Source organism: Nyctereutes procyonoides, unplaced genomic scaffold (genome assembly GCF_905146905.1).
Source record: "Nyctereutes procyonoides isolate TBG_1078 unplaced genomic scaffold, NYPRO_anot_genome, whole genome shotgun sequence".
NCBI classification, from domain to species: Eukaryota; Metazoa; Chordata; class Mammalia; order Carnivora; family Canidae; genus Nyctereutes; species Nyctereutes procyonoides.
Window position 1 is genome coordinate 9391666 of NW_026575042.1, and position 67411 is coordinate 9459076.

The 67411-nt window shown below is 44.4% G+C and overlaps 3 protein-coding genes and 2 non-coding genes across 6 annotated transcripts; all 5 read left to right on the forward strand.

Moving 5' to 3' along the window:
- Window positions 1–1785: 1785 nt before the first annotated feature.
- Window positions 1786–13830, forward strand: SLC25A38 (solute carrier family 25 member 38). 2 transcript variants are annotated; one of them, XM_055321625.1, is made up of 7 exons: window positions 1793–2106; window positions 6467–6588; window positions 7161–7245; window positions 8143–8322; window positions 8568–8736; window positions 10279–10445; window positions 12500–13830. In XM_055321625.1, the coding sequence occupies exons 1-7, from the start codon at window positions 2038–2040 to the stop codon at window positions 12620–12622; spliced, it is 915 nt and encodes a 304-aa protein (XP_055177600.1). In that variant the 5' UTR covers window positions 1793–2037; the 3' UTR covers window positions 12623–13830. The 2 variants fall into 2 exon arrangements, with proteins under 2 accessions (XP_055177602.1, XP_055177600.1); XM_055321627.1 differs by lacking the exon at window positions 10279–10445 and having other exon boundaries at window positions 1786–2106; window positions 12500–12588.
- Window positions 13831–17526: 3696 nt separating this feature from the next.
- Window positions 17527–38090, forward strand: LOC129507379 (caspase-14-like). Its single transcript, XM_055321754.1, has 7 exons — window positions 17527–17998; window positions 19489–19541; window positions 20711–20860; window positions 26011–26236; window positions 26885–27001; window positions 33831–33940; window positions 35915–38090. Exons 1-7 carry the CDS (start codon window positions 17650–17652, stop codon window positions 36014–36016), a joined length of 1107 nt encoding a protein of 368 aa, XP_055177729.1. The 5' UTR covers window positions 17527–17649; the 3' UTR covers window positions 36017–38090.
- Window positions 38091–40641: 2551 nt separating this feature from the next.
- On the forward strand, window positions 40642–46998 carry RPSA (ribosomal protein SA). The gene is made up of 7 exons (XM_055321588.1): window positions 40642–40737; window positions 41572–41737; window positions 42952–43070; window positions 45201–45446; window positions 46171–46299; window positions 46406–46571; window positions 46836–46998. The coding sequence occupies exons 2-7, from the start codon at window positions 41605–41607 to the stop codon at window positions 46928–46930; spliced, it is 888 nt and encodes a 295-aa protein (XP_055177563.1). The 5' UTR covers window positions 40642–40737; window positions 41572–41604; the 3' UTR covers window positions 46931–46998.
- Window positions 42735–42884, forward strand: LOC129507448 (small nucleolar RNA SNORA62/SNORA6 family). Its single transcript, XR_008664014.1, has one exon. It is a non-coding gene; the product is annotated as a small nucleolar RNA SNORA62/SNORA6 family (small nucleolar RNA).
- Window positions 45510–45664, forward strand: LOC129507447 (small nucleolar RNA SNORA62/SNORA6 family). The gene has a single exon (XR_008664013.1). It is a non-coding gene; the product is annotated as a small nucleolar RNA SNORA62/SNORA6 family (small nucleolar RNA).
- Window positions 46999–67411: the final 20413 nt, after the last annotated feature.

A 67411-nucleotide genomic window follows, 5' to 3' on the forward strand; every position in this document is an offset into this window, starting at 1 on the left:
GGGAGCTGTGTCTGATGCTAATAACCTTTTTTTGAACTAAAGTCACAAGCATCATTTTCACCATATATTTTTCTTTTATTTTTTAGCTCACTGCTCCAAGTTCTGCCATTAAGTAAGTATTGTTCCAAAGCCCTCGCTCATCTGCTAATGAGTAATGCTTCTTTCATGTGATCTCATACATTTCCACATCTCCAAGAACATGGGTGAAGGATTGGAGAGGATAGGGGGACTCTGGGTTCCAGGGCTGGGAGTATGGCAGAAGCAAATACAGAGGAAGAAAACCTGGCAGGCATCTACCACCCTTGAAAGCCAGCGCATATCTTCTGAGCCCCGGGCCAAGCCAATGCATTTGCCTGTGGTGGGGTAGCCAGCGATAGCAGGCTTTCACTGTGGGTCCCACCTCTGCCCCAACCCCAGAGTGGCTAAGGGCTGCCTCTGAAATACACCAATCCACTGTTTCTCAAAAGTAGGAATCCTTGCCCTATGGGGGAAAATGTCGCTGTTCTCTAAAAAGAAGTTTTAGCTTAGCCATCAACACTGCACAAAGAAAATGAGCCTCATGCTTAGAACAAGATAAACAGATTTATGTATTTTTTTTTTAATGTTTATGTTTTGCTTCATCCCTTCTGGGGATAAAGAGCTGCTTTCTTGCTTGTTCCTTGTGACTTAATAGCACAGGAATGAAGTCTTTAAAAACAGCATCTTAAAAAATAAAATAAAATAAAATAAAAACAGCATCTTACTCCCTAAATTTATCAGTTTCTTCCCTGGCCTAGATTTCCTGGGTGAAGAATGGATACTGGAAAGTATTGGAAGCCTGTCACTATGAAAAGCTTGGACTTTATTCTTCAGATAACCAGGGACATGGAAGGTATGTGCCTGCTTTTTTCAACAGGAGTTGCAGGATCCCAGCAGCGTACTTTTTCAACGGCTCCACCAGACTGGAATAATGGGAAGTTGGGAGACCATACAGGTTATTCCTAGAATCCAGAGGAGAGGTAGACCATAATCTTAAAACGTCTAGACCAGTGTGGTCTAATAGATACGTAGTGTGAGTCATCTGTGCAATTTTTAATATTCCAGTAGCCATATTTTTCAGAAAAGGAAAAAAATACATAAAATTAATCTTAATAATATATTTCACCAAATATATCCAAAATATCATTTCAACATGTAATAACAATCATTAATAAGCTATTTTACCACATTACTTAAAGTCTTAGAAATGCAGTGTGTGGGAGCGCTTGGGTGGTTCAGTTGCATAAGCCTGGGACTCTTGATTCTCCACTGAGGCCATGATCTCCAGTGGTGAGTTTGAGCCCTTGGAGGGGGCTCCTCATTGAAAAAGCCAACGGGTAAAGATTCTGTGTCTCCCTTGCGCACTTGTGCGCGCCCCCTCTTTCTCTCTTAAAAAAAAAAAAAAGAAAGAAAAAAGAAATGCAGTGTATGGCCAACTTACAGCCCATGTCAAAGTCGTTTAACAGAAAAATACTCCACATTGCTTTAATTTTGAATACAAATCAACTACAATTAAATGCAATTTAAAATTCTGGTCGTCAGGTCCACGAGCCACATTTGTAGGTCAACAGGCACGGATTACTACTTATGCTGGATTCGGAGTGCAAACGTGTTCAAATCCCTCGCACCACAGCTGGCAGCCCGGCCCGGTCTCGAGCCCGGGCCCAGGGGAGCCGCGCGCCCTGCCGTTCTGGACACCTTCGCCAGGTGGCACTGCAGCGAACGCCCTCGGGAGCGCCAGACCCGCCCCGGCCCCGGAAGCGAAATCCCAGCGCTGCGCGCGGTTCCTCCGCTCTCTCCGCCCCCGGACGCAGCCTGCGGGATCCGGGCTCCAGGCGCGTGCGGCCGGGCAGGATGGGCCGGAGCGCCGAGCTAGTCTAGAGCCGGGAGCCGGTGCAGGGGTGCCCCGCGGAGGGCGCCCCCCGCAGAGCCCGCGCGAGCTCGCTGCCTTCTCCCGCGGGGCTGCCGGCGCTGGGCCCGCGCTCCCGCCAACGGCCCCGCAGCCCGGCCTCGCGTCCAATGTTTCAGAAGTCACGCCCGGCGCTGCTGCAGCCTCAGGATGTCGGGGACAAGGTGGAGACGCTCATGGTAACGTGCGCGGAAGGGACGCAGGGGTTCCGAAGCCGCCGGCTCGTGGAGGGAGATTCGGGAGGTGGCCGAGGGTCAGCGGCCCCCCGCTCCCCGGGTGCGTGCGGAACCGGGTGGGGACGTGGCGGGAGAGGGATGGATGGATCGATCCAGGGGACGAATGGGGGGCGAGGTCTCGCCGCCGCGCTGGTGCCCCGCTAGAGTGAGCGGAATTGCCGGGACCCGGGAGTGGGCGGGGTGTGCTCGTGCGACCCCGAGGGACGTGCGAGCGCTACCGGAAGTTGCCCAGAGTTGGATGCCTCATGGCGGGGGGGGGGGGGGGGAGGGCGCTCGGGCGGGTATTTGGGCCGTCGCAAGGCCCAGTGGTAGCGCCAAGCCTAAAAAGCAGCGTGTGCCCCAGCGAGGGGAGTCAGGTCTGCGGGCCCGCGGGCCCGGCGGGAGGGCGGCCTCGGCGCCTCCACCTCCCTGCGGGTGAGCGACGGGCGCGGCGGGGGGCGCCGCCAGGCCACGCCCCCTGAGCCCGGATTGGCTGCTGCGGTCGTGCCGCCAGGCCGCCATTGGTGGAGGGGGGGGCGGGGCTGGGCGGGCCGCGAATCGCCGCAGCGTTCGTGCCCCCGTCGGTTCCCGCGCGCAGGTCACAGCTGCGGGGCAGGGTGTGTGTGGGGGGTTAATCCTTAAGAAAGGCAGCGGCCGCGGCTCTGCTTTACATCTTTGGAAACGTGCTTGCCGTTTCCCTGGGTCCCTTCCTGGGTCCTCCAGCTGTGGCCTGGAGACTTGAAGAGGGTTCAGTTTTTTAAAAGCAAGTCCGTTGCTCGTGCAACCTGTTTGTTAACTTGCTGCTTTTCCCTACTGTGTAGCATTGAGTTTCTTACCCTCCTAACTCAAAAAAAACAAATTGTTACTCATCGGTTTTGTGTTTTTTTGTTACTCCTCGTTTTCACCTTGAATAACTTTCGGCTATTTAGAAAAAAAAAATACCTTCAAAGGGGGTTCATGTGACAATATCGTAAGACTATTCAAGATGAAGGGCACCTGGGTGGCTCAGTGGTTGAGCTCAGGTGATCCTGGGGTCTGGGACTGAGTCCGCATCCGGCTCCCCACTGGGAGCCTGCCTCTGTCTGTGTCTCTCATGAATAAATAAATAAAATCTTGTTTTAAAAAAAGACTATTCAAAATGAAAAAAGTGTAAATTCTGGATTTGTTTTTGAAAACAATGGTATTACCTGTTGTGTGTGGGGTTTTTGTTTTTTAACTAGTAGAGGTTTGTCTGTACAGCTGGTATATATTTAGTATCTGCTCTGTCCTAATGCCTGGAAAATTACAAAGTTAAAAAGGTTACAGGCTCTATTCATTCAACAAATATTTATTAAACCAATAATCTGCCCAATCATTAGGCTGTAAGGGTAAAGACCTAAAATAGTTCTGCAACCAGGGTGGTTAGGTGTGTGTGGAGTATGTGTGTCAACGACCACAGCCTTAAAAGACAAATCCCATACAATACCTATGAGAGAATTGGGTAAGCAGGGCAGAGAACTGCACCAAAGCTGCAACTACTTGTCATGCCCACAACCCAAGCAAAGGGCTGAAGGGAGCCTGGGGAGATGACCCTCTCCTGGGATGGGCCACGCAGGGCCCCCACTAAGCTTTAGCCTATGGAATTGTGCTCAATGGAGAGCCATCCTGCAGATGATGGGATTCATTCATTTTTTACTCTTGGGCACTTACTGTGCACCAGGCTCCCTGGTCAGGGCTTGGAAGTACCATCATGAACAGGACAGCCAGTGGCCTCTTCTGTCCTAGACCCTAAGGGTACTGAGGAGCACTGAAGGCCAACAGGGCGATTAGAAGCTTTTTCACTGCAGGTGAAAGCTAAGCAGAGACCCCCCAGGGATTAATCAGAGTGGGAGGAGCTGGGATGGGGTTTTTCAGAGCTAAGAGAAAGGCAAATTAGAACTGGCTGCACGCGGGCAGCCCCGGTGGCTCAGCAGTTAAGTGTCTGCCTTCGGCTCAGGGCATGATCCTGGAGTCCCGGGATCAAGTCCCACATTCGGGCTCCCTGCATGAAGTCTGCTTTTCCCTCTGTCTCTGCCTCTCCTTGTGTTCTCATGAATAAAGAAAATCTTTAAAGAAACAAAAAGGGTAACAAGGGGCCACTTGATCCAGAAAGGACCTTGTAAGCCTACCAGTGGCCTCAAACTCTCCCTTAGGACACATTGGTCACTTCTGTAAGTTCCAGGTTCATCTGTAAAATGGGTTAAAATACCTCGCTTTTAAGTGTACACAGATGCCTCACCCAGTGCTGCTCCAGGAGGTCAGGGGAGGGTAGGTTAGTAGTAGTGGAGGCTGCTGGGACAGATGGGTGTGGGCAGGCACTGGCAACACTGACAGTATATCAGCAGGACTGGGTCTTGTAGCAGGAGGTACAGTGAGGAGTCTCACGTGTCTCCCAGACTTACCACTGGAATATCTTGTGGAGTGGAGGCAGGGGTGTGGTGAACTATTGACTGGGTTTCCATTTTGGAGCAAGAGTTGGAGATGCCTGGGGGCCTCCCAGAGAGAGGGGTGCTGGGTTGAACTGGCTGTGGGCGTGGTGCCCTATGGTGTGGCTAGGGGAGATAAGAGAAACCTCTGAGGCTGAGGGACTGTAGCAGCCTGAAAAGCAGCCCAAAACAAAGAGGTGGGCCAGCTGTTTGAAATGCACTGGAACGGCCAAGTAAGGGAAGGTCTGGGACGGGCAAGGGGTCCGGGGATGGGCAGGTTCCTGGTGAGCCGGAGGGGCAGCTTTAGCTGGATGGCAAGTGGTGGGGACTGAGGGATGACTAGCCAAGAGAGAGCAGAGGAGATGTAACATCAGGCTGGAAAGATAGGGGCTTTGATGCTTGCTGCCAGAAGATGCCACTTGGAAGGATGACGCCAAGAAGCTCAGACTCACAGGAATAGAGCTTAGCCAAAGGAGCAGGACAGGGAATGGTGAGGTAGACACATTTTGCTTGGTTGTAGGTGTTGTATTATCGATTCTGTCACCCTTGGATACTTGACAAGCCTTTTGAACAGAATTAGGAAGTTAGGACCTCCAGTATTTATTAAGTGATTTTTTTTTTTTTTTTTTTTTTTTTTTTAGTCTTTTAAGTGGTTCAAGTTCTAATTTGAGACTTGCTCGTTTGGTAGAAATGTGGAGTGATCTCTGTTCCCTTTTGTGAAACAAAAAAAAACCACAGTTTACGCACATTTTAGTTCTGGGTGGGTGGCTGTAGGTGTATAACCGGAAACTTCATAGTGTCTTAGGACAGCAGCGTACTGTGTGTTAAAGAATAATAGTGCAAGTGCCATTTAATGAGAAGATCTTTTTGGATGGAGTTTGCCAAATGTCTTATTTCGAGAAGAGGGCTTTTCTTTCCTGGTTGGATTTTTTTTTCTTTAAAGATTTTATTTATTTATTTGAGGGGGGCGAAGCATGAGCCAGGCGGAGGGAGGGGCAGAGGGAGAAGCGGACTCCTCACTGAGCGAGGAATCCGACACCTAGGACCCTGGAATCCTGACTTGAGCCTAAGACAGACGCCTAACCAACTGAGCCACTCAGGCACCCCCTGGTTGGATTTTTAAATGCACCTTTTCACAATTGTTTGTGATGGAGCTGATTCTGCAGCAAGCCGCAGTGCCTCTAGCATGGTGGGCTCAAGGAAGGACATTTAGTCTTTGCCCTTCTGAGTGGTGCCTCTCCATTAGCCAGGGTATACTACTGTCCTGGTTTAAAGGAGAGCCAGCAAACCCAGGGGTCAGGGGTAGCTGCTGGTCTACCGTGCCATCTGTGATCTGCTTAGGTCCCAGGCAGAGGCATGGGTATGAGAGAAAGGGAAAGCTTCAAGTTAATGAAATTGACAGGTTTTTACAGGAAGTGGTCCATGTTTTACACTGAACCTGAGCTTATGGTTTCACTTCCTTTGTCTCCTGTAAATATCTACAGGTTCTATTACCAAGAGAGCCTGGCAACCAATAGTTCAGACACTAGGTTCAGTTGATTTTACTTCTGTGAAGATAAGGTGATGGTCCATAACTTTTATTGTCGAGACAGAGAAGGAGCTGCAGTTGGTGGCCTAATTCACGGGTGGACGTAGATGTGTTGTTCAGGAGGATACTCCTCGCTCATTCTCAAGATTAAGGGCAGAGAGATCCCTCTAGCAGGGAACTGTGTTCTCCACAGCATTCCAGCACTCTTCTTTCCTGGGTACACTTTTCCCTTCTCTGAAGTGGGAAGATAATACAGGTCGTCGCCAGGTAGTCTCTCGGGGTGGAGAAAGCAGCAGGGGCCATGAGGCCTGTGGCTGCAAAGTTGCTGATTCAGTGTTCTCTTGCCCTAAAGCTGCATCCCGTGATCAAGGCTTTCCTGTGTGGCTCCATCAGTGGGACCTGCTCCACACTCCTTTTCCAACCCCTGGATCTCCTCAAAACACGCCTGCAGACTCTCCAGCCCTCAGCCCATGGGTAATACCTGCTGTTCTCTCTCCGTTTCTTTGAGGAACTGGTTTCAACAACTTCTCTCAGACACAAAGCATCTCAGCTGTGTTAAGTCAACTCCCCTTCTGTGGGTTGCTTAAAGAGAAACCCAGGCCATGCCTAACTTCTATTTGATATTTCTTATTAAGTAAATGGGGCCCTCTGAAGACCCCTTCCTGGGATCTGCCTTGGGGACCTTGCATTTTACTGTGCTGGCTTGTAATGTCATAACTGTGCTATCTGATATGAGTAGTATGGGTGGTTTTCTGGAAATAAGGCGAGTATTACGTGTTTCATTTATGCCCCACATTGGGCTCAGCCCTGAGGGAAGTACATCAAATGCATGTGAAATGGGGGGTCATCCCATTGTTTGCAGTGTGAATGGGCAGATACACACGTCTGTGCCAAACCCTGCACATGTGGAAAGTCAGTGATTCCCAGATGTGTTGTAGAGATTCTTGAGTGCTCTTAGGAGAGAAGTCTTTGGATGGGAAGTTCTTTTATGAGGACAAACTCTAAGGGATTTTTTTCTTTCTGGCCCCCATTTTGTCTGCTTTCAGATCCGGACGCATTGGGATGCTGGCTCTGCTCTTGAAGGTGGTTCGCACGGAGAGTATTCTGGGCCTTTGGAAAGGAATATCCCCTGTAAGCTGCCTTTTGGGTCTCCTCTTGCACCCTCTGCTTTAATAGTTAGCTCTTTCTGGGGTGGCTTAGCAGTTGAGCATCTGCCTTCTGCTCAGGGTGTGATCCCTGGGGCCCTGGGATCGAGTCCTGCACTGGGCTTCTCACTGGGAGCCTGCCTCTCCCTCCGCCTATGTCTCTGCCTCTCTCTGTGTGTCTCTCATGAATAAACAAATACAGTCTTTAAAAAAAAAAAAAAGTAGCACTTTCTCACACACCTCACATATCCTCCCAAGGAAGGATAGGTGAGCGTCAGAAGCAGGGGAGGACTTGTGTGCTCTCCTGGTCTCTGTTGCTGCTCACTCTTGCCAGAGGGCTTCTCCCTGTCTGTGTTGCCCTAGACGCAGCTTTTTGGAGCAGTGGCAGGTCTAGAGCAGGTGCAGCTGGTACCGCCAGCTGCCAGCATATCCTTGCCCTTCGGTGCAAACAGACCGAACTTGCGTTTCTTTACCTGTGGGCTCTTCCTGGCCCCAGGAACCTGCTTTGCTGGGAGTGCCAGGGCATGAATGCTCACCCCAGCCCACAGCAGCCCCTTCCCAATGGAAGATGACCGCTGATGTTTAAAAACCTCACTCTCCCTTCTCAGCAGGAGGGGTAACTCTGAGGTGCCCTACGCTGATTCCCAGAGTTTCTCCAAAGGGATTCCATTGCCCAGGGGAGTCAGTAATGGGTTGGCAACCTGACCTTCGCTGGCTGCCATCTCTCTTGCCTCACTGCCCCATTCTCTTATGGATATTACCTCCACACCTTCAATCAAGTACATGCGTGCAGATCACCATCTTCTTTTGGTAAAACCCAGCTAAGACAGTATCTAACAGCATGAGTCTCTGATTTCTTTCCTCCCTCTGACTTATTCTGCAGTCCATTGTGAGGTGTGTCCCTGGAATTGGCATCTACTTCGGCACTCTCTACTCCTTGAAGCAGTACTTCCTGCGAGGCCATCCCCCCACCGCCCTGGAGTCCGTCATCCTGGGAGTGGGCTCTCGCTCAGTTGCAGGGGTCTGCATGTCACCCATCACTGTGATCAAGACACGTTACGAGGTGAGTCTGACTGCTTCAGGCCTTCAGGGTGGATGAACAGAAGCACTGGGCTTTTGTCAAGGGGCCACCGAGGTCAACTCCAGATTTAGAATCTAAAAGAGAGGCTGCTATGGTCAGAGAATCTAAGCCACATGTGATCCAGACCCCCTGTGCCCTGGTAATGCCATGTACCCTGAAGTCAGGTTGGCTCATTGTTCAAAACCAGGGCCGCTGTGAAAGCCACTGGTCTTGTGCTTCCTTTGCAGAGTGGGAGGTATGGCTATGAGAGCATCTATACGGCCCTGAGGAGCATCTATCGCAGTGAGGGGCACCGGGGACTCTTCAGTGGCCTGACAGCAACACTCCTTCGTGACGCACCCTTTTCTGGAATCTACCTGATGTTCTACAACCAGACCAAAAATATCATGACCCATGGTACGGACAAAAGAAGGTCTGGTAGGGAAGAGATATCTCCAAGACCTCGTATCCTCACCACCTTCTCTGTGATATGAGACTCTTTATTCTTAGCATCTCCAGATTTTTCTTAGACTGTTAGGACCTAAGCCATGTCAGCCTTGTGTCAGGGTTGGGTGCTAGGCCACAGTAGTAGTGGTCATGACATACTTGGCCACTGACCTTTCGAGTTTATAGACTATTATAGCAGAGTACTGGTATTACACCCCACACTTCTTGAGTGGGGTGGGGTGGAATAAAACATGTTTTGCAGAAGTCCTGCAATAATACCTCACAGATTTACCTGATCTTTAGAATGCTGGGTCCCACCCAGGGCCTCCTAAATCAGAAACTTTGGGGTAAGATCTGGGAGACTGTTTTTCTCAAGAAGCACTTGATCTGATTCTTATCAGACACGTTTGATAAAGTTAGGGAGGTTAGCCCCTCCCTTGTCGTGTTCCCAGTTGAAGTGATTTTGAGCCCTCTGTTTGGGTAGAAGGGTACCAAACCTCAGGCATTCTGACAGACCCATGCTGTCAGTAAGCTCATGTTGGTCATGACGGGGGTACGATCAGTGGGCAGCGAACGTCTAACTAGAGCCTGGTCCTGATAGAAACATCCTGTGGAATGAACCTGCATTCAATAAGGTGTCCCTGGATAATCTGAGCAAGGAAATTCAGTCAAGGTTGTGGAGGTGGGAAAACTGGCATGCCACCATCACGACAGCGGTAATCAAGTAAGTTGGGGTGCTTTAGGAGTTCATTGCTCTGCCAAAGGCACCAGGAGGTATGACACTGCAGGTCACAGCCTTATGTTGCCCTAGAAAGTTAGGGCAATAAGGGAGCTTGGATGTACATTTTTGACTTCCCTATATGTATAATTGTTTATTCCAATTCTGTTTAAGAGTAAGTTGCAGGAGTGATGCCCCTTTACCCTTAAATACCTCCATGTGTGTTTCCTAAGAACAAAGAGATTCTCTGAGAACGATTTCCTCAAAATCAGGAAATTTATTTTTTTAAATTTTTAAAATTTTAATTTTTATTATTTTTTTTAAATCAGTAAATTTAACACAGTTACAGTTCTTTAGTCTCTAGCACCTATATCAGGAAGCTCATGACGTTGTTTGGACCCATTGTGGGCGAGGTTGACTTTTTGTCACTTGAACAAGATAGTGTCCCCACTGAAAACTCATTTTTTCTTTTGTAATTTGAAAGCGTCAGTGTGGGGGAACACTTTGAACCTGTATAAATCTGTATAAAACATCCTGTTGGTTTCACTTGAATGTTTGAACTTCAGTCAGTGATTCTTGCCCAAATCAGTTATGGTGATGGTTGTAAAGACACATCTTTAACTCCATCATTCCCATTCACACTTGGTTATAGCTTTAAATATCCACTCCTTAACCTTGTTTGAATCTAGACTCCTCTGACTTTGGGGAAGAATCTGTGGGCCACTTGGTATTGATATTTATGTGATGAATGTGAGATTCATTTGTAATTGAATGTTGCCTTTGTCCTGTTTCAGACCAGTTGGATGCAAACCTTATCCCTGTGGTAAATTTCAGCTGTGGGATCTTTGCTGGCATTCTGGCCTCCCTGGTAACTCAACCTGCAGATGTTATCAAAACTCATATGCAGCTCTCCCCAATGAAATCTCGGTGGATTGGCCAGGCAATGACACTCATTTTCAAGGTAAGGCTATGGAGTAAATATTGGTTCTTGTGGTTAAGGCGCTCCCTCTCCCTCCCTCTCTCTCTTTCTCTCTTTCTCTCTCTCTCTCTCTCTCTCTCTCTCTCTCTCTCTCTGTAGTTCATGTCTTTTAAATATTAAAATCAGCTGCAGAGCTTTAAAAGTCCCCACTCCCAGGTCACAACCTGGGCTCCTTCTAAAGGCCAGATCAGTAGCTTAAGTTCCCCAATGATTCCAAAGAATCACTGCTAAAAACATCTGGTTGGTTGTGGGTTATTTTGGGTTTTTTGTTGTTGCAGGGTTTTTTTTGGTGGTGGTGGGTGGGGGGAACTGACTACATTAGGACAACCTGTGATACCTGTCAAACCTGGCAGATTGGGGATCCCTAGGTGGCGCAGCAGTTTGGCGCCTGCCTTTGGCCCAGGGCGCGATCCTGGAGACCCGGGATCGAATCCCACATCGGGCTCCCGGTGCATGGAGCCTGCTTCTCCCTCTGCCTATGTCTCTGCCTCTCTCTCTTTCTCTCTCTGTGACTATCATAAATAAATAAAAAAAATAAATAAATAAACCAAAAAAAAAAAACAAAAAACAAACCTGGCAGATTGCTGGGCTCCACCCCAGACCTATGGAATCTGGACCAAGGCAATCTGGAAGGGCCTGGTCATCTGGTGATCAAGGACCAAGGAGGAACTAAAGTCAGAAAAAAATCACAAACACATTATTTGGTTTCTAGAAATTTGCTCTAACACAAATGCACAAACGGTATTATTAAAGATTTTTTAAAAATAAACATAAAAAGTACAGGAGACATAAAGTACACTCAAGCACCATTTTTTTTAAAGAGTTTATTTATTTATTCATGAGAGACTCAGAGAGAGGGGCAGAGACTTAGGCAGAGGGAGAAACAGGCTCCCTGTGGAGAACCTGATGTGGGACTCAACCCCAGGATCATGACCTGAGCGAAAGGCAGACGCTCAACTACTGATTCACCCAGGTGCCCCCACTTAAGCACCATTTAAAAGCCCTTGGGTTGGTCCCTTGGAAGCACACAGTTATCACATACCAGCTATTGTTGTTCAAGCTAAGTTTGTCCCTACATTTTTATATTTTTCTGTATGTAGCAGAGGAAACAACGTGAGCCTACGCATGCTTTATCTGTCTCACCCTAGATATAAACAGATAGTTGGGAATCTGATCATAGTCTTCACTGCTTGGGTCGTCTGCTTTCTTATTCTCTATACCTAAAACGCTAAACTTTGAAAATAATATTCTTCAGTTATGTATGAAAATAGCAGGAATGATAACGGTTGGAATGAATAAATCAGTCCACATTATGAAGGAGGAATAAGAGGTGTTTTGTCTTTAATTCTTATATAGGACCACTAAGAGCATATGGTGAGTTAGGAAAAGATGCTCCCTCCAGGCACACAAATGGCCAAAAAGGCGCCCTTTTCTGTAGCTTGGTGCCAGAACCCAGGGTGTGGCATCCACACCGTGGCCTGGATCTTAGCTGCCTGTTGGGTCTTGGTGCTTACCTGAGCTATATAAGCTATCCAGCTGTATACGGCAATGCAGTATAAAGATTTTCAGCTGAGGGGGATCCCTGAGTGGCTCAGCGGTTTGGCGCCTGCCTTCCGCCCAGGGCATAATCCTGGAGTCCTGGGATTGGGTCCCACGTTGGGCTCCTTGCATGGAGCCTGCTTCTCTCTCTCTCTCTCTCTCTCTCTCTCTCTCTCTCTCTTCTCTCTCTCTCTCTGTGTTCTCTCATGAATAAATAAATAAAATCTTTAAAAAAAAAAAAAGATTTTCAGCTGAGAAATTGTCCTAGCTAAAGCAGGCCTAAAAAGATAGAGTTTAGTAAAAAGTTATGCAAAAATGTTTTTATGCAAAAAAATGTTTTTAGTTCATTGTCTCCTTAGATCCATTATTCTGTTTTGGTATCACCTATAAAAAATCTAAAAACCTAGGCTCGAAAATGGGGTAACAGAGACCCTCACTCTCATGCTAGGTGTGTTCATACTTGGCTTCTAGAGTATTGACGTTCGTTTTCCTCATAGGATTATGGGCTGCGTGGCTTCTTCCAAGGTGGCGTCCCCCGGGCCCTCCGCAGAGCTCTGATGGCAGCGATGGCATGGACCGTGTATGAGGAGATGATGGCCAAGATGGGACTGAAGTCCTGATCAAGAGGGACCAGGCAAAGATGGGCTTTGTTGCCCTGCCTGGCTCTTGCCAAGGGCTGCTTCAACTCACTGTCCTAGAGTAAGATCAAGTTCTATCTGGAAAGCCAGGCTGATGTATCCCCTTCATTCCCCAGTTTGAGTAGGGAAGAGATGGGCCTGACTCAAGCCTTCAGAATCTCCCCAAAGTGGAGTTACTGCCACATATAGCACACTGGGAAGTTAGAAGGGTTTGCACATCCTGCCAGGCTACTCGATAAGGCATTTCTGGAAAGAGCTCTTTCAGGTGGCTCTGCCTCAGCCACCCACCTACACCAGGCTGCCTGTTTGGATCTGTTCTGGGACAAGGCTTCACACAGCCAGAGAAGCTGTGGCTGAAGAGCTCCAGTGGGGAAAGCCAGGTTGGTGGAGAGAGAGGGGTCCTTGTCACCAGGCTTTAGTACGTCTGGGATGCTGATAGGATGAGAAAGAAGAGATGTCATTACTTAATTGGTTACTAATCACCTCAGAGGCTCTGAAGAAGTGGGGACAGTGGCTTCTTAGCCTGTAAGTGTCCAGATGACGTTCTTTTTGGTTTTGGCCTCTGCACTGTTTCAATTACAAGTTGTTCTGGCATTTTTCTGCAGCTAAAGTTCGCATAAGTAAAGTGGAGCACTTTATCATTGAAAACTGGAAAACCTAGTGTCTGTACTGTGTTTTAAAATAACCCAATAGTCTAAGGGGGCTGGCTCTTAACCTGTATAGGTCCTAAAAACCTAAACATTTTTTTAAACAGCTTTATTTCACACATTGTACAATTCACTCATTTCAAATAAGCCATTCAGTGATTGTTAGTATTCATCATTATGAATCCATTTTAGAACACATTCATCCCCCAGTAAGATCTCAGATTTATAATTAATCCTCATTCTGAGCCCCAGCCCCCAACCACCATTGATCTGTTTTCTTCCATAATTTGCCTTTACTGGACAATTCGTATAAATGTAGTCCTACAATTTGTAACCTCTTGCATCTGGCTTCTTTCACATGGCATCATGTTTCTGAGGTTTATCCGTGTAGCATGTTTAACACTGTCCTTTTATTTGTTTATGGCCAAATAATACAGTATGCCTGTATGAGATTTTATTTTTCCATTCATGAGTTGATGATTATTTGAACTATCTCCACTCGGGGCTCTTATGAAAAATGCCACAATGAACATTTATGTACAAGTGTTAGTGTGGACCTGTGTTTTCATTTCTCTCATGTAAATACATGCCTAGGAGTGGAACTGCCGGATCATGTGGAAACTATGTTGAACCATTTGAGAAACTACCGGACTGTGTACCATTCTACATTCCCACCAGCAGTGCAGAAGGGTCCTGGTTTCCCCACATCCTCCTCAACACTTGTTATTGTATGTTTTGTTTATTATAGCCAACCTCGGGGGTTTCTAGGTGTTTCTATCCACTTGCCAACTTAGGAAAGAGCCATTACATTATCATGACAGCAGGAAGGGGAATTTTGGTCTGGTTAAGAATATAGGCTGTTCTAGATGGAAAGCTTGGTTCTCTACTTACTTAGACACACTTGTAACTGTTCACAGAAAGTGGGGATAGTAATGATGAAGGTTAAAGGAGCAGATGTTTCTGGTACCCTGGGTTAGTTTCCTAGGGCTGTCACAACAAATTACCACAAATTGGGTAGCTGCTAGCGGAAATTTATTCTCAGTTTTAGAGACTAGGAGTCTGAAATCAAAATGTCAGCAGGGACATCTTTTCTCTCAAGGCTCTAGGGGAAGATAGCACTGGTCTCTCCAGGCTTCTGGTGGTTGCTGACAATTCTTGGCATTCATCACTTCAATCTGCCTCCATCTCCACAAAGCGCCTGCACATCTGTCTCTATGTCCTAATTTCAAGGACACCAGTAATTGGATGAACCCTACTCTAGAAGGACCTCAGTCTGATTACTTCTGCAAAGACCGTATTTACAAATAAGGTCACATTTCCTAGGAGCTAGGGTGAGGGTTAGGACTCCCAGGGTATGCACAATTCAACCTCAGACACACATTAAGTTTATTTATTTTATTTATTTTTATTAAGTTTGATCACAAGTTTAAGTTTATACTTAAGGTTTAGGTTAAAGTGTCCCATTCAAAATAACAGAAGGAGGAGACTAGGAGAGGACAGAGAGGATCCTAATCTCAGCTGCACTGAAGCCACCAGTGCTTGGTGACCTGCATGCATGAGGCCTCATGCCAGAGAAAGTAGAAGATTATGTAAGACTGGAAATGTTGCTGGGATAGGAATGGAGGGAAGGCCGGTCACCACAGGTGATGGATATAGGGGTTGCCTCCCAAAAACTTAGGCCCTGACCCTCATCTTGGGCCACGGGAGCCTCATGCCAGTGGGGGCCCTCCCAAGAGCCCCTGGCAGATGAGGGACATTGATGAAGTCCAGAGGTATAGGCTTCACTCCAATCTATTCATCTTAGACTCGGCCGGTGAATTTCAGTCACCAGAGTCACCTTACATGTTCATTTGTTCTTTCAGCGCAAAGAAATCATAATTTGGAGAAACAGTCTAATTTCCTCTAAACATGGAGTAAAACTGGAATGCCCCTTTTAACCCTGATTCCAAAGGCAAGTGGCCCTGGATAGCTGCATTATCTCCGGCCCCAGGAATTGGTTTTTCCTCTTCTGCAGTCTGTCACAACTATTAAAGTTTGAGTTTCAGCTGATTGGAAACACTGCCCAGTGCCTTTTTAAACTAATTTGTTCTTGACTACCTCAGACTTAAATTATTTAGAGGGAAAGCTTTGTAGGAAGGAAACACTTATTTGACCACTTACAGGTAAGGCCTAGTAAAGCATGGGCCAAAAGAGGACAGAAGCAAAGCTTTCAAGATGTTATATTCAGTTTCCAAAAATAAATTACAAAATATTTCAATCATAAAGAGTAGAGCAAATGGTACAGTGGCCCTTCATTCCCATTACTGAGAGATGAAACAATTATCAGGATTTTGCTACCCTTGTCTTTCCACTCTCCCCTTTATGAAGGCTTTAAAAAAAAAAAAAAGACTCCAGACACAGCACCATTTCACCCTTCCATAGTTCATCTCTTAAAAACGTACACCTGTAAAAATAATGAACTTTCTTACATAACTACAATGTTATTATCCCACCTGGAAAACGTTAACAAATTTTTTGCATATTATCCAATACCCAGCCCATATTCACATTTCCAGTTGTCTCAAAACAGATTTTTTAGGGGTGCCTGGCTGGCTCCGTCCATCAAGTGAACCCACTAGATCTCAGGGTTGTAAGTTCAAGCCCCACATTCAGTTTAGATGAAGGGGGATACAAAAGCAGAAGGAAATTAGATAAAATTAAGTGTCCTTATAACCTGCAGTCCCTTGCCAAATGCTTGAGGCAGGCAGAGTATAATGTTACTCCAGGAAGCTCCCACCCATCTTGACGTTAATGCCTTGCTAGAGAGAAAAACAACCTTAATTTGACAATAGCAAGGCCATTAAGTTTCCAGTGATATTTAGCATATGAATATCCTTCTGGAATTCACCTTACTTACATTTCCCCTAACCCCAAAGTATTTATCAATAGCTCCTCACAATCCCAGAGCAGCAGCCACTGCTGCTCTTTCTGCCCAAGAGTCCTGTCCCCATGTTTTAATAAAATCACCTTTTTACGCCAAAGACGTCTCAAAAATTCCTTCTTGGCCTTTGGCTTCGGACCGCACCAATATTCCAAAACTACGTCATAAAGCTTACTTAAAAATAAGATCTTAGGGATGGCTCGGTTAAACCTCCAACTCTTGGTTTGGGCTCAGGTCCTGATCTTGGGGCTGTGGGATGGGGCCATGCTGGGCTCTGTGCTCAGCCAGGAGTCTGCTGGAAAATTCTCTCCCTCTGCCCCTCACCCCCACTTGTGTCGGTGGGCTCTGTCACTCTCTCAAATAATTTTAAAAAACAAAATCTTAGTGTTTTTTACAGTTGGCTTATTAGAATCAGGATGCAAACAAGGTCCTGAGGTTCCTTCACCAGATCTCCCACGGGGTAAGTAAATTTGAGTGAAACCATAATTAGAATGAGTGAATTCCCGAGGGTCTCATCAAGTTAGGGAACAACAATCACCAAGCTAGATCTGCTCCCCAAGGCAATGTCCCTCCCATGCCCCCCAGGGTGAGTAGCTTGCTTTCCAACTTCTTGCTGACTTCAAATTCTCAATTCTCAATTTCTTTTCACGACTCCGTCTCCAAAAATAGTAGCTTCTAGGTATTATCTCAGCGTCCAAGTTCCTCCCAGTGGTTCTTCCCAGTTAGGTAGCCGACAAAACCCAGGTCTAAGGTCAGTGGTTCTCAAAGAGGCTGCATGTCGGACTCACCCAAACAGTCTTAAAACCTGCTGATGTCTGGGGTCGGCCACCCAGAAATGTGAATGTAATCAGCCTAGGTTATGGCCTGGGCCGGAGGAGATTAGAAAGTGGCCCAGGTGCGGGCCGCCTGGGTGGCTCAGTGGTTGCGCGTCTGCCTTCCGCTCGGGTCACGATCCCGGGTCTCGGGACGGAGGCCCGCAGGCGGCTCCCCACAAGGAGCCTGCTTCTCTCTGCCTGGGTCTCCGCCTTTCTTTCTGTGGCTTTCGTGAACACACTAATAAAATCTTTTAAGAAATAAAAATAAAAGTTCCCCAAGTGACCCTTATGGCGCAGCCCTGGCAGAGAAACGCGGAGGAGCCCCGCAGGGCGAGGGGTCCCACCGGGCGGTCCCTAACTCGGCTGCCAGGGTTAAGCAGGAGCCGAGGGGCGGGGCGGGGGCGGGGCGGGGGCGTGGCGGGGGCGGGCCCGGGGGCGGGGCCGGGCCAGAAACCCGGCGGGAGAGTTCGGGTCGCCGCTGCCAGCACGCTCGGCTGCGGCTGAAGCCAGCGGAAACGCCTCCGTTTTACAAAACAAAGGGAAGAGGCGGGAGGCGTGCGCGGTCGGCTGGGCGCCGACCTCGGGTGGGTTCCTGCGGCCCCGGCGCTCCCGCGCCTTTGGGCAGCGATGGAGCGGAGCCCGGGGAGCGGCGGGCGCTGGGAGTGCGGCAGCCCCCCGGCGCCTCCAGAGCTCACCCCGGACGTGGAGGAGCTGCAGAGCCGCGTGCAGGAGACCCTGGAGCTGCTGTCCCCGCAGGACCTGCGCAACTTCCGCCTGCTCCTCAAGACCGTGGACGAGGAGCCGCGGGTGAGCCCCGTGAAGCTGGAGCTGGAGGGCCACAAGAAGGCGGGGCTGGCGCGTCTGGTGGCCCAGAACTACTGCGAGCCCGCCGCGTCGCGCGTCCTCGTCAAGGTGCTGCGGCAGCTCCGCCGCGCCGACCTGCTCAGGCTCTGGCAGGGCGCCGCGGACCGCGGGGGTGAGCGCGGGCGGGCGGCGGGCGGCGGGCGCGGGGGGGGGGCGGGGGCGGCGGGCGGCGGCGGGGCCGGGGGGGGGCGGGGGCGGGGCCGGCCGGCCTCCCGGGAATTCTCCGCGCGGCTCGCGGCGGCGCGCGGCGGGAGGAGGGAGCCTGCGGGGAAGCGGTCCCGGCCGTGGCCGTTCCCGAGCGCCCAATCCCAGTGACCCGCCCAGGAGCAGCCGTCGGCGTCCACCGGCACATTTGGCGGGGGAGGGCTCAGAAATCGGACCGACTCAGTAGGCCTGAGATGCTCCGTTAACATGCACCTCCGGGAGGGCGTGATGTGGGCGGTTCACCGTCACGTCTCCCGGGCACGTATTGGTGGGGGGCAGGGAGCCCCCTCCTGCACCCCATGAGACCGTTTGCCATAAATCTAAGATGTGGCTTATGATCGAGAAACGCAGTATGTAACAGGTTGACGGAGGCTGGGGCGTCCCTCCTCCAGATTTCATAAACGTCCGTGCACATAGTACGCGCGTGTGAGAGAGTAGACGGAGGGAAAGCAGCAGCTATGGGAGAGCCATCCAGATAGACGCTGAAATCAACCGTCGGTGACCTCTCCTATCAGCATGCTTAGGGTCTGATTGAGCTCTGCGGTGTGGTACTGTTACTGACTTTGCCTAGACTTGTCATGGATCCCAGCTGTCTGGCCCACCAGACAGGCCTGTAGGCAGAACTCCGGCCGGCCTGCGGAGCTCCGACTCTCCGTTTCTCTGCACCTGCACAGCGTTTTGCTGGCCCCCCAGCGTCGTTACTCATGTATTACACTTTTGTTACTACCTCTTTAGACTGTGAGTCTCTTACTCTTGGCAAAGTGTTTGTGGGTTTTTTTTTTTTTTTCCCCAGAATCATCCAGACTACACAATATTATGGCTGTACACTTTAGGCACCCACTAAATATTTGAATTAAATACTAAGTGATGACGTTAAATTAAAAAAAAAAACCTAGTCTTTTTATCTGTCCCTTGATGGAAACCTTGATCTCCTTTTCAGGAAGGACATGTGCAGTAATGTCAATCAATCAGACCTTGTCCTTTTCATCTCTGGCTTGGCTCTTTCTGCCCTTGTACCTAACTGGGGTCCAAGGGAGATCTGGTTTAAGTTTCTAGCCTTATGAGTTTGAGGAGAGTGTGTTCATAATCCAGGGAACCTGTTCTAAAATGAGATTGAAGCCTGCTGGACCTGAAAGCATAAAAGGCAACAGAATTCCTTGGGAGGCGCTTCCTGTTAACAAGAATGACAGTGGATCTTGATTGAAAAGAAGAAAATGGGAGTTATACTATATGTTGGCAAATCGAACTCCAAAAAAAAAAATATACAAAAAAATACAAAAAAAATAGAAGCTGTAATAGTGATTCTACCCCTTTGACTCTACAGAGGAGAAAACTAAGGCAGAAAAAATAATAATACTCTTTCTCTGTTTTATTCTCTTTTCTCAAAAATGCATTCAGGGATTCCAAGAAAGATTCTAAAGAGAAGCCATGACTGTGTGGATGGAGAACTGGTAAATATTTTTGCTCTTATATCAGCAGTACACACTGGTTAGGAAAGATGGTATTTAGCCACTTTTTCTAGCTGACATTGGAACATTTTTTGTGCGGCTCTAGTTAGCTAAAGGGGATTGTCTGTACGGTTGTCTAAAGTAGTCAGATCTCACTGCTTTCTGTTATGATGGTGAAAGATAAACATGAGCCATTGAAAACTACTGTGCCTGCATTAACCAAACAAGGTAGGCACTGCCGTTATCTCTCTTTGTAAATTGAGAAAATGAGGCACTAGAAGTTCTAGCATGACAGGCTCTATGGCCTTGGATGGCCATGGAAATCTCTGGTTGCAGAGTTTGGTTTTTTGTTTTATGATGGAAATTTTCAGCAAATACTAATGAAGAATAGAAAACGGACCTGCCGGTTTCCAGCCCAACTTACTTATGACCCCGCTTCAGCAAATTAATAACATAGGGCCAATCCTGTTTTGTCTGCTCCCCCCTCCAGTAATTTTAAAGCAAATTCAGATACCCTCTCACTTTTATCTACAGATACATGAGTATGACTCTTTGTCTTTGAGCATGACAAAGAGATTTTTCAAAACAGAACCACAATGCCATTATTCTACCTAAAAACAACTTCCATAGTGTGTGCAAAGATGCAGTGGCATTCAGATTTTCTTGACGTGGTCTGTCTTTCGCAGGTGATTTGTTTAAATCAGGATTCTGATTCATACAATACAGTTGATTGCTTTGTGTCTTAAGACTCTTAGGCTACTTCCTACTTCTTTAAACTTTTTTCTTATTGTTTACTTGTTGAACAAACTAGGTTGTCTGTAGAATGCCCCATATTTTGGATTTTGATGACTACAGCCCTATGTTGTCATTGACTATATTCTACTCTCTGCCATGTTTCCTTAAGCTGAGTTATATGTATACATAGGAATTTAAAACTGAGATTGGCCTATTAGTCCTAGTGTAAGGAAGATATTTGAAAGAAGTATAAATCCAGTCATGCCTCCCCCAACCCTCCTTGCATAGCTAATAAGAAAGACAGGCAGTATTGCATCCCTGATCCAAACTGGGAAACCTCACCATTGATTCTAGAAGAAACTCATTATTTCCTATCTGTGACATATTTGGATTTGTGAATTTGGTTTGGTTTAAATGTTGGCTTTCCTGAAAAATAGGACCGTTATGACCTGAGTGGCAGTCGGAAGGCTTTTCTCATGTGTGTGGAGAAGAGCAGACCAGGGGCTCACCGGGACATCGAGCTAATGAAGGAATGGCTTGGCCAGTGCCAGTTTGAGCATACGGCGTGCATCGATCCGAACAAGATGGTAAAATTAAAAACAAAAATGAAAAATTGTGACTTGGATCTTATAATTTTCCTTTCTTTTTTAAAAATTGGATTTTGGGATGCCTGGGTGGCTCAGCGGTTTAGCACCGCCTTCAGCCCAGGGCCTGATCCCACATCGCGCTCCCTGCATGGAGCCTGCTTCTCCCGCTGCCTGTGTCTCTGCCTCTTTCTCTCTCTCTCTCTCTCATGAATAAATAAATAAAATCTTAAAAAAATAAAAATAAAAATTGGATTTTGAGGGGGGCGTCTGGTTGGCTTAGTCAATTGAGTGTCTGACTCTTGGTTTCAGCTCAGGTCATGATCTCAGGATCAAGCCCCATGTCTGGCTCTGAGCTCAGTGGGGAGTTGGCCTCTTTAAAGAAAAATTTTTTAAAAACCTTTTAAAGGACAGCCCTGGTGGCTCAGCGGTTTAGCACCACCTTCGGCCCAGGGTGTGATCCTGAAGACCCGGGATCGAGTCCCATGTCGGGCTCCCTGCATGGAGCCTGCTTCTCCCTCTGCCTATGTCTCTGCCTCTCTCTCTTTCTCTGTCTGTCTCAGGAGTAAATAAATAAAATCTTAATAAATAAATAAATAAATAAATAAATAAATAAATAAATAAATAAATACATTTTTAAAAAAAGATTGGGTTTTGGGGCACCTGGGTGGCTCAGTAAGTTGAGTATCCGGCTCTTGAGTTCAGCTCAGGTCATGATCTCAGGATCCTGGGATCCAGCCCTGGCTCTGCACTCAGTTGGGAGTCTACTTTAGGATTTTTTTCCCCTCTTTCTCTGTCCCCACCCCTATTGGTGCTTGCTCACTCTCTCAAAAGTAAATAAATCTTTAAAAAAAATAAAATAAAAATTAGATTTTAATACCTGGCAAGAACCAGGACTACTGAGCAATCCCATGTGTGTCCTGATAAAATTTTTGAGGCTTTTGTAATCTTACGTGTGTGATACCTTACTTCCCCTTCTAGTCAAGCAGGGACCTCTTGGGCTCCAGTCTTGGCTAAGGCTCTGCAGTTGAAGAGGGAAGGGGACCCAAGAAGGTGTCCTAAGCAAGATGAGCAAGGAGGCCCAAGGACAAGGTGTGTAGGCAAGCTCCAGAGCATTTGGGAGCAGGAAAGACCAAAGAAACCCCTTTGAGAGATCACCAGGAGGCAGGCCAGAGGGATTCCAGTTCTTGTGGGATTCATTTAAAACCTGCAAGAGGTGTAAAGAGGGAGCTAAAAGCCATGGGCAGAATTGCATTGTGGATTAACTAGATGATGCTGAAAAAATAAGATGGAAGAGTGGTGGTGGGAACTCCATTTGACCTCTCTGACTCTAGCTGAGTCAGGACCTACACCTGCCTTAATTTAAGGATTATAACATAAGAAGACCCTTCCTAATATAAGTAAATGTCAGGGAAGAGTGCAGTAGGGGCTGTGTGTGACACATAGACCGTCGGAGCTGGAATCCTGTCTCTTCTGAGTTGTTACCTTAAATCTGATACTCAAACTGGTGAATTGTCCCTCCTCATTTGGCCATGTGTGGAGACACTTCTGGTTGTCACAACTGGAGTGTACTACTGGCATCTAGTGGGTGCTTACAATGCCCAGAACAGCCCCTACAGCAAAGGATTTTCTGGCCCCAAGTGTCCATAGTGCAATAGTTTTAGCAACCCTGCCTAAAAAGGATTGACTACTTTCCTTCCTCTTCCTGAAATGGGGTTGATGTGAGTGACTTATCTTGGGGGGCTGTGGTGATAATGAATGAGCTTCTGTGTGTCAAAATTCCCAGAATACGAGCTGACTTATAGCAAAAGCCCAGTAAGCTTAGATTTTATTTTTGTTTCAAAGGTAAAAACAGACTCTCACTTTCCCCAAGGATTGTACTAGAATCACTTACGTATTGTCTGGCTTTTTATCCGGTGCCTTCCATTTGAATGGTAGATACTGCCAAAGTTCCTTTTATTTATTCTTTTAAGGATCTTCAGTAGTGTTTTTCTTGCATCCCAGCAATGTTTATTTATAAACCTTTAGCACTGTTACTGGCAAAAGTATTTCATTGTTTTGGGTTTCATTTTCTAGATTATTAGTTTAGTTAAACATCCTTTGGCCATTTTTTTCCTTCTGCAAATTATCTGTCCTGTCTCCTTTGCCTTTTTTGTACTGGGTGGTCTTTTTCCTATTCTTACAGTTATTTTCCTGGACATTATTCATTTACAAAATGTAGTGCAAATACTTTTCTCTTACTCTATTACTTGTCTTTTGATTCTTTTTGTTCTCTTAGTTGTATTGAAGTCTTTAAAAAATTTTTTTGAGTAAACTTGTTAATCTCTCTTGGCAGGTTCTTGACTTTTGTGTCTTGATTAAATCCCATGCCTTCCCAACTTAAAAAATTTAAATAATTTTTCTGTATTATTTGTATTTAAAAGTTTTAAGGTTTCCGGGACACCTGAGTGGCTCAGTGATTGAGCGTCTGCCTTGGACTCAGGGCGTGATCCCAGGGTCCTGAGATCGAATCCTGCATCAGGCTCCCTGCTCAGTAGCGAGTCTGCTTTTCCCTCTGCCTATGTCTCTGCTTCTCTCTCTGTGTCTCTCAGGAATAAATAAATAAAATCCTAAAACAAAAAAAAAGTTTAAGGCTTCTATTCTATTCTATGGAATCTTGTTTTTGGAACAGCGTGAGATAGGAGGTCCCATCTTATGTCCAGATGGATAGTCAATTGTCTCAACATTTATTGAATGTTGAAGACATATTTATCTTTCCCCCACATATTTGAATTATATGTGAAACAAATTCCTATATGTAATCTGATTGGTTTTAGGAATCTAAAATATTTTGTTCCTATATTTGTTTATATTTCTGCCAGTATGTCACTGTTTTCATTCACCATGATTTTTCTAGAATATTTTGATGTCTGATAGAACCTATTCCTCTCCATTTTTTTTACTTCTGAATGTTCTTGACTCTTCTTCAATGTCATCTGTTCTCTGTGAGCTTGGGAATAATCTGGTTAAGGTCCACCAAAATCCTTTGGGAGTTTGATTGCCATGACACTGAATTGAGATTCATTTGGTATGAATTGGCAAATTAATAGTATTAACAGAACCATTGGGCATGTCATGGTGTATGTTGCCTCTTCCCTGAAGCTTTCTTTATCCTTTTCTTCATTTAGGTAGTATGTATTTCTTCAGTTTATTACTAGGTATTGTCCTAGTTTGGGTGTGACCATGAATGGAACCCTCTTTTTCCATTATGTGGTTTAAATGATTGTTGCCAGGTAACTGGGAGGGGTGTTTTATCTTTGTGAGTTAACCTTGTGTCCAGTCAGCTCACTGGTTGCTAGTTCCAATAGTTAGTTGGTTGATTATTTTATATTTCTAGATAATCATGGTATCTGTAAGTAATGAGTTTTGGCTCCTTGTTTCCTGTATTTAGACTTCATTTTTTTAAAAATGTATATTTAAATTCAATTTAATTAACATATACTGTATTATTAGTTTAAGAGGCACAATTTAGTGATTCATCAGTTGCATATAACACCCACTGCTCATTATATATATCACATGCCCATCACCCAGTTATCCCATCCCCGCACCGTCTCCCCTCCAGCAATCCTGTTTGTTTCCTACAGTTGAATGTCTTAGTTTGCTTCCTTCTCTATTTTTTTTCTTTTTTTTTCCTTCTCTATTTTTATCTTATTTTATTTTATTTCATTTTTTAAAGATTTTATTTATTTATTCATGAGAGACAGAGAGAGGCAGAGACTCAGGCAGAGGGAGAACCAAGCTCCCTACGAGGAGCCGGATGCGGAACTCAGTCCCAGGGTCCCGTGAGCCGAAGGCAGATGCTCAGCTACTGAGCCACCGATGTGCCCCTATCTTATTTTTCCTTCCCTTTCCCTATGCTTATCTGTTTTGTTTCCTATTTTTTTGTAAAGATTTTATTTATTTATTCATGAGAGACAGAGAGAGAGGCAGAGACATAGGCAGGAGGAGAAGCAGGCTCCATGCAGGCAGCCCCACGCGGGACTCGATCACAAGTCTCCAGGATCACACCCTGGGCGGAAGATGGCACTAAACCACAGAGCCACCTGAGCTTCCCTCTTTTGTTTCTTAAATTCCATGTAGGAGTGAAATCATATGATATTTGTCTTTCTCTAACTGACTTATTTCACTTAGCATAATACTCTCTAGCTCCATTTATGTGGTTGCAAATGGCAAGATTCCATTCATTCTTTTTGATGACTGAGTAATGTTCCTGTGTGTGTGTGTGTGTGTGTGTGTGTGTGTGTGTGTGTGTGTACACACCACATCTTCTTTATTCATCTGTTGATAGACATCTAGGCTCTTTCCATAGTTTGGCTATTGTGGACATTGGGGTGCATGTGCCCCTTTGAATCACTATTTTGTATCCTTTGGATAAATACCAAGTAGTGCAATTGCTGGGTCATAGTGTAGTTCTATTTTTAACTTTTTGAGGAACCTCTCTACTGTTTGCCACAGTGGCTGCACTAGTTTGCATTCCCACCAACAGCATAAGAGGGTTCCTCTTTCTCCACATCCTTGCCAACATCTGTTTCCTAAGTTGTTCATTTTAGCCATTCTGACTGGCGTGAGGTAGACTTTATTTAACTTTTAATTTTATTGAAGTGACTAGGATCTTGACTGAGAGGCATGGGAGCAGCAATTGTAGTCATTCCTGCCTTGCTCCTCTAGGGGGCTTGATCCTGGTGACATCTCCTCATAGATGCTGGCATGGAAATATTATTGGTAGAGACTTCCATTCCCTTCCATTTCTAGCTTATTGATGGCATTAGTTGTAGAGAATAATAATTTCTGTATGTTAAAATAAGTTAACAATATAAAATTTATATACATTAGCCCTTTGGGGGATTACCATTCTATTGTATTTTGTGGTAGAGAATCAAAAATGAAATGACCTAATTCTGTCAAAGAAGAACCAGTGGCACAGGAAGCATTCTGAGAGCAACCAACAGGGAAGTGACAGGTTAAAGAACTGATATTTACCTCATACTAACCCTGTTCGAGACATTCTTTTCATATTTGTCATGTCCTCGGACTGCCTAGGAAAGGGGCCGTCTCTAACATTTTTTTTTTTTTTACCTTCAGTTCTTTTGAATATGTTATCCTATTTTCAGGAGTTACTCAGGAAAATAACATTATTTCGTGATGGACTCAATGAAATTAAAGGTGATGTTGGCTGTTGCCTCATTACCCTTATGTCCCATGGGGAGAATGGCTTTATTAAAATGGAAGACGGTGAAAAAGTCAGCCTGCAGGACATTTTTGAAATGTTTAATAATAAAAACTGTCCAGCACTTCAGGAGAAACCGAAGATCTTTATCATCCAGGCCTGTAGAGGAGGTAAGTGGAGACTTCTTTCTAATAGCCATGTTTCGGGGATGCCTGAGTGGCTCAGGAGGTTGAGTGTCTGCCTTTGGCTCAGGGTGTGATCCGGGGGTCCTGGGATTGAGTCCTGCATCGGGCTCCCTGAGAGGAGCCTGCTTCTCCCTCTGCCTAGGTCTCTGCATCTCTCTGTGTTTCTCATGAATAAATAATAAATAAATAAATAAATAAAATCTTTAAAAAATAATAGTCATGTTTCTAGGAAATTTTCATATGGATGATTGAGAAAAGAAGTTAAAAATATTTACTTGTTTGTTTTTTAAAATCAGAGGCCCCTCAGCTGATGTGGCTTTAGTTGCATGGTATCCTGGAGATTTTGGACTGGGAGAAGGGCTAGAAGAGGAATTTAGCTGGGATAGAATGGTTAGCTAAGGCTGAGGTGGGCCTTGTGTCATGAGGTGGGCCAGGGAGGCTCACAACTGAGATGTGTGCAATTCTCAATGTCCGTGGGATGGCAGGTGGCCTGTGGGGCCAACATCCAACTTGTGTAGCTTCTTCAGATATTTCTCTCTTGTGGAGATACAAGTTTTGTTGGAACTTTGAGTAAGGGTTCTTAGTGTCTGTGGTATATTCCTGTAGTATGTATTTTTGTTCTTCAAAACACAGAGAGAAGAGACAGCGGTGTTGAGACCGATGATGAACCCATGGAGTCTGATGATGTATCTGAGAAGAGGAGGCTGCCCACATTCAGTGATTATTTCATCATCTATCCCACCCAGGCAGGTGAGTTGTGAGGTGTTAGGGTATATGACAGTGACACACACCTTCCAGAAGTTTTGGGTCATTCGTAACTTTCATTTTTTTTTTTTTTTTTTTTTTTTAGATTATCAGTGCTTTAGAAATTGACATATATAAGGAGATTTTTTATTAACTCACCATCTCTCTTTACAGATGTTCTCACTTTTAGAGATGGCAGGTTGACATCTTATTGTTTGTTTCTTACAGGAAGACACAAACCTCTGAGCAAAGTATCACATGGTAAATAAGATCATTGGCTTTCATATGAAAAAGATCTTGTCCCAAAAGTTAGTTCTGCCACTTGCTGTATTTGAGACCCTCAGCATTTTTAAATTTCTTTTTTTTTTTTCATTTTTAAATTTCTAGATATGTCCATTTCATGTAAAAGAGGAATGATGGAATTTACTTATATCGGGATGTTCTATAAATTGAATTATATAACCACAGATGTGCTTATCATAATAACTGGCATAATAAAAAAAGTAATTAGGTTCTATTATTACTAACACATTATGCTAATAAGATTTATCATCATTAGTAATAGTGTTATTAATAGTAAAAGCCCAAAAGAATCTTGTGGTAGACTTGATTCATTTGTAGGAGAGGTAGAATTGAGAGGTCAAAGACATTTCTTTAGCTTTTTTTTTTTTTTTTTTTAAGTAATCTCGTTGCACGCTCCACCAACTAAGCCAGCCAGCCAGGTGCTCCCCTTTAGCTGTTTTTATCTAGACCTCTTTCTTTTTTTTTTTTTTTTTTTTAAATTTATGATAGGCACACACAGAGAGAGAGAGAGAGAGAGAGGCAGAGACACAGGCAGAGGGAGAAGCAGGCTCCATGCACCAGGAGCCCGACGTAGGATTCGATCCCAGGTCTCCAGGATCGCGCCCTGGGCCAAAGGCAGGCGCCAAACCGCTGCGCCACCCAGGGATCCCGTATCTTGACCTCTTTCAAAGAGGATAAAGGCAGTTTGCAAAAATACATATGGAATTCTTTTTTTTTTTTTTTAAATTTTAATTTATGATAGTCAGAGAGAGAGAGAGAGAGAGGCAGAGACACAGGCAGAGGGAGAAGCAGGCTCCACGCACTGGGAGCCTGATGTGGGATTCGATCCTGGGTCTCCAGGATCGCGCCCTGGGCCAAAGGCATGCGCCAAACCGCTGCGCCACCCAGGGATCCCCATATGGAATTCAAGATAAAATGTTAGTGAAGAAATGTAAGCAAAGGAGAATAGGGCAACAACTTAAAATTAAACATACTTATTGCTAAGATGTGAAGAATACTATCCCAATTCAAGTGAGATGTAAGATTTCACTCCTTGGTTATTTACCCAAGAGTGGTGAAAGCACACGCTCTCCCAGAGACTGGTACACAGATGTTCTTAGCATCTTTATTTGAAGTAGTCAAAGACTAGAAACAACCCAAATGACCATCAACAGGTGAATGAATAAACAAATTGTGGTGTGCCATCCATGGAATACTACTCAACAATAAAAAGAAATGAGTTCCTTATATAAGCTAACCACAGAATTATTATGGAGCATTTAAGGGTCAAGGTGAGGAACTTAATGTTCCAGTTTTATTGAATGAATGGATTTTATCACTGTGTGCTGGACTATGTATATGTTTAAGGTCTAGAGATTCAGTATTATTATTATTATTATTTTTGAGATTCAGTATTGAACAGAAGAACTAAGAATCTCTGCCTACATGGAATTTATGTGTTAGTGGAGACAGACAATAAACACATAAACCATATATTGTGCTACTTTATGATCCCATTTATATAAAGTTCTAAAATAGGCAAAACTAATCTGCAGTATTGGAAATCAGGATACTGCTTGCCCTCAGGGATGCAGTGTTTGGGGTGGTCATGACCAGCGCGTGCAAGAAGAGGACTTCTAGATGCTGGCATCAACTTGTTTCTTGAAGAGAGCACTGGTTAAAGGGTGTGTTCATTTTATGAAAATTTATTGACCTATTATATACCTCATGCACACTTTTCTGTGTGATGGTTACCTTTCAGTGAAATGTTTACTAAAAATAAAATATGTTGCATGGTGACCAGTGCTATGGAGAAAGATAATGCAGGGACAAGGGATACAGGGAGTGTCCCAGGGCAGGAGTGGAGATTGCAGTTTTAAAAAAAAAAGAGATGGGGCAGCCCCGGTGGCACAGCGGTTTGGCACCACCTGTAGCCCGGTGTGTGATCCTGGAGAACCGGGATCAAGTCCCATGTCGGGCTCCCTGCATGAAGCCTGCTTCTCCCGCTGCCTGTGTCTCTGCCTCTCTCTCTCTCTCGCTCTCTCTCTCTCTCTCTCTGTGTGTGTGTCTCTATGAATAAATAAAATCTTTAAAAAAAATAAAAATGAAAAAAAGAGACGTATATGGGATGCCTGGGTGGCTGAGCGGTTGAGCATAGGCTCAGGGCATGATCCCAGGTCAGGGGATTGAGTCACACATCGGGCTCCCTGTGAGGAGCCTGCTTCTCCATCTTCCTATGTCTCTGCCTCTCTGTGTGTCTCTCATGAATAAATAAATAAATAAATAAATCTTTAAACAGTTTTCAAAAGAGATGTATAGAGATGTCCCCACTGAAAATCTGATTGTTGTGTAGATACTTGGGGGACATGAGAGAGTGACTACAGATATTTGAGAGAATTTGTGTTGTAAGATAAGAATACTTAGTATATAGCAGTAACAAGAACTCTGTGTATGGACAAATAGGCCACAGGCTGGAAGAGAGAACCTAGAGGCAAAACCAAATATGTAGGGAAACTAGACAGGTGACAAAGCAAAGCAGTCATTGCTAATCAGTGTGGAATGAATGGCTGTTCAATAAATAGTGCTGGGAGAACCAGTTTCTTCATGGGAGAAAAATAAAAATTTATTTTCAGATTTCTTGGCCAGGTTTCATTGCATGAAATGTCCAGTCAATCTATGGTAGTGCTCCTTTTATCTGATATTTGTGGCTTCCCTCTTTTATCAGTCTTGCCAGTCGTGTATTTATTTAATCAAGAACCTATTTTTACTTTTGTTAATCTCCTCTGATATCTGTTTTTGATTTCATTAATTTTGACTCTTGTTTCCATTTTTCTTCATTTTGGTGGTATTTATTCTACTCTTCTTTTCCCAACTATTTCATTTAGGTACTTGGCTCATAATTTTCTCTTTTTAAAAATATAAGCATTTCTATTTTTTAATTTTTTTAAAAGATTGTGTTTATTTGAGAGAGAGAGAACACAAGCAAGGGGAAGGGGCAAAGGGAGAGGGAGAAGCAGACTCCCCCACAACCCAGAGTAGGAAGCCTGATGCAGGACTCCATCCCAGGACCCTGGGATCATGACCTGAGCCAAAGGCAGATGCTTAACCAATTGAGCCACCCAGGTGCCCCTCCTGGTCCTAAATAATTTTTCCTTTGACCTTGTTTGGTAAATCGGTGGAAATTGACTAGCTTTCAGCCAAAGTCTAAAGTTCTCCAATGTCACTTATCAGACTCTGTTTTTTGTGGCCTAGAATCTGTCTTGAGGACTGAACCCATGGCCATGGACTTAGGATCGCTGATTATTTTCAAAGCAATGAGAACTTTATAATCTTTCATTTGATAAGATACCTGGCAGCTACTCTGATTTTCGTTTTACTGACTGGCACGTGATTCTTCAAAGAGCTTGAGACTATGTTAGGTTAGAGGTTTTCAAGTGTTATTTGCCATAACCCACAAGAAGATTGTGTTTCTTCAAATCTAATGCCTTGATTGTAAGACATACCATTATTTTGTATCCTCAAGAAGCTACCAGTTGATCTATGACACAGAAGATATTATAGAGCACATCCAGATTTCAGAGATGCTGAAATGGAAAAAAAAACCTTTGATCTTAGAATTGATAAAATACATAATTCATTGTAGTTTGTCATATATATTTATGTAAAAATATATGTGTAACACACTAGTTTTATAAATCATAGCTGCCCTTGCTACCATTGAGCCACTTTAATATTTTCTGGTATAGCCCGTTTTATCCCATTATAAAAAAATGCAGCTTAAGGGACTCCTGGGTGGCTCAGCAGGTGAGCGTCTGCCTTCAGCTCAGGTCAAAATCTTGGGGTCCTAGGATCTAGTTCCGCATTGGGCTCCCTACAGGGAGCCTGCTTTTCCCTCTGCCTATGTCTCTGCCTTTCTCTCTGTGTCTCTCATGAATAAATAAAATCTTAAAAAAAAAATAGTGCAGCTTTAATCCACTAAATTGATTTATTGGCTGATTATTGGGCCACAACCTGCAATTTGAAGAACACTGGACAGAATGGTTCACCAAGCTTTGTGATGAGGGGTTTCTGACTGTGATTTACTCTAAGAGGGACAATACTGAAATTCCTGTATAGTTCCCACACTGAACAGATATGTTCTGTGAATTTGTTTACAACTTCATAGAGATAAAACTGAAGTATGAGCAGTACATGTTCCATGTATGCCATTTGAACACATGTAAGTATACATTCATGACACTATCACCATGATAGAAACAAATGCTTCTATCACCCCAAAAAGTTTCCCCATGTTGTAATCTACCCTTGCCTCCATCCCCATCCCTATGCAACCACAGTTGCACTTTCTGTTGCCACAGATTAGATTACATTTTCTGGGATTCTCTATAACTAGAATTATATAGTATGTATATACTTTTAGTTTTGTTAAGCCCCTCAGATATCTGATATACTTTTTAGTATGTATTACTTATATATACTTTCTTGCCTGCCTGCCTGCCTGTCTTTTTCCACTCAACATAATAGTTTTGTGATTCGTCCATGTTTTGTGTATCAGTAGTTCATTTCCTTTTATTTCTGAGGAGTATTCAGTTGTGTAAATATAACACAAAGTGAACACAATATGTTGAGCCATTCACTTGTTTTTGAACATTTGAGTTGTTTCTAGTTTTTGGTTATTACCAACAGAGCTCCTGTGAATACACATGTGTAAGTCTTTGGGCATATGTTTTTGTTTTCCTTGAGTAAATACTAAGAAGCAGAATGTTTGATTCATATAGTAGGTATATGTTTGACTTTTAAAGAAACTGCCAAATTGAAAATTCTTTTTCAAAATGATTGCATCATTTACTTTCCCGCAAACAGTGTATGAGAGTTCTAGTTGCTCCACATCTTTGTTATCAGTTGGTTTGACCTGTTTTAAAACTTTCAGAAAGTCTGAGGGATGTGTAATACTATCGCCATGTGGGTTTAATTTGCATTTCTTCAAGAATTAATGATTATCTTTTCCTGTACATATTGGCCATTCATATATCTTCTTTTGCTAAATGTCTGTTCATATCTTTTACCTAATTTTTTATTGGGTTGTTTGTTTCTTTGTTGAGTTGTAAGATTTATTTATGTATTCTGGATACATGTAATTTGGAATGTATTACAGATGTTTTCTCCCAATCTGTGGCTTGTTTTTCAATTTCTTAGTAACATTTTCAAAATACAAAAGTTTTTGGGTGCCTGGGTGGCTCAGTCAGTTAAGCATCTGCCTTCGTCTCAGGTCATGATCCTGGGGTCCTGGGATTGAGTCTCATATCAGGCTTCTGACTCAGTGGGGAGCCTACTTCTCCCTCTTCGTCTACCCCTCCCCCCTGTTTGTGCTCTCTCTCACTCGCTCACTCTCTCAAATGAACAAATAAAATATTAAAAAAAAAAGTTTTAAATTCTGATGAAGTCCAGGATCCCTGGGTGGCGCAGTGGTTTGGCGCCTGCCTTTGGCCCAGGGCGCGATACTGGAGACCCGGGATCGAATCCCACGTCGGGCTCCCGGTGCTTGGAGCCTGCTTCTCCCTCTGCCTGTGTCTCTGCCTCTCTCTCTCTTTCTGTGTGTGACTATCATAAATAAATAAAAATTAAAAAAAAAATTTAAATTCTGATGAAGTCCAACTTATCAGCTTTTTCTTTTATAGTTTATGTTCTTTGTGTTCTAAGAAACCTTTGCCTATGTTGAAGTTGCAGAGATATCCCCATGTTTTTTCTGTTTCAACCTGGATTTATTATCAAAGTGTACAGTTTTGATATTCCCATCAAATTTCTACACTAAACAGACATGTTTGGCGTTTTTTAAAAATCTAATTGATAATAAAAATAATTTCACTAATTAAACTTTTGAGGACCCTAAAATGAATCTCTGTGGGTGTATTTTGGGGGAATTTAGCTTAAAATCCTATAGCAAAAGCCAGAAATTAAAAAAAAATAGGGAAGAGATAAATGAAGTAAATATGGCAAAATGATGATAACTGTTGAATCTGGGGGATGATTATGTGGGAGTTTGTTAAACTTTGCTTTCTACTTTTGTGTATATTTGAAGTTTTATTTGGAAAATTCATATAAGAGAATTGGCCTCTTGAGGGGTTAGTTTGACCATGCTGCTGGTCACAGGAGTCCCCTGAGACACTCAGGTACTTCCTCTTTTTTGTGTCTATATCTCTTATGGCCCCAGACACTCTTATTAATGCAAGAATGCTTTTTTATTCTCAGCTCAAAGCCATTTTCCAGGCTTAAATGTGAGTAAAAGACAATGTTTGGTGCAAAGAGAGGAGTAAAATGGAAAAAAACGTCTTGTGGGATCCCTGGGTGGCGCATTGGTTTGGCGCCTGCCTTTGGCCCAGGGTGCGATCCTGGAGACCCGGGATCGAATCCCACGTCGGGCTCCCGGTGCATGGAGCCTGCTTCTCCCTCTGCCTATGTCTCTGCCTCTCTCTCTCTCTCTCTCTCTGTGTGTGACTATCATAAATAAATAAATAAAAAAAAAAAGAAAAAACGTCTTGTGTTTGTATTGTAGATCACGTTGCTCTACGGCACCCTCGCACTGGCTCCGTGATGATTGAAGCAATGTCCGAAGTCTTTAAACAGTACGGAAATAAGTGGCACATCGCTGACTTTTTCACCAGAGTAAGTAAATTCCAAGGGAACAGGTGCTCCTTTCATGCTGATGGTAATGCACTTGATGAGAGCATTTTCAGGCAAAGGTTGACTTTAGCTATGGAAACATGAGAGATACTGAAAAGTTGCCTGGAATGATGGGCTGATCATAAGTTTCGATGACTGTGGCATTCAGACAACATGGTTGAGCCAGCTGATGAGGGAAATTGATCGTGACATTTTCTGGTCATTGGTAATCTGAGTGCGTTGGATATGAGGTGAGCATCAAAGTTCTTGCCTGGCTTGGCTTCCCGAGAGAGGAGAACCTTGCGACTTTAAGGATGGACTCTAGCTCACATTTGTCTTCCCAGTTGGTAGCCCATAGTAAACAATCATTGAATGAATGCGTGCCCATAGTTACAGTAGATTTATACATGAACCATAGTTTGGAGAATGGCCCGGTTATTGTAGTTTATCATATCAAGATTAAAGGGTAATTTTCTTCTCAATATGAGAGTTTTATACCAAAAGAAAGCTAATTAGAAAAAATTGCAGAAGGGGTACCTGGGTGGCTCAGTGGTTGAGTGTCTGCCTTCAGCTCAGGTTGTGATCCTGGGATCCTGGGATTGAGTCCTGCATCAAGCTCCTTGCAGGGAGCCTGCTTTTCCCTCTGCCTATGTTTCTGCTTCTCTCTCTGTGTCTCCCAGGAATAAATAAATAAAATCTTTAAAAAAAAAAAAAAGGAAAGAAAGAAAAAGAAAAGATTGCAGAAGAGTACAGTAAGAGTGATACCAAAGTCTATTGCATGGCTCACTCCAGAGCAGTTACTATTTTTTGCACTTCACAGAGAGTAATCCATTAAAGCCTTCCAACACCCCTCAAGTAGCTACTGGGATTCGCATCCACCGTGACACATGGGGGCTAGTCAGTGGCCCAGCTGGCACTCCAGCCTGGGTGGAGTGCTTCTAGAGTTCATGCCCTAATCAAAATTATGTATTAATTACTTCACACCTCCCCAAGGTATAGTAACTACTTTTGTTTCTTTAGAATAGATTTATTGTTAATACTTTACATATGATGCTTAATAGCTTTTAAAACTCCTTTTCACCTCATAGGAGCTTGGGGGGAAATATTAAAGGGAGGGGCCATGGATAGTTTTGATGCTTATTTCAACCATATTCCCAAATATCTTATATTGTTCAATTTCTCTAAGAACATAGTTTCTGGTCAGCTCAGGAATATGTCATAATAAAGACATATTTAACCAGCTCTGAATAGAAATCCATTTTAACTGATGCTAACTGAAAAAATTGTTCATTAAGCCTTTACTCAACACCCTTCATTTTTATTTACATATATGTATTTTACGTATTTGTTTATTTTTGTTTTTCAATTTTTTTTTTTTTTTTTACTTTTTTAAAGATAAATAGTGCAGGGTAGGGGCAGAGGGAGGTTAGACTCCTCACTGAGGTGAGACTCGATCCCAGGACCCTTAGATCATGACCTGAGCCAAAACCAAGAATACACTTAACCTACTGAGCCACCCAGGCACCCAGCCATTCATTTTTAAAGCACTTTCTGAGTAGACACTGGCCAAAACAACAACAACAAAAAAAATCCAAAAATATGCATGATGAAGCTACATACAGCTTAGGTAGCAGATGGTAGATGTGCTTACAACCCACCCTGGGATTGTAGAGTTGTGGGATGGTTTGGACATAGCGTAATCCAACCCTTTCATTTTACCGTGAATCACCAAGACTCAGAAAGGGTTAAAGCCTTGCCTACTATTACCCATGGGCAAGCTGAGACCAAACCCAGGTCTGTGGACCCAAAACTAGTGCTCTTCGCATCCAGAGTTCTACCTTCCAAGCACTTGGTGGGACGTGCTCATCTGAATGCCGTCTGCATCACTTTTGGGAATTCACAGAATTTCACTATGTGGAGTTTACTAAAAGGCTTTTTGCTCAGGGCTCTTGGACAGTTTGTGCTTTAATCTTTCAGGTGAATAACAGAGTGGTGCACACTGAGTTTCATCTGCACGAGGAACCAATTAAAGTATCACTTGTCATGGAATCAACTTTAACTAAATCCGTGTACTTTTGACAGCGGGAAGATGAAAAACTGAGGACTGTTTTGTAGCCAACTTTGTAAATAGCGGGGAGTATTTGTAGCATAGAACGAATGGTTATCATTTTGCGTTATCACTGTCACTGGCTGTATTTCTCCAATTTGTTTTGTCTACATACGGTATTTCTCCAAGACTGGACCGGGCTTATTTGACACTTGTAAATAATTTGGCTTCTTTGAAAAGAGAACTGTTTTTTGAAAATGATTTTTCCTGAACTGTTATCAAAACATGGGAGTCCAGCTCTATGCGTGGACCATTTTTATCGTGTGCTTCTCTTCTTGATTACCCCCCATCATCTTCCACTTTGGTGCTGGTGTCCTCGTGTCCTTGGCTCAGTCTTCATGTAGTCTTACCTGTGTTTCACCTGATTTCCTCCGTATTGTTGTCTATGGCCAAACTCGTCTCTGTTTTGACTCTATAAGCCATTCCTGAGTCTTATCTGGATGTCTTCGTTTGCACTTTATGCCCTTGATGCCTCATTGTTCACCTTCGCCTCGTTCCCCAGCTTCTCCTGTGCCATTGTAGTACCTTGGAGAGGTACCTGCAGAGTTTGGCTGAAGCATCCTTTGTGCAGGAAAGCTTTTGTAACCCTTCATGCTAGGTCAGCCCTTTCTTCATGCCCACAGACCCCGTGACTTAGCAATTAGCACCACTGAACTTATTAAATGACCAAATATTAGCTGTTGATCTCTTTCTCCAGTTCAGTCATAAGCTCCAAGAGGCAGAGGCCACTCGTCTCATTCATTGTTGTGTCTCAGCTACCCCCGCCCATGCCTTAAGACATAGAGAAGCACTGTGATGCATGTTTATTGAATAACTGGTCTCTGTCTTTCCATTATTTTGTTCATTCCTCAGACCTTGCTTCATTACCTCTGTGCATCTAGCCACCTTCTAGTCATCCCCACCAGGTTGGATGTCCTGTGGCCGCTTTAACTGAACGAGTTGGAAGTCAACCTGTTACCTTAAATCTCTCCATAAAACTCATCCCATTATTGATAATCTTTGACTCTCCACTGCCTGCAGAATATATGCCATTTCCCCTAAGAGAATATTCCAAGTCCTTCTCTGTCGGGCCTTAAACTATACTACTTGTTTTGGGGGTTTATTTTTATTGTTGTTTTAAAGATTTTATTCACTTATTCATGAGAGACAGAGAGAGAGAGAGGCAGAGACATAGGCAGAAGGAGAAGCAGGCTCCCTGTGGGGAGCCCAATGTGAGACTCAATCCCAGGACCTCTGGATCACAACCTGAGCTGAAAGGAGATGCTCAGCCGCTGAGCCCCCCAGGTGTCGCAACCTATACTACTAGTATACTACCCACTTGTCCTGGGTCTTGACCACACCAGATGATTTGCCCTCCCCTCAAAAGTGCCCTCTCCCAGAATCAGGCTTATAGATTACTGAATGTTGAATGAATGCTTTTGGCTATTTTATCAGTTCATTCTCTCCTTTCCCTCTGAAATGCCCTTTGTTTTCATTATGTTCTTCCTCTATACCATACATTCCTTAGGGTGCAAGTTGGGTCCCATCCCACTAGAAGGAAAACCTGCATATAGGCCAGGTTTAGAGTAAGAAACTCCAGTCTGAGCATGAGTTTTCATTGCAATCGTGTTCTAACTTTCTGTGTAACTTTGGACCATATTACACCCGGTTTCCACATCATAAAAGGAGATTTGGCTCGGCTGAGAACTCATTCCACTGGACTTCAATGAACTTTGGCTTCTTAATAAACTGTGAATATCCTATAGGTGTGGCTATTCCTGAACCTAGAGGTTCAAGCTGGCAGTTGCCTGACATGGTTGGGCCTGTATGAGGATACAAGTGTTTGGTGAAAATGCTCTGAAGATTGAGGGTCACAGTGACTGAAGCAACCCAGAATCTCAGGCCAGTCTCCATTTCAGGGACAATTGTGTCTTTTTTAGTTAATGTGACTTCTCAAGTATATATGTATGTGATTTAATTTTTAAACCTGTTGAGTTTTGTATTTGATGTGTAACTTCACTTTTTTTTTATATAAAGCATTAAAATGTCACCTTGGTTCATAAAATATGAGTATCAAGTGAGCCTTCTCTGTTCATTTGCATACTGTGTGATCCTAGGATTCCTGGCACAGGGGCTCATCTCAGGGGGGACAGCAGCAGCTGAAATAGACCATAGCTCTTATTTCCTGGGAAAGGTTAAGTGACTTGTTCAGAGTCACAGCATGTAATGAAGCTAGGAATCCAATGCATGAACTTGTATTCAATACAAGACAAAAAGTGCCAAGTGTGAGAGAGAAATGGTGTAAGACAGAATCTTTTCGGTGGACAGAAATCCATTTAATTAAGGATATGAGAGCTTTGGGACAAAGGAGGGAACAGGGAACGGTTATTTTGGAACATTGCTCAGGCCATTGCAGGTAAGTTTCCTGGAGAGGGCTGGAGCACAACTGGATAACAGACCAACAGGTGAAGGAGGAAGCTTGGTTGGGGAAGGAGGTGGAAGGTGCCCAAGATGAACTTGAAACCTGGAGCCAGCTATGTGTCCTATATTCTCTCAGTTATAAATCAGAACAGGGACTCCCCTAGCCATCCAGTGCCCTGTGTAGTCCCCCCAAAACCACAGTCCCTAGCACAATTGTATATTTGGAAAGAAACCTACGCCAGATGTTTATATTTTTATTTTTTAAAGATTTATTAGAGAGAGAGAGAGCCACGCACACACAGGCACACACAAGTAGGGGAGGGGCAGAGAGAGAAAACCCTCTAGCAGACAGTGCCTGAGCACAGAGCCTAACTCCAGGCTCGATCTGCAACCCCGAGATCACAAGCTGAAACCAAGAATTAAAGGCTCAATTTAGGAGCCCCAAGATTTTATCTTTTTTACTTTTATTTATTTATTTTTTTAGATTTTATATATTTGAGACACAGAGAGAAAAGCAGGGGGAGGGGCAGAGAGAGAAGGAGAAGCAGACTCCCCACTGAGCAGGGAACCTGACCTGGGCTTGACCCTCAGGACCCTGAGATCATGATCTGAGCTGAATACAGATGCTTAACTGACTGACCATCCAGGTGCCCCTAGTTTTTATCTTTTTAAATATGAGCCCCCAGAAATCAAGTTTGCAAAAGGAAGGCTCTGAGATTTTAAAAAATGGGTGTGTATAAAAATGCTGCAAAGACTTGTGCAGAGAACTGGGAGGCTGCACAGTGGAGGACACCACAGACAGTCTTCGGCAAGTGCTTCTTGGGGCAAGGGCTCCTCACGGTGGTTTACTGCCACTACAGTTGGTACCTTCATCTTTGGACTTCTGTGAACTCGTTTCTTCGCCAAGGATTTTCATCATGTAGATTAGTTCTCAAGAGCAAAGTTATTTTGTGAGAAAAATAGAATTTTGTGGAGAAACACCTATGAGAGTAAAATGTCCTTGTAATGAAGTAGTCTTGGGACTGAAGGGTGCTTATAGAACAGAGCTGCTAGGGTGGCTTGGGATTGTCCCACAAGGCCCTCCGGAGAAGTCATGCAGTGACAGAAAACTGTCCCTAAAAGCCACCCATTCAGTTCATACAGCTAGTTGTTGTTTTTTTTCTTTTGAGAGCCGAAATGCCTAGATATTTTCAATAGTTTTGAAGAATGCTTAAAGCCACCCCTGTTTGTTTCCTTGCTATCAGCTTTTTATTTTTTTCTTTTCTAAAAAAAAAGGTTTTATTTTTTTGTGAGCGATAGTGGCAGAGACACAGGCAGAGGGAGAAGCAGGCTCCCGGCAGCGGGGAACCCCATGTGAGACTTGATCCCAGGACCCCGGGATCACGACCTGCGCAGAAGGCAGACGCTCAACCGCTGAGCCCCCCAGGAGAGAGAGAGAGAGAGAGAGGGAGGGAGGGAGGGAGGGAGGGAGGGAGGCGCGGTGGGGGCGGGGCGGGGCTGGCGGGAAAGGCGAGACGGAACCTTAACTCCGTGCCGAGGGGGCTCCGTCTTACGACTCCGATCGTGACCTCAGCCAACATCGAGAGCTGGAAGCTCAACCGACTTAAACTGTTTTTTTTTTTTTTTAATTGTAGTATAGTTGTCACGGGCTTCAAGTCTTTAAAAATAATCTCCCTGGAGCCTTTTTTGTATCCCAGAATATCTTTCGAATATTTTTCAGTGGCTGCATAGTACTATAGGAACAGAATAAATTTTTTTTAAAACTGACTTATTGATAGAGATTCCTCTTCTAAAAAACAAAATCTGCCATCTGTATAGTCCTTTTTTCCTTTTGATTTATTCAGGAAAATTTCCCATAATCAGATTTCAAGCTCTGAATGTATTCCTGAGCTGTTCTCCCAAGAAATGAAAATAATTCCTTCGGCTTTTATCGATGGAATACTTGGGCACGATGTGATCAAAACGTAAGGAACCTGCAGGTTGGGACACGGGCCGGCACAAGGCCCCCGGAGCCAAGAGCTGCGAGGAAAGCCCAGGCCGCGCATCTCGCCGCCGCCGACGCCGCCGCGCTTTGCTGACGCAAGACTCCGTGGGCGGCCGCGCAGCGCGGAACCTCTTCGCGGCGCCGGAAAGCGCCACCGCCGCAAACGGCTCCGCGGGATTAGGGTGCCCATCCGCCCTTCCGCTCGGCTTTTGTTGTCATTGGCTGGTGGCGGAGTATATAAGGACGTCACTTCCGTTCGCCTGTCCTTTCCGCGCTACCCAGGGAAGGGTCCATACGGCGTTGTTTTGCGTGAGTGCCTTGTAGAGTTCCTGGCGGCCCCAAAGCCCCCAGGAGGGCTTCCTGTTGGGAGTGCGGGGTGCGGGGACCGGGAATGGAAGCCGGCAGGGACAGCGAGTCTATTCCAGGCCCCGCGCGCTCTCCGCCCGGCCGCCCCGCACGTGGTCGGGCTCGGGCCCGCAAATTCCCACAATGCTCTGGGAGGGCGCGGAGGTCGTGCTGGACCCGGGGTGCCCGGTGCGGGGGTTGGGGGGTGCGGACTCGCCTGCGCTGGTTGGCAGGGGTGCGGAAAGCGTCGCCGCGCCGCGATCGGGCAGGGCCCCAGCACTCGGCCCTGCGCTCAGGCCCAGGCGCCTACTTACAACGGCTCGGGCTGATTGGTTTATCCCTTTCTTGTTAAGGTTCTTGGCAAGGTTTTAGAGAAAATTAGTTGTGATCATAGAATTTTGAAGCGCCCACCTGCAGCCTGCTTGAAAAAAAACTTGTTCGCATTTCTGCTTCCCTTGCTCAATTTCTGCACTTTGTTGAACATGACTCCTGTCTTCGTACTTGGTTATCTCTGCTCATCCATAGCTTTACTCCTGTTGACCCTGAAGGGTTAAGTGGGAATTCACTTTTCGTTTTGCTATTTGAAGTGGGTGTTTTTCCCACTTCCACACTCTCGAAGGTTTGCTGTAGTGTGTGGGATACGTCTCTTCTATGTGTCATTACACTAGACTGTAAACTTAAAAGTATCCTTGGGTTGGATTCCAATAGGAAGTTGTTTAGCTCTCAAGAGTAATTAGAATGCGTCTGGTCCCTAAATCAGTGGAATGAATATGGCTGGATTGTTAACTGCTTTTTCAGGTTCCCATCGTAACTTAAAGGGAAACTTTAACAATGTCCGGAGCCCTTGATGTTCTGCAAATGAAGGAGGAGGATGTCCTCAAATTCCTTGCAGCAGGAACCCACTTAGGTGGCACCAACCTTGACTTCCAAATGGAACAGTACATCTACAAAAGGAAAAGTGATGGTTAGTCTTTGCTTTGGTTTTGGGGGGAGGGGCATTGCATTTAAGTTATAAATGAAACCACATCCCTTCATTGGAAATAAGCTTTAAAACTAAGTAAAAGTGGGGTGCGTTACTGGCTTAGTTTGTAGAGCATGCAACTAGTTCTCATCGCTGTGAGTTTGAGCCCCATGCTGGAGGTAGAGATTACTTTTAAGAAGTTGTCTTTTTTTTTTTTTTTAAGATTTTATTTTTTTATTCATGAGAAACGCAGAGAGGCAGAGGCACAGGGAGAGGGAGAAGCTCCATGCAGGGAGCCAGATGTGGGACCCAATCCCGGGACCCTAGGATCACACCCTGGGCTGAAGGTGGGAGCTAAACCACCCAGCCACCCGGGCATCCCTACTTTTAAGAGATTTTAAACATTAAAGTGTTCTGGTGGTTTTTGGAAGGCTAGCTTTCCGGGTTCCAGTGAAAGAGTATATCAAATGGTAGATTATAGGACGTGGGTTGCTTCATGAAGGAGCTGTGAGATACAAAGATGATGAGGAAGCTCACTAGCTTATCTTGTATTGTGCCTTTTATTTTACAGGTACTGATACGTGTTCATTTGACTGAATTTTCTTTTTTAAAGATTTTATTTATTCATGATAGACACAGGCAGAGACACAGGCAGAGGGAGAAGCAGGCCCTGATGCTCAAACGCTGAGCCACCCAGGGGTCCCGTCATTTGACTGAATTCTGAGCATAAAACGGAACAGGAGATAGGAACAAATAGGTTTGGAAGGCATGTTGGGAAAGGTAGTGAGTGCTTCAGCTCAAAGATGGAGCCACTAAAGGACATAAGCCTGGGAGTGGCACGTTGTAAAGCAGTTTGGGGGCGAATCTGTCATGGAGGTAGGTGAAAAGGAAAGTGGTGAGAGGCCAAGAAGTGGCTAAGAACTTGTAGAAATTCACATGGGGGCCTGATGGAGGGAGGCTTAGTGCAGGAAGAGAGATGTGCTTCGCCTGCTGAATCAGGGCTGCACACTATTAAAGCTCAAGGTTGAGGCCACCGTGGCCAATGAACTTCTGAGTGTCGGAAGTGTGCTATATAAACAGCAGGGTTTTCGCTAACACCAGTAGAGCTTGTCTCTATGACTGGAGTTTGATAGTAGTCACTGCTACATTGTTTTTGAGAAGAAAATCCATTGCAAGTTACGTGGGGTGTTAAAAAAAAAAGCTCTCTGCCATCATAGGTATCTACATCATAAATCTGAAGAGAACCTGGGAGAAGCTTCTTTTGGCAGCTCGTGCCATTGTTGCCATTGAAAACCCAGCTGATGTCAGTGTTATATCATCTAGGAATACTGGCCAGGTTTGTAAATAATATGCTTTTTATAAAAAATACGCTTACAGACCTTGTGGGTGTAAGGAAAAGTAAGAAAAAGTATTTTACTACTTGGAAATCTTGAATTGCTAGTATTTGAAGTCTTTAACGTATACAATTTGGCATCTGGTGGTGTGTTGAGCTTCAGTTTTCATATCCTTGTGTATTTTCGTGCGCCACCAAGTAGTGAGAGTTGATCTTGTTAAAAATGGTTTATCAGAATTTTCTGTAGTCCGTTTTTTCTATTTAAAATGATGAAATAGTCAAAATTTGGGTGTCCATTCCAATTTTTTTAAGATTTCTTCATGAGAGAGAAGCAGAGGGGAGAAACAGGCTCCCCTTTGGGGAGCCCAATGCGGGTCTCATTCCCAGGACTCTAGGATCAGGACCTGAGCCAAAGGTAGATGCTCAACCATTGAGCCACCCAGATGTTCCTCAACTGCAAAATTTTTTTTTTTTTAATTTTTATTTATTTATGATAGTCACAGAGAGAGAGAGAGAGAGGCAGAGACGCAGGCAGAGGGAGAAGCAGGCTCCATGCACCGGAAGCCCGATGTGGGATTCGATCCCGGGTCTCCAGGATCGCGCCCTGGGCCAAAGGCAGGCGCCAAACCGCTGCACCACCCAGGGATCCCATCAACTGCAAAATTTTTAAGAACGTTTTTCTTTCTTTTTTTTTTTTTTTTAAAGTTTTTGTGTTCATTAGAGACACAGGCAGAGAACCAGAAGGAGAAGCAGCCTCCATGCAGGGAGCCCGATAAGGGACTCAATCCCAGGACTCTGGGATCACATCCCGAGCCAAAGGCAGGCGCTCAACTGCTGAGCCACACAGGAGTCCCAAGAAAGCTTTTCTAATAGGGTACCACTCCCTTCCTAAGGCTCAAGTCTCCTAAGAGTAAGAATCTTTGCCAACACAAAAGAAAACTTAATTTCTTTAAATGGCCAGTGGGTTAAAACTTATGTTTTGCCCCTTTTCTCTTTTGACAATTCTTTTTCTGTTGAGAAAATTTAACAGGTAATAGCCTATTGTTGACCTTTAGCAGCCTCACCAGTAAGCTAAGCAGTCGATTAACACCTTTTGTTAACACATACTATATACTATAAGCTGTAGAAAGGAAAATACACTGTATTGTAAAATATGTCCTTAATGAGTGGATCTCCATGGTTTAAAGCTAATGGTGGTGTTCAAGAGTCCACTATATAAAAGCTCTAGCAAGGATTTCGCTCTGCCCATTTCTAATTTGAAAAAGATGTTTAGCTTGGAATTTGACAGGCATTTAAATTGTATAGTGAGACAGGTTCTCTTGTACTTGAAGGTTGATGGTAAAACTGGTTCCCATGAATTTAAGATTGTTTTCCAGGGGGTTATTCCCCAGAAGCTGGCTTGCGACAGGACTTAGAGTTCAGTGGATGGTAGAAGACCGTTTAGAATGAAAATTAGTGCCCACTCTCAATTTCCCTCCGCAGAAATTTACTGAGTGTTTATATTAAGTCTAGTGTTGCTAGGGGCTTGAGATACAGCAGGAAAACACCAAGTGTGCCTTTTTTGAAGGGATGCAGGAAACCAGTTTTATAAAGGGAAAGAGTATGTTCCTGCTTTATTAAAATAGGGTAGCTGTGATGAAATTGAACCAGAACGCGGAAGTGCTTATTGCTGTCGGGCACTGTTGTTTGTGTTGGTAAATTTAACTTTCATGGTCCCATGAGGAAGTTAGAAGCACGTAAATAACCTACCACATTCACTCCAGGAGTGAATTAGTTGGTTCTTGAAACCAGGCGGTGTGGCCCTGGAGCCTCCAGATGTGAGGAAGCCAGTGAGCTGCAGGTGATCTAAGGGATGTGGGAGTGGGTAGGGCATTCCAGACAGACGGCCTGGAGGTGGGGTGTACTAAGCATTTCTGGGCCCTGGTCTATAAGTATTTCTCAGGTAGCATAGAAGACAAAGAATTGTGGGTGTGAAGTGCTTTGATGTTTTCATTGTTGAGGGGATATTAGAAGGGCTCCAGCTCCATGGGCTGCTTTGGGGTTACAGAACTGAGTGTCTGCACATGGACATTTGGGGAGGTCCTGGGATGCCATCCCTGGAGCACTGCTAACTCTTGATATTAATTCTTCAAGCGAGCTGTGCTGAAATTTGCTGCTGCTACTGGAGCCACTCCTATTGCTGGCCGCTTCACTCCTGGAACCTTCACTAACCAGATCCAGGCAGCCTTCCGAGAGCCAAGGCTTCTGGTGGTTACTGATCCCAGGGCTGACCACCAGCCTCTCACAGAGGCATCTTACGTTAACCTGCCTACCATTGCTCTGTGTAACACAGACTCTCCTCTGCGCTACGTGGACATTGCCATCCCTTGCAACAACAAGGTAACAGCATTATGACACACTAGAGCCTCAATAGTGAGTACTCTTGAAACAGTTGGGCATTCCTCTGCACATTGTTAGAGCTTGGAGTTGAGGCCACTGGCTGGCCGATGAACTCACAAGTGTAGGTAGTGTGCTACATGAGGGGCAAGTCTTTTCGCTAACACCACAAGGGTCTCTGGCCCAATGAGTGGAGTTTGATAGTAATTCTTGCTACAAGTAGAATTCAGATATGTCAGAGCTTTAAGGAGAACCCGTTTTTTAAATGGTCTGTGTTTTCTGCTTTTCTCCATATTTCTTAACTGTTTGGGCGACTCAGGCATTACTGGGCTTTTTTGGTTTTCAGAGCAACTTGATGAATCCTTAAAAGGTGGCAATGAGGTCCTTAAAAGGTGGGTTGCATATGGTTCAAATTGGTCCAGTTTATTGGTCTCAAAACCTTGGTTCCATGTAAGAATCACCTAGAGGTGTTTTAATACCAGGGTCCAGGCACTCTTTAGGTATTTTGTTTCATTGTGTTGGGGGGGTTCTTGACAGTTGTGTTTTTGTATTTTAATTCCCATGGGTCCAGTGGAGACCCACTAATTATAGAGTACTCCTTGTTACAAATAAGTGCTTAAAGTGGGAAATGTGTCTATTTTCTTGGTACCAGGGATCTAGATGATGGGACAGAAAAGTGGAATTGGGAGGTGGCTAGGTGTCCCTTCTTAACCTGGCACTCTTGCAGGGAGCTCACTCAGTGGGTCTGATGTGGTGGATGCTAGCCCGGGAAGTCCTGCGCATGCGTGGCACCATTTCCCGTGAGCACCCATGGGAAGTCATGCCTGATCTCTACTTCTACAGAGATCCTGAAGAGGTAAGCTTCCTCCGCAAAGGCCTGTGGTTCCATAGCAAATCAGACATCTTGGTTTATGCTTCTTTGAAATAAAATTTGTCCCAATAAACTTTTTTTCCTTAACCAGATTGAAAAGGAAGAACAGGCCGCTGCTGAAAAGGCTGTAACTAAGGAGGAATTTCAGGGTGAATGGACGGCTCCAGCTCCTGAGTTCACTGCTACTCAGCCTGAGGTTGCAGACTGGTCTGAAGGCGTGCAGGTGCCCTCTGTGCCTATTCAGCAGTTCCCTACTGGTATGTATCGTGATAGATCAGGCTAGTCACTTGGATTTTTGGTAATCATCTAACTTACAAGATCTCCATGGCTATATATACTAGTATTGAAAGGTTTTTGTGCCAGTGCGGTATACCTCTGCTGATAACTTGACAGATTGAATTTGGGTGCTTTTGAAGTGGTCTGGCCTTGCGTGTTTGTCCTTTAAAATGTGTATTTGGTGGAATTCATAGCACAGTGCTGGTGGCAGCGGGGCTGACTATTTTTTGGTGTTTTCTTAACAGAAGACTGGAGCGCTCAGCCAGCCACTGAAGATTGGTCTGCAGCTCCCACTGCTCAGGCCACTGAATGGGTAGGAACAACCACTGAGTGGTCGTAAGCTGCTCTTCCACAGAAGGAACAGAATGGAAATAAGGTTGACGGAAAATAAACAGTTTCTAAAAGTTTTGTCCATTTCCGTGTTTCATTTACAGATCAAGATGCCTGGGATTACTTCAAGTCTTGACTTCAGTTTTACTTTTCTAAAGCCTGCTTTAGATAAAACAGTGCTTTTTTAAGTGCCAACTCTTGATTTCAGCTCAGGTCATGATCTCAGGGTTGTGGGATCAAGCTCATCATTGGGCTCTATGCTGGACATGGAGCCTGCTTGAGATTGTCCCCACCTGCTACTCTTGTGTACACTCCAAAAAAGGGATAATTGTAAATATTATAGTGATGCCCTTGGAATTTTTTTTCTAAGGTCAGACCTGATAATTCTTTTACTAATGTCTGCACTGGCAAATTCTGTAGAGCCAGAGTAGAGTAAATTGGCTTTTAGTGATAGCCCTGCTGTATGCCAGTTGTATGGCCACTTCTTTTTTTTTTTTTTTAAGGGCCAAGTTACCAATCTGTTTTATTTTTTTATTTTTTTTAATAATTCTTTTTTATTGGTGTTCAATTTACCAACATACAGAATAACACCCAGTGCTCATCCCGTCAAGTGCCCCCCTCAGTGCCTGTCACCCATTCACCCCCACCCCCCGCCTTCCTCCCCTTCCACCACGCCTAGTTCGTTTCCCAGAGTTAGGAGTCTTTATGTTCTGTGTCCCTTTCTGATTGGACACTTCTTGAGTGGCCTCTATATTTGAATACCAGCCTAGGTTAAAGGTAGAGTATAGTCTTCTGGAACCACTGAAGGGGCCCCAGCCTGTCACCAGGTCAGCTTGCCTTCAGGTTCTGGGAGGGTTGTACAGGTGTGTGTACAAAAATGTCATCCTGTCGTGCTTTCCATATCTGTTCTGTGTTTTCAATTCTATTTAATATGCTTAACAGCTCTCCTGAATTTCTAATAACATTTGACCCATTAGAATTAGAGAAATAGAGTGGAGGTTTTGAGGAACCTAAATGATTTGTTGATTAACTCCCAAAGAGCTTTAAATGTCTGTGTAACCTGATTTCCAGGGCCCCTTCCAGTAGGACGGGTAGTGAAGGGATCCCATAGCTCTCAAGCATGGTGATTGTACATTGGCTATGCAGAACAAGTTTGGATATCTCTACCGTAGAACTATAAAGTGCAACGTGCTTAGGCCTTGAACCCATAGCACTTTGTAGTGCTCTAAATGGCTAGCAACACCAGTTAATTCCTGGGATCAGGATGACTGGGGAGGAGGTGGGGAGAAACAGGTGCAGAAGCAAACCCAGGAAATGGGAGCAGGGAGAGGGGTAGATGGTATTAACAGCTTATTTGTTAGCATTATCTGGGGGTAGGGGGCCTGTTCAGGGAACAAGGGCTTGAAAAAAGATATATTCTGGCAACTTCATCTGTTTTCCAGAGAATAATCATGGCATCCCACCCCTGCTCTCAAACTATGTGTGCTAGTGGCCAGGACCTCCAAACCAGAGACCTTGCTGTGTTCTTTTGCTTCTTGCTCAGGCATTTGTTTTCTGGCATTCCCACAATAAACAGTTGTTTTTTCCCTCTAGAATCCCTGGCATAGTTGACTTGTGCCCAGCATGAATCAGGCAAGGGATCCTAGGTGGAATTTTTCACAGATCTTACCCACCTAGGTTTAGCTTGCCCAGGGCATCTTCCTGCCTCCAGGAGAGAGATCCTATTCCTTTTGTTCACAGCTAAGATTCTGCCCCAACCCAGCACCGCAAGGTGGCTCAGAACCTGTCATCCCACTCTGTCAGCATAGTGGCCCCATGGCTCCAGACCCAGTGCCTTTAAGCCAGTGTGAACTGGAATAGGCATCTTAACACTTTGACTCAGTGGTGCCTACCTGATGGTCAGTTCCTCAGCACTGCTGAAGGGAAGATTACTGCCCCCCCCCTCCCCGGGTGTGCACCCTGCAACTGGCAGCTTTCCCCCATGGGTGTTAGCAGCCTTGAGTTCCCAAGGACCTTGGCTGGAGTGAGGAAGACTTCCTCCCTGCACTGCATCTGATTTGGCCAGTGGGCCGCCTCTATTTCCTCAGTACCTCCATCTCCGTTCACACTAGCACTAATTTTCCTGGACGTGGTAACTCATTCAGTTGTCCCACCTGATCTTGGGGAGTGCTGTGAATACATGGTTTGTCATTTTTCTCTTTAACGATACTTACCATGAGAAATCCCTAGCTTAAGGTTTTTCTTATGTAAGCTTCCAGCTTTTGCACTTCCTGGGTTTTCTACACTTCTAGAAAAGGAATTACATCCAGAAGTTTTGTAGAGTTCTCCCATTTCTCCCTCTGCTTTCCTAAATACTTTGAGAATTTCTCCTTCCATAGATGTGTTTCTTGCTATGTCCCAGGACAAGGGCAAATCAACATCCCCATTCAATTCAGCCCTACAGAACTTGACACTTGGTAGATACCAGTGAATGAATACTCTTGAGTGAACAGACTAAATGTTAGGAGTGCCTGGGTGGCTCAGTCGGTTAAACATCTGATTCTTGATTTCAGCTCAGGTCATGATCTCCGGTTGTGAGATTATTGAGCCCCACATGTGGCTCCACACTGGACATAGAGCCTGCTTGGGATTCTCTCCCTCTGCTCGTTACCCCCCACTTGTTCTGTCTCTAAACAAAATCTTTCCAAAAAAATTTTTAAGTCTTTATTTAGGGAGCATTTAAGAAAGAGCTGAAGAGGGGTACCCGAGTGACTCTTTAAGTGTCTGCCTTCAGCTCAGGTCATTATCCCAGAGGCCTGGGATTGAGCCCCACATCAGGTTCCCTGCTCTGCAAGTAGCCTACTTATCTCTCTCCAGACCTCCCCCATCCCTCCCACCACTTGTACTGTGAATAAAATCTTTAAAAAAAAAAAAAAAAGCTAGAGAGTTACATTCCACTTGGCAAACCTGGGGCTCCTAATAAGGCTTGAATTGCCCACTCTGTTGTATGTTACTCATCTGCACAGAGCTCACTCACTTCACAGGCAGCTGCATCACCTGCTCTAAAACTTCCTTAGGGTGTTTCAGTCAGCTCCACGTCAAAGCTGCAGCCTCACACGGTGTTCAGAGACATGCTATATACTCCCTGAGCTTGGCTTGGGTTGTGGTCTGGTGAGTGGGTGGGTGGGCCTGGGTCTGGTCTGGGCTATGACCCTGCACCAAGTACACACTCACATCTCCCAGTGGCAAGTGAAGGGACTCTGGTTGTTGTACTACCCTGGACATCCTATGCTATGAGTGAGGCAGATGGTGGAGCAGGCTTTGGAATCAGCCATGCCTGAGATGAAAGAAAGCCCTACCCAGCTCCTTCCTCGTGTGTGGCTCTGGACAAGAGATGATGTCTCCCAGTGACCCAAGTGGCCCCAGCATGGGAATAATAGAATTGTGATTCAGGGATTGTTGTGCACAGCAATTAGCCTGGGTCCTGTCAGGTAGCAAACATTCATTCTATGTATCACATTGTCTTGTTAGTGCATAATTAAAAAAAATTTTAAATTGTAAGATGCATCATATGTGCAGATGACTGCAAAAATATATTTGTATGTTATATATTTGTATATTCTAAAGAATCAAATGAACGTCTCTGTAGTCATTACATGGATTTTGAAATAGGTGCCAGGACCTGAGAAAGTTGCCGTGGGAGCCTCCTTCTTGCCCCCTGAAGTCATAGAGCTCCTCACCTGCAATCCCTTGGTTCACTTGATTGTTTTACCTAAATATGCCCTTGCAATCAAGAATTGTTTAGTTTCCCTATTTTTTGAGTTTCCCAAAAATGGAATCATAGCATATCTTCTTGTGTGATTTGCTTTTTAAAATTTTTTAATTTTAATTTTTCTGGGGGGAGGGGAGGGACAGAAGAAGAGAGAATCTTAAGCAGGCTCCATGCCCAGTGTGGAGCCTAAGGTAGGGCTTGATCTCATAACCCTGAGTTCATAACCTGAGCCCAAATCAAGAGTGCTTAACCAACTAAGCTGCCCAGGTGCCCCTTGTGTGATTTGCTTCTTGCCCTCAATGTTATTTTTGGCTTTTCATCCCAGTTGCTTTGAACACTTTTGATCCTGGTACACCAAAATTTCCCCAAGTCTAACTTTACCGGCTAACATCAAATGGTTTCACAATACTATACAAAATCCTATGAAAACACAGCCACAACCCTCAGTACTTTGTATTAAAAACACCATCCTTTCTTTCTTCACTGCTCAGAACTGCTGCCTCTCAAAATCCAGCGTCTGCTCAAGCAAGATCTGATCAGGCTGGCCTCTCTATTCTACCCCTTGCTGACACCACCCAGGCGTCCCAGTTATATACATTTTTTAATCAATTAGTACATTTCTATTATGAATCCAGTTGGGATTGTACGGATCCTGTAATTTAGAGCAGTATAGACTGATTTACAACACTATTTTTCAATCCTATATATCTTGCCAGTTTCTTATTTTATGTTCTTCCCTCAATGAAGTTATATAATTTTTCCAGAAGAGGTTTTACACATCTTTTGGTAAATTAAATTCATAGAGACTTTGGATGCCTGGGTGGCTCAGTGGTTGTGCGTCTGCCTTTGGCTCAGGGCATGATCCCAGATTCCCGGGATCAAGTCCCACATCAGGTTCCTTGCATGGAGCCTGCTTCTCCTCCCTCTGCCTGTGTCTCTGCCTCTCTTTCTGTGTCTCATGAATAAATAAAATCTTTAAGAAAAAATTCCTAGACACTCAAGATACTTTAGATCATACGCTTTCATACCCTTAAGGAAACCACTTTTAGCAATCCTGTTGTAACAACTTAATCCATATTCTAAGTAACAGATAATCCAGTGATGAATGTCACTATTGCGATGGGGCTTCTGACTCTACCTGAGCAATCCAGACCTGTGGAAGGCAAGGATGACATTACTAAATCCCATGCTCCATTCACTACTCCATTCTGTACTCATTCAGTAGAGCAGAACCTGTGGTGCTGAGTGCAGCAGGTTTCACTTAGGAATAACCCAAGAATTACTCAATTTTATCTCTGCAAAGAATCTCAAGCAAAATAAGAATTCAACATTCAATAAATATTTATTAAGGACTTACTCCAGGCCAAACAGTATTCTAAATGTTGGGGATAGAGTGGTGAATGAGAACAGCCTGTGACCTTGGTACCTATATGTTGATTGGAGAGGCAAATAATTAGTTAACAAGCAAACCATTTTCTATGGGAACAGAAGTGAGGATGATGGAAACATGGAGAAAAAGTTATGTCTGAAACAAGAATCCTAGGCATTAAGCTATAGAGAAGAGAAGCAAATAGAATCATTGAGAGAATCAAAAGAGAGTAAAGAAACCCCTCTGGAAAGAGGAATCTAAGCCCAGTCTCATCAGGTGGAGCTGAGAGAGATCTACTCTCATGGGGAACTGGGGCCTTTACCATAGGCCCTGGAGTCCCTTGGAGCCCATGCTCTGTGAAAGGTATAGATCTCAATCTCTACTGTCTGCCCCACAGAAAATTCATCTACATTTCTCCCCCTCCCTTTTCCTTTAGATGTTTCTGAAAATGAGTTGGGGACCAGGAAAAAAAATCTCAAACCACTTAAGACACCTACCCCAGTTCTGCCCCCTTCTGTATCCTCCTGAAAGTGTCCTAAAGAGCACTTTCCCCTCTCTGTGGGTTGTTGGCTCAGTTCACACTGGTGCAAAGAGCACCGCACATTGCCAGAAGTGCCCATCATCATGTCGCCACCAAAAGGCCCTGCACCACCTGCTGGGCCACTGGCCTCTGCATTTCCTTCTATCCAATACCCTATCCCAACCCAAAGGTGTCTTCCATTTATGATTTGCAAGAGAAAGTTACAGCCTTAAGCATGGGAAAGTAGTTCTCCGGACCATCATGGCCATACACAGGACTCTGCTCAGGGCCTCAGAGGCTTTCAAGCCTGAAGGAATGAACAGCCTGGCTTGATGTTTATTTCAAAATCTGTTATAGAGGATAATTTTTTTTAGAGGATAATTTTTTTGTACAAGTGTATATCATTTCATACAGATATAATTCTGTTAAGCAAATTGGCTTTTCAAAACAATGCCTATTAGTATTCTGCATTTGCAATTTAGAAATGAAGAAATATCACAATTTAAAATACAATGGACAGATTTAACAACTGTTGGAGGGAAGTTTCGTGAACTAGAAAAACATGAAAAAGTTACAAGAAGAACAGATACAGAGGGGCAGAAAGAAGTTAACAGGATAAAAATGAGAAAGTCAAACATCTAGTGGGAAATTGCAACAGAAGAAGAGAGAATGAGGAAAATCACTGTCAAGAAAAGGCTGAGAACTTTCTGAAATTCTCACAAATCCGCAAATTCAGGAATCCCACTGTGTACCAAGTAGGATCAATTTTTAAAAACCCATCCTTTGCATTGTTGAGGAATCATGGAAACACCAAAAACAAAAATGTTCTTGAAAGCAGCCAAGGAGGAAAAGAGCACCTGAGTATTCCCCATCAAGAGAGAGGGAAGATGGTTGAATGAGAAAAATGGTCAACCCAATGGTCAACCCTAGTTCAAGAACTAGGACAATATAAGGACTTTTCCAGACAACAAAAATAAAGTTAATAAGGGGAGAAAAAGGTGTTGTCAGAAGGAAGCTGTGGCCAAGAATGCTGGTGGTCCACCAATGCCCATCCTCCCTTCTTCCACACTAACAGCTTCCTTGATTTTTATAGCTGGGCATAGGCTGAGAAGCTGGTACCTCAAATTCCATGGTGATAGAATGTTTGGTCAGGTTTTGAGGCCTGCACTACTTTGGATGGTAGACTACAATTTGACCAAATCTGTAGCATTAGGGAAACGGTAAGAAAGATCCAGAATGATGGCTTTGTTGACAATTTTTTTATTGCTTTGGGCAAAGTCATGAGAGAGACAACTCCAGCTAAATCTAGTGAGCCTATAAAGCAGAAATGGAAGGACCCAGAGTTTTGCTAATACAGGCATATTCTATCTCTGGCATCTGTATATTCAGCCAAGTTTTTCCAACCAAGTCAAACAGTTGAGAGCTATGCATCAGAGGGGGCAAACTCTGAAGGGGAAAACATTCTTACTGTTTGGAAAGATGGCATGCAGGAAGGTGAGTTAAGATAGGATTAAGGTATTGTTTTCTATTCCAAAGCTACCATAAACAAGAAAAAAATCTGGCAAAATCAGATTATGGTAATAGGGCTTTGGAGCAGGAACTCTCCTACTGGCTGGTGGGAGTATAAAATGGTACAGTTTGGCATTAATTAATAATAGAAGCATCTATAATATCCTTGTTAGGGATGTGCACCAAAGCAACTCATGCAATTTGCACTAGGATTTGTGGACAAGAATGTTAATCAACAAACCTGGAAGTGGTCAATGGTCCATCTACAGCACTGTTGATCAACTGTCCTATATTTATATCACAGAGTACCAGGCAGCAATGAAAATGAACAAAGCACAGCTCACACAATGACATTCATCAACTTCACAAACTTAACTTTCGGTAAAGAAAGTGGTAACAAAAATTATTCCTAATATGTGATTCCATTTGTAAAAAGCTTAAATACAGGCAAAGGGAAACTATAGAGATGTATTTCTTGGTGGCACACATTATAGACATCAATAAAGCATCCAATTTATGGGGTAAAAACCAAAAAAAGGAAAAGAAAGGGGTGCCTGGGTGGCTCAGTTGGTTGAGCATCTGACTCTTGGTTTCGGCTCAGATGGTGATCTCAGGGTCCTGGGATGGAGCCAAGCATTGGGCTCTACACTCAGTGGGGACTCAGCTTCAGATTGTCTTTCCCTCTCCATCCCGCTCTTGCTCTCTCAATAAATATAATAAAATCTTTAAAAAATAGAAAAAAAAGCATTCAATAAAATATATACAAAGAGCAGAAAGGACATGTTGAAGATAAAGTGTTTCAATGTCTTTGTAATTGAGAGAGGTTAAAATACCAACTTTAGAATATAAGAATGTCTCTCATCCCACAGTTTACTGTGTAATATACAACCTTACCACTACCCCACGGGTGGATCTGTCCTCCCCCTCTTAATCTGAGTGAAATTTTGGAATTCTCTCAACTAATAAGGAACAGTGGAAACTGTATTGTGTGATTTCCAAGGACAGCGTGAAAGCGCCACCACCTTTGCTCTGGATTTCTTTGTTTTGGGAATTCCACCATCATCCAGTGAAGAAGCCCAAGAAGCTGAAGAGAAGCCCACTTGAAGAAGAAGCAAGGCCCCTTGCTCCCAGGCCCCAGACCAGCCGAACTGCCAACCAACAGCCAGCATTGATTTGCCAGCCACATGAGTGATCCGTATTGAAAGTGGATTGTCCAGTCTCAGTTTGAGCCATCTCTGTGGATGCCATGTGGAGCAGGTGTAAGTCATTCCTGTCAAGCTCTGTTGAAATCGAGTATTTGTAAGCAAAAGAAATCACTCTTGTTTTAAGCAGCTCACTTTTAGGCAAGTTTGTTATTCAACAATAGGTGGCTAATACGATGGAAAAATTCTAGAGGCCTTTCACTACAATAAGAAAAGACATGATGCCTACTATCACCAGTCCTTTGTATCATATCAATGAACTTATCAGGCAATTACTCTTGTAACTAGGCAAGAGTAACTAATTATAGACACAGTAATAGCCAATTGACTTTTCCCTATAGAATTTACAATAAGCATTTATCTGTAATATTATAGCTTTTGTACCTATTGTATATGTTAGCTATATAATATAAATTGTTAAGTGGCTACCAAATAATCTGTATGTTTATTTTCCTATTTTTAATATTTCACAAAATTTCTCCTTTATAAACATAGCTGTCATGAACATCCTTGTGGCTAACTGGATCAAATGACAGGGATATTTTAAGGATTTAAAATAAAATCATTACATTTTCTTAAATTGAAGTTTAGTAGTGTCAAAAGAGAATGCAGGGATCAATTTATCATCACCCACAATAATTACCGATCTTTGTTAATCTGATTAATGAAAAATTTCATCTCAGTGCCATTTCTTTTGCTTTTTAACTAGGTAAAGAGCAATTGCTGACTGCTTTGATTTGAATGTCTGGGTAGAGGGTGCAAGGCTTGCTGCTCTGAAAGCATTCCTCCATGCACTGGGAAGTGGGTCTTGGGGGCATAACGTCCCCTCTGCCAGCAATAATCTATGCATAAGAGGATCAAATAAAAAGCCACTGCCTTCCATGATTGCTGCAAAAATAAAGAGAAAAAGAACGTAAACTCTCACACCTTATAATTTTGTTCTTCACCAATATTTGCTGAAAGCCATGTGCTCTTCATGGAGCTAGGAACATGGGATCTGACAAAACTAGAAACATTGCCTACTGTCTGGGAATTTACCTTGTAATTTGGAAAGAAGCCAAATCGAAAGGCCTTTATCATGTGAAGGTGTGGAGAAGTAGAGATATCTCTACTGCTTTTTTTCCCCCAGAAAGAGTAGGTTTATGAATTGAAGATAGAGTACTTGAGAAAAAAACTTCCATTTTTATATTTCAAAGAATTTACATCTTTCACCTTCCCCACACCTATAGTAGAGACTACCATCTAAATTAAAATGGGAAAATAGAGGAACAAATGGCTTTCATTCATCTCAATCCATAAACCAAAGCAGGGCACCTGGCAGATCACTGTCATTCTGTTAACCACGGGAGGGCAGTGGCACTCCGCATGTGAAATGCTTCCTGGCCAGTACATTTTCAAATACTGATGAAGACAGGTGCCTTTTCCATCAGCTGAGATGTAGTTCTTGAGACCAGAACACGACCCAGGGTGCTTTAAAACATGGCTTCTCTCCTGTTGGTAGGGTTCCACCGGGAGGTGGCTCAAAGGTCCCCTTTTGTGACAGATTCACAAGGAATTGCTTTTGAGCCCCCTGCATCTTGCCAGTGATGGGCAGTCCAAGGGACTCCGTATCCCAGAAGACTTCCTCCAACTCAGATGGGCACTCACCATGAGAAGGCACCGTGGGAATTTCCCACAGCACCTTCCTGAGGCTGGGAGGGACATATGGTGGTCACCGGTGCAGTTCCAGGTGTCCTAGCCGGCCTGGAATGATCCTAGTTTCACTGTGAACAAGCTGTCCTTTGCTTTTTCTTCTTTTTTAGATGATTTTATTTTATTCGAACTTTCTAGAAACCAAATTAATGCATTATTTACCAGAGCACAGATCCCAAACACTTGCTACTGTAGAAAATGCCATCCACCATTGTTCAGGAAACCAGAACCTTAAATAAAAGACTGAAAAATTTCAGCAAGTGAAGAATATCTAATTTAATTCGTACCATTCTGGTGCATATTATACACATTCCAGATTGAAAACAGCTTTTGTGAAACAACCCAGAAAAATCTAATTAAGAGTTCTTGTTCTTGCCTTCTAAATCCCCTTGGGCAGCAGCTTGGCCTCTTCACTTGGGGGGTCACAGCTTATTACCACTCTGTACTGCCTCTTGGGAGGCATTCCCCAAAACCCAAAGCCCTTGGCTCAAGGGACTCTGAAATATTTTCCAGCATGGGAAATCTTTATAAGACAGTGAACTGAATTTCTGACACACAGAGAAAGAAGTTTGGAATGTGTGAGGTGGAAAAAAGGGGCAATCGAACTGCATATTACCACTTGGGATGGAAAATGGAAATTGACGTGATAGGAAATGAGACCAGGTTCTATTTATTACTTCTACACTGGCTGCAAAGGATATTTCCAGCGAGGGGTCCTAAACATGTTTTGAACATCTATAGGGCAATATTACTGTGCAAGTCTAGTCTCTAGGTTAAGGGTCAGTCATGCAACTTCACTCATATTTCTTAGAACTCTGCTAACAGACTGGACCTGCTTTTGTAATGGCCAAGCAGCTCCATTTAGACAATCTCCCATGGATAAACACTAAAAGCTCAGGAGGAGATGTCAAAAGCTGTTGCTGGAAGATTAAAAAAAAAAAAAAGTGGGTTCTGGAAGGGAGCTGACCCCTTTAAAGTCACTAGATGAGTGTCCCATTTTTTTTGTAGCTGTTATCTTTTGTCAACCCCTATCAACCTTGATCAGGACATGCATAACCAGAACTAGTTTGAGGCAATTGAGTTAAAATCACCTGTAACCCCCCTGGCCCTTATTGGCTATCATCTCATACAAAGAAAGAAATGTATTTCCTATCCACGTTTTCACATGTGCAGGGATGGGATGTATACCTGAGATTGTTCAAGGACAAAGGATGTCTTTGTGAAAGGACTAACTACAAGGGTTACAGCGCGTGGCAGGCATACAATGAATGTTTTCTTCCTTTCTCCTCTTCCTTCCTAGGAAATAGTAACACTGAGTTCAGACTTCACATCCCCAAATTCCTCTTTTGATCCCTTCTCTGAGCTTGGTATTGTCTAATAAACTTAAAAGGCAGGTGTCTGTCTGTGGATGTTGGGCTCAAGTATTATGGAGCAAAGAGCCTTCAAACACCAAAGAAATCCCAAGTCCAGGTTACTGCTGGGAAAAAAAAAGAACAGCATGAAGGAGTTTAGCAGAGAAAATAGCTTTTGGGGGACACTTAACATTAGAAAGTAAAAGGACCTAGTAACCACTGGAAAGGACAGCTAAGGCTTCTCCCTTTATCCAGAAACAGGCCATGGTAGGATAAAACCCAGGAGCCTTGGGCACCCTAGGGAGGATTTAAGGGGGCTCTCCGTCTTGGCTACCATCACAACCAGGCCCTCATAATTCTATCACCCTTGCTTACCTTTACGCGTTTGTCTGTCTCAGCGGTGTAGGGTGAGGAAGTGACTTGTCCTACCTTGATGGTGCCTGGCTCTAGTGACAAGGGCTCAGCCCAACGGTGCCTGCCAAGGCCTTTGGCAGACAAGCTCTTGGTAAACGTGGACAAGTCTAAGCCTGGCTGGAGAAGGCTTCCTTCAGGATTTGCGTTTTGGGAGTCAGGCTCACGTGGTCTGAGTCACTGAGGTCAGCCCCGGGTGCTCAGCCACCGGGCCCCAAGGGCACAGCACTCCCCCTTAGCCTTAGCCCGGACTGCCAAGAGCGGTGGCAGGTGACAGCCGTGCTAGCCTGGGCTAGGCTCCCTCCTCCACAGCCTCTAAAATTGGAGCCTGTGCTCCAGTAGGTCGGGGAAGAGGCACAGGAAGACGGCAACTGAGTCCAGTCCCACATCCCTCGCTCCCGGGGGTGCACGGACCCGGCTCCGGGAGCCTCGGGGCTCAGGGCAGTCCCGGCCTGGGACTTGCGAGCGAGCGCAGGGCCGCCCGGACCGGCTCCCCCGAGCACGAGGACGACGGGCTGGGGGCTCCTCGGTCTCCCCGCCCCACCAGACCTGCTCCCCACCCCGGGGGCGCCCTCGGTCCCCGCCCGCAGAGGGGCTGACCCAGCAGGCTGCTCCAGGGCACCGCAGGGCTCCCCCATCCGCCTGGGGGCCTCGTGGGCTGGGGGCCCCCCTCGGATTCCTCCTCACTCCAGGTCCCGGGCCGGCGCCAAGGGAGTCCCCACCTTCTAGCCCTGTTTATCTCTGGCGACCCACCCTGGGCACAGGCCCGTCTCCCTCTCTCAGCGCTCTCAGCCACTGCCTGTGACCCAAGATCCCTGGGAGATTCCCAACGGCCCCCCGCCAGCACCCCAACAGCACTTAGTCCCCCTCAGGGGAATCCAGCTAATCCCAACGGACCCGGGCCCCATCCCAAAGGTTCCCACCAGCCCCAAAGGCCTCTAGCCAATCCCCAATGGCAGCTAGCCGGGGGCCAACTGTCCCCAGCCAACCCTGAGTGACCCCTGGTCAAGGACCCTACCTTCAGATCTCCTGAGGGGTGGGGCTGGGAGGGCTCCTCAGAGGACGCTGTGTTTAAAGGGGTGCTGGGAGGATGAGGAGGAACTGACAGAGAGGGTCTGTTGTTGGCCGAGAAGAGGAGGCTGCCTGGAGAAGCCATAACTTGGGGTGGGGGGCACCTCTCATTATCTAGAGTCCAGCTGGAGCTTAGAACCAGAAGAGGGGAAGTGGACAATGCTGAGTAGGAGAGAGGAAGCGAGATCACAAGGCCTCCATCTCTAATGGAGAGGGTTGTGCAGTGTAGTCAGATGTCTGGTGTAGAAGGAAGCTCTGGGGACAGGGGGGACAATGGAGGAAGTTCGCAGGCAAGTCTGGGGTGAGAAGCTGGCCAGGAGATTGTGTGGATGAACTAAGTAGGAGGGAAGATGGCCTGGGCTAGAAGAAGATGGCCTTTTGGGTGGAGAATTGTAGACTTGTTTTAAAGCTACGGAAGAGAACCTAAGTCACACAAAGCAGGAAAGAATATCCAATGGAAAAAAAGACAGTCTCTTCAACAGATGGTTTTGGGAAAATCGGACAGCCACATGCAGAAGAATGAAACTGGACCACTTTCTTACACCATACACCAAAATAGACTCAAAATGGATGAAAGACCTAAATGTGAGACAGGAATCCATCAAAATCCTGGAGGAGAACACAGGCAGCAACCTCTGTGACCTCGGCTGCAGCAACATCTTGCTAGACAAGTCTCCAAAGGCAAGGAAAACAAAGGCAAAAATGAACTATTAGGACTTCATCAAGATAAAAAGCTTTTGCACAGCAAATGATACTGTTGACAAAACCAAAAGACAACAGAATGGGAGAAGATATTTGCAAATGTCTTGCAAATATACTGTATTTGGATATACTATATCCAAAAATCTATAAAAGACTTATCAAACTTGACACCAAAGAACAAATAATCCAACCAAGAAATGGGCAGAAGATATGAACAGACATTTTTCCAAAAAAAAGCATACAAATGACCTACAGACACATGATAAAATGCTCCACATCACTCGGCTTCAGGGAAATACAACTCAAAACCACAATGAGATACTACCTCGCTCCAGTCAGAATGGCTAAAATGAGCAAGTTAGGAAATGACAGATGTTAGTGAGGATGCACAGAAAGGGGAACTCTCTTACACTGTTGGTGGGAATGCAAGCTGGTGCAGCCACTCCGGAAAAAAGTATGGAGGTTCCTCAAAAGTTGAAAATAGAGCTACCTTACAACCCAGTAATTGCACTACTGGGTATTTACCCCAAAGATACAAGTGTAGTGATCCAAAGGGGCATGTGGACCCCAATGTTTATAGCGTCAATGTCCACAACAGCCAAATTGTGGAAAGAGCCCAGAAGTCCATCGACAGATGAATGGATAAAGAAGATGTGGTATACATATGTAATGGAATACTACTCAGCCATCCAAAAAAAAAAAAAAAAGAAATCTTGCCCTTTGCAATGACATGGATGGAGGGTATTATGCTAAGTGAAATAAGTCAGTCAGAAACAATTATCATATAATCTCATCTGTGGGATTTTTTTTTAAGATTTTATTTATTCATGAGAGACAGAGAGACATAGGCAGAGGGAGAAGCAGGGTCCCTGCAGGGAGGCTGGTGCAGAACTGGATCCCAGGATGCCAGGATCACAGCTTGAGCCAAAGGCGGATGCTCAATCACTGACCCACCCAGGTGTCTCTTTGAAGAAAACTTGCCCTTTGCAATGATGTGGATGGAACTAGAGGGTATTATGCTAAGTGAAATAAGTCAGTCAGAGAAAGACAATTATCATATAATCTCACTCATCTGTGGAATTTAACAGACAAAACAGAGGATTGTAGGGGAAGTAGGGGGAAGAATAAAATGACAAAGTCAAAGAGGGAGACAAACCATAAGAGACTCTTAATCATAGGAAACAAGGTCACTGGTAGTGGGGGGGGTGAGGTAACGGGGTGATGGATATTAAGGAGGGCACATGATTGTAATGAGCACTGGATAATATATAACGCTGATGAATCACTGAACTCTGTCTCTGAAACTAACAATACACTGTATGTTAATTGGATTTATTTTATTTTTTAAGTTTTTATTTATTCATGAGAGACTCAGGGAGAGAGGTAGAGACATAGGCAGAGGGAGAAGCAGGCTCCCAGTGGGGAGCCCAATGTTGGACTCAATCCCAACATTGGATCATGACCCAAGCCAAAGGCAGCCACTCAACCACTGAGCCACCCAGGTGTCCCAATTAATTGGATTTAAATCAAAAAATAAACTGGGAAACCATAAAAAAAAAAAATCCTGTCAACCAAAAAAAAAAAAAAAAAAAAAAGAACCTGTCACAGACTAGGCAGGATGGTGGAGACAGGGGTGTGAAGACAGGGAGCCCAGTTCTGCACTGTCCACCCAACATTTTAGTTCTCTTCAGACACCAGTTGTTTTTGTGTTCTGCAGTAAAACCCAGAGTAAGCTCTTAGATAAAATGACAATGTCTTTCTGGAAGAGGCAAAACCGGTATGCTGACGATCCTTATCAGAAGTATCATGGTCGGACAAACCTGAAAGTGTAATTCAGAAGTTTTATGACCTCCCAGTTATTGAATATGCACCTTTGCGTATATGATGTCTTTGCAAAACAGAATAAATACAAAACTTGAAGAAAAAAAAGAAAACATTTGGCAGCACTTGTGAAATGGGGAATGCAATTCTACTTTTCAGCACCTACCAGGAAAGACAGAGGTGGAGAGAGTGAGCAGTCCATCCCTGCAGGCAGGAAGGGGTGAATTGAGCAGAATTTACAAGCAGTCACTGACTAAAAAGCGTATCTTCTGCTAGTGATCGCCATTCAATAGAAATTGATAACAAGGGCATTGATAGACTCCTCCCCACTGTGGCGACTGCTGCCACATGCCTCTCCAGCTGGGTATGGCCCTAGGGACTAGCATTATTGCTGCCTTGTTTTTAGCAGAGGAACTTTGGGAACAACCTAAATGTCCATCCACAGGGGAAAGGCAAAATCAAAGATGATCCATGCACTTGATGAAACAGGGCATACAAGGAATTCACATACCTGTGTGTCTGAATGGATTCTAAAAACACTGAACAAACATGCTTTGAATATGAAAATATTCATATTGACACTTCTTAAGAAAAAAACACATTTATATAATATTTATATTATATACATATATAAAGTATAAGGAAGACAGGCCTGGAGAGACACATTCGCGAAGCAGTTATACTGAGCAGGACTTGAGGGCACTGGGGTTGGGAGTGATACTAAAGAGGATTTGGATTTAGGGACGCCTGGGGGGGCTCAGTGATTGAGCATCTGCCTTCAGCTCAGGGCGTGATCCGGGTTCCCAGGTTAGAGTCCCACATCGGGCTCCATGCATGGACCCTGCTTCTCCCTCTGCCTGTGTCTCTGCCTCTCTGTGTCTCTCATGTATAAATGAAATCTTTAAAAAAAATAAATTGGAATTTTGAATTCTAGCAAAGAAAAAAAGGCAAATGCAGTTACTGGTATAATTAAAAGTGGTACAACTGGAAGTAAGTATTTTTTTTAAAAAGTACCTATGATGAGAGGCGCCTAGGTGGCACAAGTTGGTTAAGTGTCTAGTTCTTGATTTTAGCTCGTGATCTCAGGGTTGTGAGATCCAGCTCTGCATCAGGTTCATGGGCTGGGTGTGGGCACAGAGCCTGCTTAAGATTCTCTCTCTCTCTCTCTCTCTCTCTCTCTCAACTTCCCCTCTGCCCCTCCTCGTGCCTCTCTCTCTGAAAAAAAAAAAAAAGAAAGAAAGTGTTAAAAGTATCTAATGAAAAAAAGGCATCAGCCTCTTCACTCCATTGTTTAGAAAGTACAATACTCTCCCTCCGCCTTGCCTCATTTTGAGGACATGAGTGGGACACAAGAACATCCTGGCCATACCTCACTGACTTATGGTCCTACCTACATATGGAAACTCTCTGGAGCCTTTCAGGCCTTTTCACAGCCTGCTGTTTCTGGGGACCTGAGGGTCAAGTTGAAGCCTTTCCAACCCAGCTGTGCCCCAAGGTCCAGCTTGGGGTAAGCACAGCATGCAAAGTGCTTGTGATTTGCCCCTACCTCCTGTATCTGCCATGCACACCCTCATGAACCCTCCCCACTCACCTCCCTAACCCCCACCTCTACCCCACCAGCCTCTGTTTGCTCTGTTTAGTTCTAGCTCCTTCCCATCCCACCCAAGGACACCACCTTCTGGCCCTGGCTGGGAAGTAAACATGTATGCTTTTGCCACCAATATTGGAATGTTCATCGCAGTAGAGTACAGTATCAGAGCAGCATGTGAGGTAAAGGAAGTTCTGGAAAATGTGAAATGTCCTAACCATCTCCAAGAAATGTGTTCTTAAAAGGACCTTGACCATGCAGAGAGCCTGGTGTGCTGCCATGAGAGGCAGGTGGGAAACCCAAGGGTCTGAGAGGAGAGGCAGATGCCTGTGCAGGGGGCCCAAAGGACACTGTGGTTCTCAGGAGGGATTTTTTTTGAAAGATTTTATTAATAAAATAGAGAGAGAGAGAGAGAGAGAGAGAGAGACAGGCAGAGGGAGAAGCAGGCTTCATGCAGGGAGCCCAATGTGGTACTCGATCCCGAGATTCCAGGATCACGCCCTGGGCTGAAGGCAGGCGCTAAACCACTGAGCCACCCAGGGATCCCAGGAGGATGTTTTTAAACATGGTGGGGAAAACCCAGGTGTAGAGACTGAAGGCTGAGGAGCTGGCCCAATGGCACTGGCAAGCAGTGGCAGGAATTCTATGACCAACAGGGTGCTCAGCTCCAGCTCTGGCCAGGTCCCCCGTCTGTGCAGAAGGAAGGGAGCAGTGCATGCAGGTGTAGGTGTGTGTTCAGCATGTGGATGCCCTGGGATGAGGATAGGCTGCCCCGCGCTCCATGAGGCACTCTCAATCTGCTCTGTGATCACAGCAAAAGGAAGTAGGATGGGTGACAGGTGGCTCTGTCTTCCCAGGATGGCTGGAGTTGTTTCTTTATATTATTTGCTCTTCTCTCACTACATATATATAGATGCTGTCTTTATTTTTTTTAAAAAACATTTATTACTAGAGAGAGAGAAAGCACGAGCAAGGGGAGGGACAGAAGGAGAAGTAGGCTCCCAGCGGAGCAAGGAGCCCGATGTGAGGCTTGATCCCAGGACCCAGAGATAATGACCTGAGTTGAAGGCAGACGCTTAACTGACTGAGCCACCCAAGTGCTGGGGCCCCATTTTGTTTTTAAGTAGGCTCCATATCCAGTGCAGAGAACAACACAGGGCTCAAACTTAGGGTTAAGGTTAGATCAAGACCTGAGCCAAGCAAGATCAAGAGTTGGACTCTCAACCGACTGAGCTTCCCAGGCACCCCAACAGATGCTTTCCTAAAAGCATAACATGTGAATTTTTCTCTGACATTTCCTTTCTCCTGTGGTCACAGAGCTTCTACTCTTGTGATACCTTGGTTAACTTTATCGTTTTACCCCTAAATATGTCCTTTTTATCCATACATTGTTCAGTTTTCCCATTTGTTTTTTTTTAAAAAAACTTTATTAAGATATAATTCACATACCATACAATTTAGCCATTTATAGTGTATGATTTCTATGGTTTTTCACGTGCTCAAAGAGTTGTAGTTGTGTAACTATCTTCACAATCAACTCTAGAACATTTTCCTTATCCTGAGAAGAAACCAGAGCCCATCAGCAGTATTCCCCAGTCTCCCTCATCTCTTTCTCCAACCCTAGGCAACTGTTAATGTGCTCATAGTCTCTATAGATATTTCTGTTTTGGACACTTAGTATAAATGGAATCATATGCATATGGTCCTTTGTGACTGGTTTCTTCCTCATAATGTTTTCAAGGTTCATCCGTACTGTAACATGTATCCATACTTTTTTAAATTGTTGAATAACATACCACCTTATGAATATACCACATTTTTAAAATCTGTTTATTGGGATCCCTGGGTGGCGCAGCGGTTTGGCGCCTGCCTTTGGGCCAGGGTGCGATCCTGGCGACCCGGGATCGAGTCCCACGTCGGGCTCCCGATGCATGGAGCCTGCTTCTCCCTCTGCCTGTGTCTCTGCCTCTCTCTCTCTCGCTGTGACTATCATAAATTAATTAATTAATTAATTAATTAAAAAATATAAAAATCTGTTTATTAGTGATGGACATGTGGACCATTTCCATTTTGGGGCTGTTACAAATAATGTATTATGAACATTTGTGTACAAGTGTTTGCGTGGCCGTAGGTTTTCATTTCTCTTGCAAATACTCCTAGGAGTAGAATTTCTGGGTCACATCTTAAGGAACTACAGACTGTTTTCCAAAGTGGCTGCACCATCTTAGATTCCCATCAGTAGTGTATGAGGGTTCCAACCCTTTTACATCCCTACCCATACTGCTATTATCTGCCTTTAAAGTTGTGTTGATGTGCATTTCCCTGATAACTGTATGCCTATTGGCCATTCATATACCTTCTTTTAGAGAACTATTCAGTCCCTTGCTCATTTTTTAATTGGGCTCATTTGTTTTTGAGCTTCCTACCAATGGAATCATAGCATATGTAGTATGCTTTGTGTGATCTGCTTCCTTTTCTCGATGTTATTTTTGTGCTTCTCATCAACAGTTGCCATGTTCCCGTGGAGTCATTGATGACAACGTCCTGCTATAACAAAACACCACAGCCTGGGTAGTTTATGAACAACAGAAATGTATTGCTACAGCTCTGAAGGCTGGAAGTTAAGAGATCAAGATAGCATCATGGCTGAGTAAGGGTCCTCTTCCGAGGGAATGGAAGGGCAGGGAACTCTGGGACTTCTATTTTATAAGATACTAATTCCATTAATGAGATCTCTACCCTTGTGGCCTAATCACCTCCCCTAGGTCCCACCTTTTATACCATCATGTTTGGTGGTTAGGATTTCAACATATGAATTCTGGAGGAATACAAACATGCTGACCACAGCAACTGGAATGGCCATTTGACTTGTTTCCACGTTCTGGCTCCTACCAATAAGGGTGCTTTGAATATATTTGATAGATCCTGGTGCACCAAAATTTCTCCACTGTGGGTTTTAAACTCTAACTTCACCAGGTAATGTCCAATAGTTTCATAATCATATATCAAATCCTATGAATAGAGCCACAGTCCTTGGCATTTTCTGCTGAAAACACCATCCTTTCTTCACCTCTAAGAAATGATGCCTCTCAAAAATCCAAGGTCCATCCATGCAAGGTCTGATCCTGGTCTCTCTCTTCTTCCCCAAGCTCTGTGAGTCTGTCCCTAGGCCAATACTATATTCTTCTAATTAGTAAAGGTTTATAGTTTACTATACTATAAACTTTCATTATAGTTTATCAGGACATCTGGTAGGACAGTTTTTTTACCTACAGATTTTGGTTACAGAAAGATAATTTGCCTAATGTGTACGTGGATATACCAAAGGCATTGATTGGAACAAGGGAAGGGTGGTTTTCTATGAGCAGAAGCCCTACAGGATCCATTGTCACAAGGTAAAGTGATAGCTGTGATTGAAAGGAACACTTAATATGATATGGGCCAGAGGGCTGGTGGTACAAAACAACAGGAGCAAGGTCTTCGGGTGAAAACAGGACTGTACA

Coding starts and splice junctions, on each gene's coding strand:
- LOC129507379 (XM_055321754.1), top strand. CDS start 17,650: ATGGAGCGGAGCCCGGGGAGCGGCGGGCGCTGGGAGTGCGGCAGCCCC. Junction 19,542..20,710: donor ACTGTGTGGATGGAGAACTG/GTAAATATTTTT, acceptor CCTGAAAAATAG/GACCGTTATGACCTGAGTGG. Junction 33,941..35,914: donor TCGCTGACTTTTTCACCAGA/GTAAGTAAATTC, acceptor TTAATCTTTCAG/GTGAATAACAGAGTGGTGCA.
- RPSA (XM_055321588.1), top strand. CDS start 41,605: ATGTCCGGAGCCCTTGATGTTCTGCAAATGAAGGAGGAGGATGTCCTC. Junction 41,738..42,951: donor CTACAAAAGGAAAAGTGATG/GTTAGTCTTTGC, acceptor CTGCCATCATAG/GTATCTACATCATAAATCTG. Junction 46,300..46,405: donor TCTACAGAGATCCTGAAGAG/GTAAGCTTCCTC, acceptor TTCCTTAACCAG/ATTGAAAAGGAAGAACAGGC.
- SLC25A38 (XM_055321625.1), top strand. CDS start 2,038: ATGTTTCAGAAGTCACGCCCGGCGCTGCTGCAGCCTCAGGATGTCGGG. Junction 7,246..8,142: donor TTTGGAAAGGAATATCCCCT/GTAAGCTGCCTT, acceptor CTTATTCTGCAG/TCCATTGTGAGGTGTGTCCC. Junction 10,446..12,499: donor CAATGACACTCATTTTCAAG/GTAAGGCTATGG, acceptor TTTTCCTCATAG/GATTATGGGCTGCGTGGCTT.